The sequence below is a fragment of the Camelus dromedarius genome, chromosome 12 (assembly GCF_036321535.1).
Source record: "Camelus dromedarius isolate mCamDro1 chromosome 12, mCamDro1.pat, whole genome shotgun sequence".
Classification (NCBI taxonomy): Eukaryota; Metazoa; Chordata; class Mammalia; order Artiodactyla; family Camelidae; genus Camelus; species Camelus dromedarius.
In genome coordinates this window covers 12,758,024-12,830,112 of record NC_087447.1, presented here as the reverse complement: position 1 = coordinate 12,830,112, position 72,089 = coordinate 12,758,024, and the positions used below count along the sequence as shown (strand labels likewise).

Here is a 72,089-nt window from a genome sequence, read left to right as displayed (position 1 = left end):
ACATCATACTTCAACATTGCCCTGGCCATTTTGAGGATGCGTTCATCAGAGGGGCGATGGAAAGCCTTTTCCACCTGTGCTTCCCACATGATGGCTGTCACTGTGTTTTATGGGACTCTCCTCTTCATGTATCTGCAGCCAAGGACCAACCACTCATTGGATACTAATAAAATGGCCTCCGTATTCTACACGCTAGTGATTCCAATGCTGAACCCCCTCATTTACAGCCTAAGGAACAAGGATGTGAAGGATGCATTGAAGAGATTCCTGGATAACCCATGTCATTCACTCAAAATAGTATAAATTTAAAACTACAGCTATCTTCATTTAAGGGTTTTATTTAGTCCTAAAAAATGCTGCAAAGTGATGAGGCAGTCAATAGTTTAAAATTCCATTAAATTTAAAGGAAAAAACCTTAATCCTTTTTATCCCAATTTTAAATATCAAATTTTCCCTTTAGAAAAATGCATTAAATGACCAAAGAAAATACACTACTATGAGTACTAAATTTCAATTATTTGAAAATAAACACATTAATGTAAAATGTAAGATAAAATATAAGTTTTTAAAGGGTTTTAAGAGTTTTTAAACATGGAAGAGAAAGTCTTATAACCTATAGTGAAGATATACCTGCAGGAACGATTCCTTAGATGGTTGTCGAGAGTCAGGGAGGTCATCTTCCTTGTCACAGATATATTTTCTTCAACTACTAAAAGTTTTATAATATTTTGCAGCATTTTACCCATCAGTTTATCAGCTTTTTTGGACCAATTGTTATCTTGCACTTAAATTTATACCAAAGGGGAAAAAACCTTTAGGGGAAAATAAAAGCTAAACATAAAATGCTTAGATATACATTAAAATGGAACATGTGACAAAAAAGACAGAAAAAAAAAACATATAAAATGGAATTCTACTCTTTCATCCCCACACTTAGATCACGTACACAAAGCAAAATGTTGATATTTATCCAAATATGACATATAATTATTTTTCCTATCATTTTCTCATATTAAACATTGTGTAGAGGTAATTACCTTTGTTGTGATATCATGCCAGTGAACACTTCTTTGAGCATTTTTATTCAGTGCAGTTCGGAATAAAATAATCTTACTAACTAACACACAAAAAAGTCATTGTTCTCAAGATGACACCAATTCTCAAAAGTACTCATTTCAAAAAAAATAAAATAAACAACAGTCATTATGTGCCAAAGCTCTGTTTATACAGACAAAACACTACTATCCAAGATAGCCACCCCATCTCTAGGTTCTTAACTTATCACATCAGGAAATCTCTTTATTTCATGTTCCATGGCAACATATTCACAGGTCCTGGGGTTCAGACATAGGCATCTTTGGCAGGGTGGCCGGAGTGCATCATCCTGTCTATAACATCTTCATCTATACTGGCATACTTTGTGATGGGCAATCTGAAATCTTGTACCTGTCTCATTCACTAGTCCTCAATGATGGTTTCACAAAAGCATACGCTATATACTCTTTCTACATTACTTAGCTACAAAATCTGTTCTAAACAAACTGTACACAAAGCACTCTTTAAAGGAAGGATAAAGAAAAATGTTTGGTTCAAAGTATTTGGTTACACACATATACATGCACTCACATACCGTTTGTTACCCATTTATCAGAAATGGTGAAACAACTCAGCTTGTCGTCGGCGACCACGTGGCATTTGTAAGTGCTAGTTGTATAACAGTTTGGATGGCTTTTCTCATGCTGTCGCCAACTGGGGCTGGGCTGGAGGGGGGCTTGGGTGGTCTGCCCAGCCCCCTGGTGGCGCTGCATGTGTGGATCATGTGCCGCGCCCTGCTTCTGCTCTTGCCACCTCAGAAATGGCAGTCGGGTTTATGCTTTTTGTATCTTTTTGTTCACAACTAGCCCTAACCGCGCATGCGTGCAGTTACTTTTGGTCCCTTGTGGTTTCTTCGTGTTTTGTTATTCAAGGTGCAGGTCCCAGCCTGTACAAGGGCTGCAGCAACAGGCCCTAGGTCTCAGCCTGCCTCAATACTAGACATATACATCTACCTGACTTTAAACTGCACAAGGTTTTATTTGGAGCACTTTTCCATAGGCCCCCTTCCTAAACCCTCTCTGTTCTAGGCCCAGGAATATTAGGAGACATGGGTCATTGATTCCTAAGACCAGAGATAGCATGCCTAGCCAAAGGAAGGGGACCGCTGCATCTACAAAAACAAGAACAACATTGCAACAATGTGTTACCCTGTATGTGATCTCTATGGAAACCAGCACTGCCTTGTGGACTTTTTTAAAAAACCCCTAAATTCTCTCCCCAGGGGGCTCACACTTTGGAGGCATTAGGCCATTATGATCTCTTTCACCTGGCAAAGAAATAAAGCTGTCTTTTCTGCTTCCTCCAAAACTGTTCTCGAGTCTCAATTTGGTAATCGGGGTATGGAGGCTGAGTTTCTGCAACAAACCAACCACGCAGGCCCATCATCCAAGCACCGGCTTTCAATGAAGTAAGATGGGAAAAAGGATTTATCTGCCAGCTCTCATCTCCAATTATTCACAGCCCGTGCTCTGGGACATTAAGTCACCCATACTTTCAGGTTATGTCTACCTGAGTGCTCAAGCAATTCCATGGCCTTTGTGTCCAAACAGTGACAGCAAAACCTTGGTGGTGGTTAGGGGATATAGGAGATGGGAGGCACAGTCATGAAGCGAGGTTTGAGAGCACCTGTGAATGTTACGAAAGAACTGGAACAGCAACCACAGGGGCCTCTCTCTCTGTAGCTGCAGCACAGGCAGCAAATAGCTTGGGCCCAACTCTGTAATGTAGGGATACCCTAGGCAGAAGGCACTGTAAATGTGTTCATCCTGGGTAGCGCACAATGAATCCTTTCAAGGTCATGAAAATAAGAAAAACCATTCAGCTTCCCAAATTCAGACTAATCACTGCCATTTTACACTTTAAATCCAAAACCTTACTGAAAAAGACCCTGCTATTTTCACAGCAAGTCTTTTTGTTTTGAAGGGCTGTGAGCACATATCTCCATTTTTATGTACATCTTAAAACATGCTCGTTTAGGAAAAAAAAAATTTCAACTACATCAATTACCAAAAAGATAATAGAAATTGGCACAATTCAGAATTTTTTTAATTCAAATGCAAAATAGTGAAATTTTAAGGCATCCAAAGGAGATTTTCTTATTTCGTGGTCAGAAGAGGTTACTAATGATTTTTTAAAAAATCACTTTGTAAACTGTCTATTTCCAGATGAGTCTATTTCTAATGTCCTTCCCCTAAGTCCATAAGAATTATTTTCATTTGTCTTCATTGTCATAGGTCACACCTGCCATCCTTGTTTTCCAAAGGGATATTTCTACAAGACAACTCTATGGAAATGAAAAAGTCTATTCAAAGAAATTGTTCAAAAAAGAAGTAGATTGAACTGAAAACTGGAGATATAGGTGGAAGGAGTCAAAAGAAAAACAAAAAGATTTCACAATTATCCAGCCCACCTCTGCTACAGGGTATGTGTGTCAGTTTCTGGGGTCACTTCAATAACTATTCCATCAGCATTATCCAAAATTGTTAATCTTATCACTTTTACAGACAATTGAATATTAAAACTATAATAAAATTATATGCTTATCTGTCTCTGTTATCTCTAAACTTTCTCATTGACATGGATTGCACTGTAGTACATCATTCCATTTCAAGTTCAGAAAAATATTTGGATTATTTTTAAGAAATATTGTACTAAGATAAGTAAAACAATTTTAGCTCTATAAAGTTAAGTCTGATTTAATTATTTATTGCAATCCCTTGTCATATGTAAAAATAGTACATATTCATAAGTTGGATGTCCAGAGTATGAACATCTTGTGGCTAGATGATAGAATTTATATATTGATAAAAGAAATATTAAAATATATCCATATTTACTTAAATAAATTAATGTTACTTATTTTTTCTCATATCAGGAACCCGACCCACTCAAGGAGATAGATCACACAAATGTTAACTCATGAATCAGTGGGGACCACACACACAAACTTGTTAATTATGGTGATACATGTAGAAGTCAAGAGTTAGTAACTAACTGAATGCCTATTACTATGGGAACAAACATATATTGAATGGAGGGAGATCCAGATGATAGTCCAGATTATAGTAATTTTATGAAAAAGAAGACCACAAAGTACTGGTGTTTACGTAGTAAAAATAATGTGCTTCAAAAACAGAGTTGAGTGGGAAACTTCAGGTATCAAAGTGAGTTATAAAACATCATGAGTGTACATGAAAATATACATTATATTTACTTTATAAGTCTGTATTCTTTTTTAAGGACATACATCAACCTTTGTAGAGGAGGTACCTGTGTGGGGGATGGGAACTGAAGTGGTGACAGGAAGTCAGGACTCATGACAGTTATGGGATAAGGAAGGAGGGTATCAGTAACTCAGTTTAGTCCTTTTAATTAAGAATGAAATAAGACTTACATGCATATTCATAATTTTCATTCCTTCTGAGTCTTTCAAAACACTACAGGACATGTTTAAAGAGTTTTGTCTTTATCCTCAGACAAAAACTTGGGAAGAAGCTTTTGTGGAAAATACTGAATGTTTAGGTAATTTATGGGTGATGAATGCATGTATTCAACAATTAATAAACTTGAATCCAGGTATTTGAGTGAGAGCAGTAAAAATAATAACAAAAAGAAAGCAGGTGAATTGTACATAAAAGATGTTTCTTTTGTAGGGAGATCAAAAAATACCTTGAATAATTAACAAAGATCAGTAGCATCGTTTCCATTCTCAGATGCTTTGGGAATAACCAAGGAATTGCATCAAGTTCCCAGGGGAGTATCTCAAAGGGGACAGACACATAAATTCTTCTGACTGCAGTCAGACTAACAATCAATTCGGGGAACAAGAAGGCATTCCTTGTTTTAGGTGAGTAGATGGCACTGATTATCCTAATTACTAGATTAGCTCCAGTGACAGTTCTTGACCCTGGTCTTCAATTTTAAATTATAGATATGAGTTTTAGTCACCAATGCCAGTCTCAGTACTCTGTACCATGAATATTAATAAACTCTTTTCATAACTGTGGTTTCTTGACCACTATTATTGATGTTCTTTGAAGATAATAAGGGACCTCATTTCTATGTGTCATTACTTCTATATTTATACTGCAATTCTAGATCATAGACATTCTGAAGGGGGAGTAGTCACTTCCTGAAAACTCTTGAATGTTGTCTAAGCAAAGATGCTGATCATCAGGTCAGAGTTTTTGTGTCTAAGAGTCAATGCCTCAGATATTATAGTTTCTGTTCAGGCTTTCAGTTATTCAGTAATAGGATGTTATCATTATCTCTTATTGTCATGCATCCATAGAGTTTCATTTGTGTTCTAGATATTTATGGCTTTTTTTTTTTTTTGCTAATACCCTATAATTGTCAGACTGCAGATTTCCCCAAGAGAAGATTCTGAGGTCAGGAGCTGAGTATATTATGTTAATTTGATAGATGATTCTAGGAAGCAAAAATGAGAGAAACAGGGAGTGTGAGACTGAGAAGGGTAATAAAGTGTGCAGTAAAGAATAAATTACTGCTGTACTCAACTAAGTTTCAATCACTTAATATGTTGCAGTGTCCCTCAGAACTCTTTTAGGAATTATCCAGAAGAAGATTAGAAAGGCTTGGATATTTATCCATTGAATCCTGTCCCTTATTGGTTGGTTACTGCTCCTCAACACATTAAATCTCAGGCACTTCCCAAACTGCCTAGCCTGTGGTCTAAGCAAGACCTTGCCTTCAGGAAAAGAGGTCAAACCCTTGAGATGGGATGCTACCAGCACACCAGAAAATAATCTAGCATGGCTGCAAGCCAAGTCACGGGTGACTCAAAATGACAAGTGATGGGAGACAGATGTGTCTGCTACAGTGATATTTGTAACTGTAAGTTGATGGCAAAGCCAAAAATAATACAAAATAGATTTTTGACTGGGGCTAATATCTCCACCACACCACCATGAGAGATGTCTTTGCCCTACTATCTTTACATAAATTTATTTTTATATGAATAGTGAGGCTAAAGGCTTGGGAGTATAGCCTATATACTGACAGTGGGCGCAAAACTGAGTCTAAAATCAATGGCATTAAATGGTCAAGGGAGATCAGTCTTTGGAAGAATCATTAATCTAGTGCATGCATTGCACTCTTAGCATTGGTGAACTCACCACTCCTTAGACACTTCATAATCTAGCCCACGATACTGCCTTTTCTTGCTCATAATGTACTTAGATGCATTAAGGGACATTTTCTTCTTGATCTTTTTTGTATTACGAATTGTGCATATCACAAGTGAGTAGGAAAAAATGTGTTTTGAAGGATGGGAAGAGGAGAGCAGGAGACCTTCCCATATCTCTCCAAAGGTCCGTTATGTGGCACAGATGAAACACCAACAGTTACTCAGCTCTTAGAATTTCACCCACGCATTTGAGAATCTAGCTTTAAAAAATCTTCAAGGATTATGACGAGCCACGTAATAGCAGTTTAGGGGATGACACTGAGTATAACACTGAGCATCTTAAGTTACAAAAATTTGGTGTTTTCTAACTAGGACTTGCTAAGCAGCACAGTTGGTCAAATTCCAAAGTTGCAATTAGAAAAGATTTATATTGATTTTACATCCTTCACTAACGCCACCTAATTGTAGTTAGTGGTCCTTTATTGAGAAAATGCAAAGTCTTTTACACAATAGGGGGTGAAAACATATATAAGGAAGGACTTGTAGCCTTATCAGCTGGGTTGGATGAGAGAAGTATGGGTGTTTGTCTTTTTTAAAAAGTTTTAAAATAATATATGTACATATTTTTGAGGATGCTAATTGAAAGATTGGTGAGCCTGACGTACGTTAGAGCTATTCAAGATTCTTCTTTCTTTCATTCTTTCTGGTTCTTTCTCTCCTTCCTTTGCATGGGAATACAGTATTCTGAGTTTGACCAACCATGCATCTCAGTTGAGGCTATTTGCAAAGATTTCTAGAAAGCTTAATTGAGATTGGGTGTTTGCATTTGCACGAGAGGACATCCGTGGGCTTCAGATCCATCCCCCAAGTCCTGGTGCAACTCTGAAGTGTGTGCTTCCATCAGAAAAGAGTCAGCCTTGTTGATCAGTCTCCTTGTTTCTTTCCAGCTAGTGCTTGGGTGGGGATGATGAGGGGAGGATCAGATAAAAACATCAACTCAGCTCAGTTTCAGAAGAACTCCAAGGATTTGTAAAATACGGCAAATGTTTGGATGAAGAGGTTTGCCACACTGAAGAAGCCGTGGGAAACTTGCTTTCTTTGGGTGTAATTTTTTGTAGCTAAAGGCATTGACTTTGCCATTTTCCTTGTTTGGTTGCTGCTAGTGAATGTTTATTTTTCCTTTTTGTGTCTGTGAAAGTAACTTGTCTGAGGCAGATTTAATCTTCCAAATTAATCTTGAATTCATTTCTTTTGTCATGTTTCTCAATAAAGTTTTAATTTGTCTCCTTTTACAAGTAGTTCAGTTTACTTTTTATAAATATTTTATCAGTTATGAAATTCCCCTTTTATTCTTAATTTTATTGTTTTTATTTAAACAGTATGATTTCCTTTTTTAACATTTTTTATTGAGTTATAGTCATTTTACAATGTTGTGTCAAATTCCATTATACATGAACATACATATATTTATTGTCACATTTTTTTTCACTGTAAGCTACCACAAGATCTTGTATATATTTCCCTGTGCTATACAGTATAATCTTGTCCTGTCCATGTAAATTTAAACAAAATTAAATTACTTCAAATGAATCACGCAATACCTAGTTCCTCTTATTCCGTACGCCTGTCTTTATTTTTCATCCTTATCCTTCACGCAATGTGATATCCTTTGCCAGCCCCTGAGGCATTTGAGAGAGCATTCTCTACTTCACAGAGATGTTTCTTTCTGTTGGATAAGTATATCCATAGTAGTTTACTAGATGGTTTTAATTTTTACTTGTCTTAAATTGTGTTAGAAAAATATAACAACTACAATATTAAATCCATCATTTCAGAGATATTGGGCTAAGGTCAAAGCAAATGTGGGCGTACTTATCCGTTGTTCTTTCCCAGATTGAATAAATTATAGATGCAGGGTTTACTTGGTATGCAATATAGGAAAAACTCAGAAACTTCAAAAATCGGCATACATTTGCTGAAGTTTCAGATACACATTTCTTAAAGAAATAAAAGTTATTTATGTGCAGTAGAGTGGGCATATTGGGGACTACTGAAAATTTGCTACATTATTTTCTATCAGTATAAACATCACTAAACAATATTTAAAACTCATGAAAGCATGGTTGAATGAGAGTACAATTTAAAACATCAAATGGATAGTGCAATGAAAATACCATTTGTCTATGTGGAGTTATAATGAGGAGAAGTAAATCAAAGTCTATTAAATGAATTTAATAACAATTTTTGGAGACTGGGGCTAAATTGTAAGGTCAGGAAGCAGAGGGTTATTACTTTTCATTATAATTCTTTCTAAAATTGATACATTGTAACCAATCTTGTGTTTTAAATGAAAAAAAAATTTTTTTGAAAAAATATAAGAATTCCCACTCTGATCAAACCTCTCTAAGGATATGTTGTTGACAGAGCTGTAAAGGAAATGTATGTACCTTGAGGTGAGAACCAGTGCATGACACACAAAAATAAGATGGCTGCTGTATACCTTAGGTTGTAACCGTCTCTAAATTTGGTTCCAGGTTCAATGAGGGAGGTGAGTCTTGTTTTAAATCACTCCGTCTAAAATAATGGGATCTATCTTACACAGAATGACTATGAACACTAAACTCTTCACAGATGATGTCTTCTGATACCCAGTGTCCCTTCTGATGGTTCTTCCCACAGTTAATTTCCTCCATGGCCTGGATGGACAGACACAATCACACGGTGCTGAAAGAATTCATTCTCTTGGGACTCACAGACCGCCCTGAGCTGCAGGCTCCGTTATTTGGGCTCTTCCTCGTCATCTACGTGATCTCAGTGGTGGGCAACTTGGGCATGGTCATCCTCACCAAGGTGGACTCCAGGCTGCAGACACCCATGTACTTCTTCCTCAGACACCTGGCTTTCATTGATTTTGGTTATTCAACAACTGTGGGGCCTAAAATGTTGGTAAATTTTATTAGTGATCAAAACACAATCCCCTATAATCGGTGTGCCACACAGCTGGCTTTCTTCATCTTGTTCATCATCAGTGAGCTTTTCGTCCTGTCGGCAATGGCCTATGACCGCTCTGTGGCCATCTGTAACCCTCTGCTCTACAGTGCAGTTATGTCCCAAAGCGTGTGCTGGGTGCTGGTAGGAGTCCCCTACCTTTACAGTGCCTTTGTGTCTCTGATAACCACCATAAAGATATTTACTTCATCATTCTGTGGCTATAATGTCGTTAGTCACTTCTACTGTGACAGTCTTCCCTTGTTAAGTTTGCTGTGCTCAAGCACCCGGGAAATTGAGTTGTTCATACTGATCTGTTCAGTGTTTAATTTGGTTTCATCTCTTCTGATTGTCCTTGTGTCCTACATACTGATCTTTAAGGCCATCCTCAGGATGAACTCCGCAGAAGGCAGGCTCAAAGCCTTCTCCACCTGCGGGTCTCACCTGACAGTGGTAGTTGTGTTATATGCGACTCTCTCCTTCATGTACATGCAGCCCAAGTCCAGTCACTCCTTCAATTCTGATAAAATAGCCTCTGTGTTTTTCACTTTGGTAATTCCCATGCTGAATCCTATGATCTACAGTTTGAGAAACAGAGAGGTCAAAGGTGCCCTGCATAGGATGTGGAAGAATCTGTGCAAATTCCCTATTTAAAGTTCAATAGAGAATGCATATAAAACAAATTAGACTGTAGACAACTGTTTATTACATGTGATGAACTGTGAGAAAGCAGTAATGGGTGAAAGGAATGCAAACTAGAAACATATTTCTCATTTTCAACTTACAGATATTCAAGTACTGATCAACTTTGATTTGTCCTCAACTTTCAGAGCAAGAGACTGAAGTCCAGATCACTGTTCTCACGTTGCCAAATATTTATGTTGCAATTGAAGGGAAGTCTTTTTTACTGCATCTACCATTAAATAATCTTGTTTTCAAAGGTATGCTTGCGTCTTTTAATAAAATATTTCATGTGTGTGTGTGTCACACAGTATTTAAAAACTAGTGCCCGTCATACTGGCATACTGACACATGGAAGACAACAGTGACTGTTTTGTGTGCTGGGCATGTATACAGCAATGAAAAATGCATCAAAAATATCGGCCTTCATGATGCTCTAACTCTATCTCCTTTGTAGCTGCAGGTACCTCAGATTTCTGTTAAATTACGGTATGTAAACATGCATATGCTCAGGGAAGCAAAAATAAAAGTGTAACTATTTTCAAGTAGCATAATTGTGTTAATTAAAAATCCAAAAGAATTTTCAAGCTAAAACATTAGAAATAAAGGTGAATTTTTCAAGATTGGTGGATACAAGTTCAGCATACCACAAGTTCATTATGTTTCTATATACTAGATGAAACAGGTAAAAACAAAATTTTAAACAATTCATCACACTAGAAAAAAAATCTGTAAAGTATTCAAAGCAAAATCTAATGAATGATTTGTGTGACATTATTGCTAGGAATTATGGAAACATTATTGAGTTATTAAAGAAGACACAAATGCAGCAATATACTATGCCCATTGGCTGGAGGAAATAAATGTGATGAAGTCAGATCTCCCTAAATTTTCTTATATATTTAATGCAATAACAAAATTCCCTTTTTTTAATTTTAAAATAAAAGAAAATCTGTATACTCTTTGTTCCTGAAATGGTCCACCTGGTTCCATTTTTATAATAATATAATTATAAGATGCACAATTTTTTTAAGCATCTCTACATGGCAGAAGTTTCTATGCTTTATGTCATTTGAAGCTCACAACCATCTGCCAGGGCACATATTCGCAGAGGGCATGTAAGAGATTAAACAGTGATTATACCTTGTATCATGAGGCTATGTAGTGAAATTTGAATCCAGATTTAAGTCCAAAAAATGGTCCTCCTTTAACACACATGACCTAGCAAAAATTCAATCCTAGTGTCTACTCTATGCTAAGTGGAGAGAAACAGTTGAATCCTTCCCAGAAGCTAAGCTTGAGGGACAATAAGAATTTTCTCATAGAAATGCTCCCACCCCGTTCTATGACCAAAGCAGTTACTTAAGCAGTAAAACCTTCCACTGGCCAGTGTCAGTTTCACATCCCAGGACCTGGCCCTGGCTAGTGGGAGAGGAGGGCCCTGCTTCTAATCATTCAGATTTGATCTCTGAGGAAATATGTCCAGAGACCCCCCCAGGAAACCCATAATCTTCTCTGGGTGACCTAAGGTTGGGGGACCAAGTCCTGCAGGGGACATTTGTTCATCCACACCCAGGGACAACCCTCTCTCCCAACAGGACATCTTTTACTCTGAAGGTTTAAAACACTAATGAAGCCACTGGGCCTTTTTCCCTCTCCCTGCCAAGAATAGGATCAAGTATGGACAACAAATTCCAATCCCCTACCCTCTGCCCTTCTCAGAGTAACCAGGGTACATGCAGACCCCTCAGATCCTGAAATTGTGTCCTGAAATTGGTCCCAGGATCAGGATACTGAGTCTCACCATTAATATTTAGTATGCATTGAACATAGTAGTTGGTTTATGATGATAAAGAAAAAAATGAAATATGAAAACAGAAAATCACATACTGCCATTTTTTCTAAATTTGGTATATGTTATGGTTAACTATATAGTGAAAAAACAATGCATAATTTATTAAAAATGATAAGTGAATTTAGCAAAGTTACTGGATACAAAATAAATTTAGAAAAATCAACTTCATATATCCTACCAACTACAAATTAGAAAATAAAATTGCAGGAAATAAAAATAATGACAAAACCATAAAAGATGAAACCTAATTTAGGGATGAATTTTACAAAAAATATTTAATCCCTCAGCAATAGTAGGTATAAAAAATTTAACTGATAACACATTTGTCCATGGAATGGAGGACTTATTATTGTAACAAAGTCTATTATCTTTAGATTGATTTATAGGTTCAATATAATCCCAACATAAATCCTTCCCCCCCTCTTGCCCCACCTTCCTTTCCTTTTTTCCCTCTTTTCCTTCCTCCCTTCCTTCCTTCCTTCCCTCCTTCCCTCCTTCCCTTCTTTTTTCTTCTTTTTAGAACCTCGGAAGCTTATTGTAAAGTTTATTCAGAAAGGCAAAACACCAAAAATAGCAAAGATAATCTTGAAGAAAGAGAATAAATTTGCAGAAGCTACATGACCAGATACCATGGCCTGTTATAAAGCTTTAATAATTAAAGAAACATTTTCCTGAGGACAGACAGAGCAATGAAATGATTCCAGAGACAGATCAACACACCTATTGTTACCTGACTTAAAACAGAGGCATCACTATTTTCCAAAAGAGAAGGAATTATCTTTCCAATAAATACTATTAGGTAATTTGAATATTTATTTTGAGAAAAAAATAAAAGAATCTGAGCACCTAGCCAAACCCTATAGAGTCAGTTCTGCCTAGATTAAAGATCTAAATGTGAAAGGTAAACAATAAACATTTTAGAGGAAAACATAGTGAGAAATCTTTGTGATATTGGAATATGTACAAATTTTAAAACAAAACACACAAAGCAATAACTATATAAAATTTTAAAAAATTTAGTTGAACTGTTTTAAGAAATTCTATTCATCAAAATTAATAATGTGGGAAGGGAAACTCTCATTGGGAGAAGATATTTTTATTAGATGTACATAATCAAACATGTGTATCTCACAGAGGGCCCATATGTAAAATATAAGAAAAACTCTCACAAATCAATAAATACTTGACATGAAATACTACAAAAAGATGACACAGGACATGAACAAGCACTTCTCAAAAGAAAATATCTAAATGATTAAACTTGTGAACACGTTTTTAATTTCATTCAGCATAGGATAACACAAACTTAAACCGCAGTGACACCCGTACCCTTCATCCCGAAGGGCTAGAAACAAAATAATGGAAAACATCAAATCTTGACAAGGATGCTGAGCGATCACAACAATTTTCACTGCTAGTAGGAATGCACTTTGATATAACTACTCTGGAAATACATTTGGCAGTATTTGCTGCTCTGAATGAGTATCCCATGACTCAGCAATTTCAATGTAAGTAATGCACCCAAACAGAAATACATTTAAGACTAAGCCAATCTAGACTGAATATTGGTGTTGATAAAAGGGATATAGGAGTAGCTGTTTTTTGGGGGGTTTTTTGTTTTGTATTTTATCTTTGAGTGCTTCATTTCTGTTTTATTCACTAGTTTGTTTTTTTTTTTTTTTAGATTCTACATATAAATGATACCATAAAATATTTGTCTTTCTCTGTCTGACTTATTTCACTTAGCATAATACCCCCCAAGTCCATCCATGGACTTGATGCAAATGGAAATTTTTCATTTTTAATGGCTAAGTATTATTCCACTGTGTGTGTGTGTGTGTGTGTCTGTGTGTGTGTGTGTGTGTGTATACGCACACACACATATATATACACACACATACCCATTTTTATCCATTCATATGTGGATGGAAATGCAAGTTGCTTCCATCTTGGCTATTCCATAATACTGTTATGAAAATCAGAATGCATGTATCTTTTCAAATTAGTGTTTTCATTTTTTCAGATATATACCTAGGAGTGGAATTGCTGGATCATATGGTAGTTCTATTTTAAAAAGTTATTTATGAAGTATGCTTTTGTTAATATGTATATTACACTTCAGTAATAAGTTTAAAACACCACAAATAAGGGGGAAGCAGCTAAGCATATGTATTATTTCCCCGTGTGAATTTTTAAAACAATACAAGAATTGTTCAAATATTTCTCCATCATGTCATCAGCCGTAAAGTCATCAAATCCATTGCATTAAGAGGAGAAAATGAAAGACTGCAAGAGAAACTAAAATACCTGTCTTACAGACACAGTGGTTTGATTCCAGATCTCTGAGCTGCAGTAGAAAAGACTTAACCTAAGAGAAACTGTGGGAAGTTATCTAACAAAATTTTATTTGTATAGGAATATAAATATACTCTGTATAATTTCCAGATATCCCATTGGCCTTGTTTAAAACTTAAAATGCTTCAGGTGTAATTAACAAATTATATCTTTTCTCCCCTGGGAGAGTCTCAAAGGAGCAAAGAAACCCATATATTTTTCTCTGGGCCAGTACCATGTTGTAAACATCTTTATTATGATTTTTGATGGAAGCTAGGCATTTACTTTGATGTGGTAAGTTTGTACTCTTTGGTCAAGAAATATCTCTAAAAAGGAACTTAGTATTGTTAAGAAACTAACAAGACCTTGAGATTTTTATAATTATTTTTTTCACTTGGATCCTTAATCAAGAGGTCAAATATGATATTGTCATTTTTAGTTAGTGGCATTTGTTTCAGCATTTCAGATATGCCATGTGTTTCCCATATTTACCAATATCATTGAAAGGATCAATGTCATTTGAAAGTTACTAGTTTTGTTGTTGTTGAAGGGAAGGCCAAAGTAAAATATTAAAGCATCTATTTCACTACATGGTGACTCCATCACACCATAATGTCTGATTAGTACGACTGCTCCTCTCTCCCACCTACAAGTATTTGAAATGCCATTATATTGTCCCTTGAATGACTAAAATGCACATCTAAAGGAGATTGGAACTAAGATTAAAATCTATACAAACACAGATTTAAGCAAAAAACAGTCCTTGTAAAATTATAAAAAAGGAATGTATATTTTGCCTAAAATTACACTGTCTTTACCATTCTTTTTTTAGTAGCTCCTAGTAAAACTCCCTTTATTCCTTCTCAAAAATTACTTTGGTGTTTAAATATATCAATTTAGATATATATTTTTGATCTCTCATTGTAGAATACATTTACTGTCACTTATTTTAGTGTTGAATGTGTATTTGGTGCACGGGGCAGGGATGGAAATGATTTAACCTCTCTAATCTCTCTCCTCAGCGTAGTTTTATAGTGATGGTCCAATGCTAAGCCTTGCCTGTTGTATTTTGTACATGTTTCAAGAATCTTGAGAGAAAAAGAAAAGATTTAAAAGCTCAGAACCAGATCATCTTCACTAATCATGTAAAATAATATAAGTAGAATTTTTTTTCATTTAGTGCTTTACATAGAACTCCAAGGATGGTGAGAAAAATATCTCAAAACTTTTCTCACATACAAGGAGACTGGTACTTATTAGCATGGATTTAGAAAAGGACACACTTCATAACCTCATTTATTCAGCCAGTTGAGATTCGTACATAAAAATATATATAATTTTATATCCACTGAAATTGGTCCCCAAATGGATTGTCTCTTGATAATTAATTCAGTGTTCCTGAACAAGCCACAATAACCTGCTTTCTGTCTCTGTGGATTTGTCTGTTCTGGGTATTACATGGGATGGATACGTGCAATATGTACAACATGTAGCTGTTTATACTTGGCTTCCTTCACTTAGCACAGCGCTTCAAAGGCTCATGGATGGTGCAGCATGTATCAGTATCTCTTCCTGTTTATGGTTTATTAATATTCCATTGTATGGATGCATCACACTTATTCATTACTAGATGGACACCTATGTGGCTTCTATTGACTATTATGACTTTTGACTACTTTGACTATTTTTGACTATTATGAAAAATGTTGACTTTTTTGACTATTTGACTATTATGAAAAATGTTGCAATGAACGTTTATGTACATGATTTTGTAGGAGCGTCTGTGGTTGTCAGAACTTTGAGGCACATATCTAGGAGTGGAATTGCTGGGTCACAATGGCAAATCTATGGTTAATTCATAGAGTGACTGCCAAATTATTTTCATAGTGGCTACACTATTTTACATTCCCCCAAAACGATGGATAAAGGTTCTGATCTCTCCACACCCTTGTCAGCATTTGCAATTCTAATTTTTTCTTTTTAAATAGTCATGGTGGGGAGGGGTAGTATGAAGTGATATCTCATTGTGGCTTTGATTTGCATTTCCCTAATGACTAATAGTGTTGAATATCTTTTCATGTGCTTATTGTCCATTTGTATATCTTCTGTGAGAATTTCTATTTAAGGTCTTTGCCTGTTTTCAAATTTGGGTCGTTAAGTCTTTTTGTTGTTGAGTTATAGAAGTCCTTTCTATACTCTGTGTACTAGATCCTCATCAAATATATGATTTGCAATCTTTTTCTATTGTGTGAATCACATTTTTAATTCTTTGAGAATCTCCTTTGCTGCACAAAGTTTTGTTTTGTTTTGTTTTAATGTTGATTAAGTCCAGTGTATCTATGTTCACTTTTGCTGTTTGTGCTTTTGGTGTCATATCTAAGAAACTTGTCAACAGCTTAGCTGAGCTGCGAGAGAGAGCGAATAAGCTGCCATGTGTTGGGCTAGCCAATTAAATCATCAAGCCATAAATAAAAGATGTAAGACTTAAATCAATTATTACAATGATAATCTCAGATATATCTCATGAAAGTTAACAATTATTTTTATATTCATTTCCAGTATATGTTTCCCAAATGGCCTGGATGCACAAACGCAATCTGACAGTGTTGAATGAATTCATCCTAATAGGAATCACGGACCTCCCTGAGCTGCAGGCTCCATTATTTGGACTCTTCCTCATTGTATACATGGTCTCAGTGGTGGGTAATCTGGGCTTGATCATCCTCACCAAGGTGGACTCCAGGCTGCAAACACCCATGTACTTTTTCCTTAGATACCTGGCTTTCACTGATCTTGGTTATTCAACAGCTGTGGGACCCAAATTGCTAGTCGACTTGGCTGTAGATGACCATGCAATCTCTTATAGCTGGTGTGCTGCCCAGGTGACTGTCTTCGGTGTGTTTATCATCAGTGAACTTTTCATTCTGTCTGCAATGGCCTATGACTGCTATGTGGCCATCTGTAACCCCCTGCTCTACCCAGTCATCATGTCCCAAAGATTATGTCAGGCACTCGTGGCAATCCTCTATCTCTACAGTGTCTTTTTGTCTTTGCTGACAATCATAAAAAGTCTTACTTCATCATTTTGTGGTTATAATGTCATTAGGCACTTCTACTGCGACACTCAGCCACTGATCTCTTTGCTCTGCTCAGATACACTGGAGATTAAGTTGATAATTCTGATCTTTTCAGCTTTTAATTTGGTTTCATCTCTTCTGATAGTCCTTGTGTCCTATACTTTGATCCTGGTAGCCATCCTCAAGATGAACTCTGCAGAAGGCAGGTTCAAGTCTATCTCCACCTGTGGGTCTCACCTGACAGTGATAGTCATATTCTATGGTACTCTATTCTTTATGTATGTGATGCCCAAATCCAGTGATTCATTTGATACTGATAAGATGGCCTCTTTATTTTATACTTTAGTAATACCCATGCTAAATCCCATGATCTACAGTTTGAGGAACAAAGAGGTGAAAAATGCCTTACTTAGAACCTGGAGAATGTGTGCAATTATTCTACTTAAAATTCACTGTAGGATATGCTAACAATAAATTATATATTAATCTATGTATACTATAACCAGCATTGTTTAATGTTACCTCTATGGGATAAACAAAAATCAATGCATGATAAGCATAGAAATAAAGAAAATGATTTATTATTTTCAAACCAAAGTATGTCACAAACAGATGACTAATTCCTGCTCATACTTCAGATATTTACCCGTATCTAGTTTCCAGTCCAAATGACATGTCATTCGTACGTGTTCTCACATGTAGCCTGTTTGCTGTATAGTATGATTGCCAACATTTATTGAGCAATATGAAAATAGAAAGAGGAAGAAACCAGGATGGGGTTTAAATGTTAATTACTGTTGTCAAGGAGGCTTCTGTAAGAGTGATATTTAAATAAACATTGAGAAGTTGAGTGAGTGGACTGTGGATCTATCTTGGTGACGACTGTTTCCAGGAGAGAAAACTGTCCATGCAATGGTCCCTAAGTGACAATAGGATGATTGTGTTGAAGAACATCAAAGTCAAAGGAGGTTAGAGCATGAAACGTCCTTAGGAACTGGAAGAGATGATGATTTTTGGTTAAATGACATTTATGACTGCTGTGCAAATGACAGACAGTAGGATACTAAGATTTGGAAATAGAGAGTCCTGAGGGGTGTTTATTATGATACATTTGGGAGAGAACAAGGATTAAGCCAGGGTGAGAATAGTCATAGGGGAAGAAGTGATTTTATTATTGACATATTTTTAAGAAAAATATGTCTCATTTTCTGTGCAACTTAAGAGGCTTACAAAAGATTAATAATGTAAAAGAATAGAAAGGCTAGTTGCAGAACTCACCGTAAGTATGCTGAAGACCTTTTTCTGCTTCCAACTAATATGGAGTAATAGAGACTGGATTTAACTTCCCACTAAAAGAAGAACAGAATGAAACAGAAACAAAGATAAGATATAAGAAAGGATAGTTTTCAAAACACTGACATCAGGCAACCGAGGGCAGTTTCCCTAGGAGATGAGGGGAAAAATGAGGTAAATACTGAAGTCCCTGAAGACAAAAGAACTATGCTTCTAGACGCAAATATAGAAATTCTACCTCTGTTTCCCACTTTTGTACTCAAGACTGCAGTAACATCTCCTGCAGTGCCAGCCTGACTCACGGATTTCTGCCTTACCAGTCCCAACCATCACATAAGCCAATTCCTTAAAATCTCTCTGTATTTCTCTGTATAGAGAGAGACAGATATGTGTGTATGTATGTGTGTGTGTGTGTGTGTGTGTGTGTGTATATGTATAATCATATTTTGGATTTGTCTCTATTATTACCCTTACTAACACAACCATATAGGGAAGTTGAGATTTATATTTTATCTATACAAGCCTTCAGTATTTGTCCAGTTCTGTAATCATTTTCTCAAATGGATGACAGTGGATATCTTCTAAAGACTGCTCTATTGTACTGTTTAAATAATTAAATGAACTAAAAGAAACCATAAATTGTGTATATGAGGTGTGGTTTTCTTAAATTATTTTTGATTGTAAGTGCCCCAACTTCTTCCTGTCTCAAGGGAGCTTTTAGGCTGCAGTGGCAAAAGGGAAAACCCAAGTGAAGCCTAGAAGAATCTTTGAGATAAAGAAAGAGAGTTGGGAGCCCTGTGAAACCAGGGGTAGCTCGATTTTGCAAGAAGGAGTGTTGAAGATAAGAGAGCTGTGTAGACAAAGGACACTGGATCTTGGAGGAGAATCCCCCACAATTGTTCAACAGATGATGGATCAACACATGCAAAGGAAAGCCACTCAAAGTTAAAGAAAGAATCATCTGGAAAGATTAAAGACTGCTCAGAGCTCAGAGGCAGGGAGTGTGCCAATCTGTTACATAGAGAATAAACAAACTCATAATCCAAGGGGCTTTAGGTAGAGTATTCAAGATGATCTTAGCTTCAGTTAGTTATCAAGACTGGCTGGTATTGTGGAAGGGTCAGGAATATATCAATAGAATAGAATAGAATAGATAATCCAGAAATACATCCTCACAAAAGAGTCCAACCAATTTTTTTCAAGAGGTATAGAGTTTATTCAATGAGAAAAGAATACCAAATATTGTGGAACAACTGGGAGTCCATATGCAAAAAACAAAAGAAAAGAAATTAGAATGCTGACTTAAAATTCATACAAAAAATCAACTCATGACAAATCATGGCAAATACAAAATGTGAAACTAGATAATTTTAGATGGGAACATTCATCCAAGAGAAATAGAAATGGATATACCTACAATCACCTTTGCACAAAACTTTGCAGAAGCTTTATTTGTAATAGTTGAAAATTGGAAACAACTCAAGTGTCTTTCAATGTTTGTGTGATTGAATAAACTGTATCATTAATATTATGGAATAATAAAAGAACAATAGTCACAGAGCAACGATAAAACACAAACAATTGGTAACACACACAAACACATTGGAACGCAAGAGAATTATGTTGAGTAAAAATAGCTTACTGCCAAAGTGTACAAGTGATTTTTCCTTTATAAAAACATACTTCAAATAATAAAATCATTGTGATGAAAAATAGATTAGTGGTTGGCAGGGGTCAAGGACACTATAATGAGAGAAGGAAAGTGGGCATGGCTGTAAAGGAATGGTATAAGCCATTGTTGTAGTGATGGAATAGGTCCGTATACTGATTGTTGTGGGGTTACACAAATGTAAGCATATGACAAAATTACATGGATATATATATACACACACACACACACACACACCCAAAATGACACAAATGAGTGCATGCAAAATTGGTGAAATCTGAGCCAAGTGGATTGTCCCAACGTTAATTTCATGGTTGTGATATTGTACTGTTTCTTCAAAGTTGTTCCCAGTAGAGAAAACTAAGCAGGTCATAGGGATACTCTGTTCTCTTTTTTTGCAAGCTTTTGAAATTTGATAACTATTTCAAAATAAAACATTAAAAAACACAGCCTATCTTGAACATTGTGGGACATAAAAGGAAGGAATTGAAATATTAAAGAGGACACTAAGAAATTTTGGGGATAGTGGGTATGTTCATTATCATGACTGTTTTGATGATTTTTCGGATGCATATATATGTCAAAACTCATCAAATTTTATACTTTAGTATCTACAGTTTATTGTCTTCAATGATACCACTATAAAGTTGTTTTACTTAATTACTAAACATGCCAGGAAATCAAACTAAAAACAAGGGGAAAGTCAAGAATAGAAACATACACCTTAAAATAATATTTAATTAACAAGAAAGAACATCATTTAGGTACCAGTCATAGAAGTGAAGACCCAGGAAACTTCATTCATTTACTAGTGGAAAATTGTATTGGTACAATCAATCTGAAATATTTAGCAAAATAAAACGTTTTGTTATATTCTATTTTATCAAGAGGTTTAACTACCATGTGTGTGCTTAGGCATGGGTATAGGCACAGGTGTATGTATGTACGTTTCTATCTATCTATCTATCTAAATCAACACATGCAAACACACAAATGCAGATATGTGAAATGCAAATCATGGATAATTTTGTTTAAAACATATTAGCCAGGCAAGCTCAAGACTTTTCACTGAACTGTATGTTGTAGCAGTGTTGGTGATAACTGAGGTTGGAAACACATACCTACCAATAAAGAATAGATGTATGAAATTTATCATATATCATTGATTATAATGAAGAAAGAAACGAAAAAAATTTCACAACATGGATTCATGACAAATAAAGTGATCTAAAATGCAACAAAACAATTTAGGGCAAAATAATACAGTAAAATACATGCACAGAAAATATTACATTTTTGCAGACCACATTGATCATGCTGGGTATATATCAAGCACAGTAGAATATGTGTCAAGTTAGACAAGAAGGGTTGGAGTGAAAATTGGACATAATGGAAGAATAAGAAATACTGAAATGTAACACAGGCAAATGTAATGAAAGAGAAGACCTAAAGAGATGATGACAATACAACATAAGATGAGAATGGGAAGTGTAAGTAACTAATTTATCTCTCTGCGGTCAAAAAGAAAAAAAAAAAGAAAGAAAGAAAAATAATGAAAAAATAATTGAAGGAAATCACACTTCATATACATAATGCATTATTACTTTGAGTTCATTTAATCATTCAAATAATGTGATAGGACATTGTTTAAAATGTCTCAGTTATCACCCATTTGTGGAGACCATTGTAGATGGGAGGAATACTGACAAGTTGTTGTATTGATAAAATATAGAAATCCATTTCCCTGTGGGATTGTATTAGGAAGGGTACTCAGAGAAACAGATTCAAAAGATTCATACATATATATGAATATATAGAGAGAGATCAGGGGACCTCGGTATTTGCTCTTTAGGACATTCAGCTAATTAGATGAAGCACACCTCTATTCAGGAGGATAACTGTCTATACTAAGAGTCTATTGATTTAAATGTTAATAAAAGCTTTAAAACAAATCTTCACAATGACGTCTAGACTGATGTTTGACCAAATGACTGGGTGCCATAGCCTAGCCAAAGGGATGCAGAAATTAACTATCAAAGCAGAAAAAATAGAAAGTTAATAAACAGTAAAAAGTAAGAATGCAATCTAAATCACCTACTGGTAAAAACAAATTGTTCTGTACTATTAGTAAATTACCCTCTCCCTTGTAATCTGTTATGATTTCAGTGCTTCAGGGACAATCAAGAAAGTGCTTGGCATCCCCTGAGGGAGAGTCTCAGGGGGTGAAAAAGACCCATAAAGTGATCTCACTATGTGTGTCTTGGAACACGCTGGGAAGCCAAGGCAGACGTCTCATAACAGCTCAACAGGTAGTATATTTCATGTTGGTGCCGTATTTTACCAATATCCAGGCAGTTTGGTGATTTGCAGTAGAGCACTTATTCTATGACAAAGCACAGTAAAACATGAGGATGTCTGACTCACTTCCGTGTACATCCTGCCATTGATAATGCACGGAGCAGAACAGGACGGCTTCCCTTTTCCTTCAGATTGATGTGCAAATATTTTCACAAAAGCTAATGAGCATCTTTGAAATGTCAGTGCCATACTGTTTATGTAATATTTAAATTTTATATATAGACTTTAGTCACACGAAGAAGAAATGTCAAAACTGAGGGACAAGAAAGCCTAACTAAAGAGTCAGGAATAAAAAGTTGAAATCATGGCAGGATTAAGAAGCTGCAGGTGGTCAGTTTCTAGTTTGATGTCCTGTCAAATCCTTAGTCAGTTAGTGATTCTAGGCGCCTCTTATTCCTTTCTCAAAAATATTGTGTATTTAATGAATATTGAAATCAATGTATAAATGTGAATTTTTCTGATCTCTTGTTGAGCACAAAGGAGGTTTCTACCTTGTACTGAGATGTGAAAAGCAACTTTTGGAAGCTAGGAGATTTTGAGTACCCAGTGTTACAGTGAAGGTACAATGTTCAGTTTCCAGTGCCATCAGACAGAAAGCACATACAATTTTCTCAAAGAATATAGCTTTAAAAATAATAATCAGATAATCAACACAGATAGTAAACTATAAAAAATTAATTTGGTACCTTCCATACAACTCTGTTGCTGGTAAGGAAAAGCTCTTCAGCTCTCCCTTATCCTACAGGAAACTCAGCACTTATCAATGTAAGTTGTTCTGGTACGCTTTCATCAGTGCATCTAAACAAGATTATATAACTTCCAATTTCATTATTTAAAAATTGTTTTCCTAATTGTAGTTCAGTATTTCTGACATGAGAAAGGCATGTATGTGGGGACAGAGTATGATGTTAGAAGCTCACAACCTTATAAACAATGTTATTTTGTGAGATGAGTGTGGATTTCCTATAAACATATACATAATTTAATTTTATAAACATATTTTTATTTTCTTTCTTCTGAGTAACTTTCATGTAATCAGGGTCAATTCTATCTATTTTTTTTTCTTTTAGTAAGTATTAATACAATTTTTTAAATCACTAATTCTTTTACCTTAGCCAGCCACCCTCATTCTACTCTGGTATTACTCTTGTGTGTGTGTGTGTGTGTGTGTGTGTTTTAATTGATGGCTTAATTGAAATATTCATATATATCTTTACCTTATCACATTTTTATATGTCTGCATTAAATGCTATACAGAGGATCTTTGTGGCCTTAATATGAAGGCAGACAAAGTAACATTCTGGAATTATATAATATTCTTAGTGTTTTATCTTTTTATTTTATTTTTCCAGTATGATGTTGTGTAATATATAGTGATTTTAGAACTTTCTTTTTTTCTGTAAAGTAGAGAATCTCGTTATCCAAAGGATATGTTTATGAACCTTTATTCTATGAAACCAGTTGCAAGGGACACGACTTTCTCTTAATTTGCTCAATTTCCTCATACTAACTTAGGTTCCTTCACAGCAAAACATACCTTACATGTTTAAATGATTCAGTATATGTCAGTCATCATGAAAGTGCACTTGGGGAGGAGGTATATGCTAATTGTTAGATAAATATATATTAATAATATTAAGTGAGATAGAAGATAAGTTATCCAAAGCAAGAGCACGTGAAGGATCCCCATTGTAGCCATGGAGATGAGTCGTGTTGAGGGGCACTCGGAACTGTTATGAAGTTCTCCATCTATTCCTCATCGTACCCCTAACACAAAAGTTAAGTCACTCAAGAAACATATATATGTACATGTATAATGATAATCCATTTCCAGAAACATGTTGTTTCCATTAAGAAATTAAAAACAAATGCTCAAAAAAAAATTCTATGCATTTTAGGGATATTTTCAGGTACTACCATGAATGCATGTAAGTGTTTAATTCTCACATATCTTCCCAACAACCCTGCAAGAAACAGTTGATCTTACTAGTGTGTGCAAAGAGATTAAGATACTTTACAACATTTGCCCAAAGTGCAGTTTTGTATATACAAAAAGTCCAGGTATGGCCGAGATTATATCAACCTATGTGTATTTCATGGAATATTTCCCTGTATAAAGACAAAAGTGTGGACTATGATCTGTTAGAATTTCCTTATGTTTATTTACATCTCAGTCTGATATTGGCCAAGGATGTTAATTGTTTTATCCTGTCTCACCTGTAGACATAAGGACTTTCACATGAACATATTTTTTTAAAGCAAGGGCTTCTAAACGTTTCCACACACAATTGGAATTTTTATTTTAATTTTTATGATATCATTAGCACATGTATGATGTACTATTATGTGATTTTAATTTTGTAAGTATATAATTGTCATTATATAAAAGGCAATAGAAAAGTTTACCTTCACTTTTAAAACAAGATCTAAAAGTTATATCATTTTTTTCAGAAATACTTCCCTCATCTACTTTTATATCATTCCATATCTGTATCTACACATATTATCAGGGTTGGATAATGTAGTTCTTTGGCATTTTGGGCTGTATAATTCCTTGCTGTTGAGGGCTGCCATAATATGTTAGGATAAGTACCAGCCTCACTAGCCTCAAACCACCTCCAGTGGTAACAATCAAAATGCCTAAAAATATTATCAAACGTCCTTTGGGGGAGTAAACCATCCTCGGTGGAAAACTAGAAATCTCTCTCTCTATTTCCAACTATATATTTATCTCTATTTCTTAATATATTTCTATTTGGATGTTTTATTTATAGGAGGTGGATTTTTTCATTGTGCTTAAAATATAAATTTAAATTTATTTTCTTTATGTCAGCTTTGTACACTTAAAAAATCACCAGTTGTACTACATGATGTCATTGACTGCTGATGTTTCTATTCAGAATAGATTCTCTGATAAACCCAGATGGAAACACACAATGGAACCATGCTGACCGAATTCATTCTCACGGGACTCACAAACCGCCCTCAGCTGCGGGCTCCGTTATTTGGGCTCTTCCTCGTCATCTACGTGATCTCTGTGGTGGGCAACTTGGGCATGGTCATCCTCACCAAGGTGGACTCCAGGCTGCAGACACCCATGTACTTCTTCCTCAGACACCTGGCTCTTACTGATCTGGGTTATTCAACAACGGTGGGCCCCAAAATGTTGGTAAATTTTGTTGTGGATCAAAATACAATCTCCTATTACTTTTGTGCAACACAGCTGGCTTTCTTCATCATGTTCATCATTAGTGAACTTTTCATTCTGTCGGCAATGTCCTATGACCGCTACGTGGCCATCTGTAACCCTCTGCTCTACACAGTCATCATGTCTCAAAGGGTGTGTCGGGTGCTGGTGGCAGTCCCCTATCTCTATAGCACATTTGTGTCTCTTCTAGTCACTGTAAAGATATTTAATTCATCCTTCTGTGGCTACAGTGTCATCAGTCATTTCTACTGTGACAGTCTCCCCTTGATATCTTTGCTCTGCTCGAACACACATGAAATTGAATTAATCATTCTTATCTTATCAGGATTGAATTTGATTTTCTCCCTTTTGATAGTTGTTGTGTCTTACTTGCTCATCCTTGTAGCCATTCTCAGGATGAACTCTTCTGAAGGTAGGAGGAAGGCTTTTTCTACCTGTGGTTCTCACCTGACAGTGGTCACCGTGTTCTACGGGACTTTAATATTTATGTACGTGAAGCCCAAGTCCAGTCATTCCTTTGACACTGATAAAGTGGCATCTATATTTTATACCCTTGTCATCCCCATGTTAAATCCCTTGATCTATAGCTTGAGGAACAAAGATGTAAAATATGCCCTACAAAGAATGCAGAAAAATCGCTGCCATATCTTTTCTTAAAGATCACTGTCAATGTGATTCCTATAAATTAGGTTAAGGACTTCCTACTTTGCTGTGTGTGCTTTCAGAGGGAAAAGCAAATACCAATAAGTTCATCATATATTTAGAGTATGCTTCTATGTGCTAAACACACACCTAAGTAGTATAAATACATCAGTGGAAAAAAAAACCCAGAAAAATCTTTGCAATCTCTGAGAAGAGATGAAATGTAACATAATAATTAAGTCAATTTTAGAGTGCAATAGAATGCGTTGGAATGCATTGGACCATAAGATCAGTCAAGAAGAGTGGGTTATGCTATGTTGGAGTGAGGAAGAAGAGTAGCTACAAAAGGGGAGTTTATATGACTCTTAATTGCCTTTCTTGTTTATTATTTATTTTGATAATCTTGAGACAGGAGGGAAGGGGACAGGGCACAGCCACTCAAGGAATGACAGCAATTTAACACAAAAATGGTGGAAGAATCAACTCCCAGCTGGCCTTGAGGATTTAGAGGTTTGACTTCTGTAAACCTTGAGCTTCATCACATGCTCATTGTAACCCCGTGATCAAGAACAAGCCCGCAGGCGCCATGACAGCCCCAAGGCAGACTGAGAGGATGGCAGACTAATATCTTGGACATCCTGCTCTATCCAGAATACAGGCTCCTTTAATACAAAAAAAACAAGTGAGGGGGTGCGGTTGGTTGTTGCAATCTCCTTGCTGCAGGCACTCTTTGTTCTGGCAGCCCTCCCCGTGGGAAAGGTCATGGTTTCCCTGTAAACCTCCAACAAAACAAAGGTTTTTCTCTACAACATCCCTTGTTTATATCTTCATTTTGTTTACATATTGGACATTTATTTTGTGTGATTGAATGGGACTTTTTGCCTTGCATCTTTGTGATATTTTTGTGTGTTGCTTCGTGATGTTGTGTGATGTTTCGTTGAAAATTGGGCATTTGAAAAAACAGTAACTTCTCCCTTTTTTTGTGGTCTGGATTTTACTAACCAGCCTGGCGTGAAAGCCAGAGTCCTCTCAACCTTCTTCTGAGGATGTGTCTTCCCTGAATCTGAGCACGCATTTTTTGTCCCAGCTCCATGCTATACATTGCCGGTTTTAAATGTCTTCATTTTTCTAACAGTCTCACCTTTGCTTCTTCTCAGAGCCTTAGCTGTTTGCTCTGTTGTGTTGTCTGCGGTTGCTAACAACCCCTTGCCCCCAGCATCCACGGATATACCTTTGCCAAGCAGTCATCTAAGGCCTCAGTGTCTTCCATTGACCTCCATGTTGATATTCATCTTCTGCCACGATTCCTGTTAGTGCTTTGAGGTAGAGAGGCATAAACCCCGAGGCACTCCCAGGGCAGCCCTTAAACAAGACAGAAAGGAAGGCAAGTTCCATTCCTTTCCTTCTATCCTGAGGGAGGCAACTGGAACCAGGGGGCTCTTTCCTAACCACTTCGAATTGTTCTAGGTATGGCGCTGGGGGAAAGATAAGCAAAAAGTTCACAGAATTTTCTACCATTTTGAATATGGCTTTCTCTTGGTTAGCCTGATTCTGCTGATGTCCTGCAGTGATACATTCTGATTCCCTCCTCATCTCCTTTCCTGAATATTCTATGCATATTTTATTTTGCTTAAAGGGGGATTATTACACATAACATCCTAAAGTTAAAACTATCTAATTTGAATTGATACTAACTTAAGTTCAACCTCATATGAAACCTATATTCCTGTACAGCTCCATTCACCTTTTTATTGATGACACAGAGTCATTTAAATTCCCCTTTAGAATAAACTTTCAAGTATCTATATGTGTTTGTACTTGTTGCCAAAAAATCAGCCTCTCCACCCCCAAAAAGCAAATTCAATTTCACCCCAAGAAGCAAATTCAAATTTGGATGGAGGAGTTTGGGGAGGAAAGAAAAGAGCAGCTTTACTGCTTTGCATGGCAAAGGGAGTCACAGCGAGCCGAGCCGCAGCAGGCTTAAAAACTGTGAGCCCACCATGGGGTGGGGGTCTTGAGGTTTTGTAGAAAAACTGAGTGGAACAGAATAGGTGATAACAATCAGGGCGTTTTACAAGGAGCTATATTCCTCTTAAATGCAACGAATCTTCAGGAGGAACTCCAGAGTGTCTGTCCTTTCTTGCGAGATTATCAGCCTGTTATCTCCTTCCTGGAGCATAGCCTCTGGGTTAAAGTTATTCTCAGTAAAGAATGATTCAGCAAATGGTTTTGCGTCAGTGAAGCCAGTTTGTTAATTTGCATTGTACTCCTTCTTACTTGTGTGCCTGTGTGTGTTTGTGTTAGCGCCTTCATTCTATTTTGGGCTTCATATTATTCCATGCTACTGTTGCCACAAAACTGGCCTCTGTACCCCCAAAATCGATTGAGACTTGGAGGCAGAGTTTTGGGAGAATAAGAAAAGAACAGCTCTATTGCTTTGCCAGGCAAAGCGGAGTCACGGCAGGCTCATGCCTTAGAGATTGTGAATCCATCTTGGAGTTGGAGTCTTGAAGTTTCATAGAAAAAACTGGAAGGAACAGAAAAGGTGATAATAATCAGGGCACTTTACAGGGTGCTGCTATGTTAACCTCCATGAATCTTTCTGGTGTCATGGGGGAGCTGAAAAGAGTCTGTCTATTCTTCTGAGGTGATTGACCCACCTCCTACTTCCTGGTTAAACTATTGAATGTTTATGGATTGTTTAGCATAGAAAGCATTAAGGGAGAGAAAGCAAAATGCAGAATTTCTTAGAAAGAATCAACAAACAGTTTTAGCATCAAGGAAGTTCATTTGTTTCCTACTCCTTCGCTATTCCGTGGAGTGTGTTGAGAGCAAACTTGATTGGGGTTTCAAGAAGACTCACTGGAGTAGGATGGTTTGAAATCAACAGTCATCTGAAGTTGCTCAAATACTCCCCTTCCACACGGGGATCTTAAGGTCCTGTTCTTTTCTCCTCAGCAGTATATTTTCACATGAGTTTTAGAGAGCTTATTAACTCAACATCATGGCATTTCAGCAACTCAGATCAGTACAGTATCTAATTTTTATCTAAATCAGTCTATTTGTCTACACTGGTGGATATGGGACAGGAGGGAAGGAGGCAGGGCACAGCCATCCAAGGAATGACACAGCAATTAACACCAAATGGTGGAAGATTCAACTCCCAGTAAGCCTTGAGGCTCAATATGGCAGGAGATTTGACTTCTGGTAGACTTTGAACTTCATTGTACGTTCGTAGTAATATTAACAAGGTAAATGACACTCCCACAGGTACCATGACAGCTTCAAAGCTGACCATAAAAGGTCAAAGAGTGGGCAGTGGCCCAATTCCTGGGAAGCCTAGCCCCTTCCTCAGGGTAGTTGGAATGGTCCTCCCACTTGTTAACATATAAAGCTATCAAGCCCATAAAAACTAGCAACACTGTGCCTCATAGCCACCTCCCTTGCTCCCTCGTCTTTGGTGATGGTCAGCACTCTGTCTATGGAGTGTGTATCTCCTTTTACTTTAACCTGAGCACCTAACCTCCACAGCCTACACTCTGTGTAAGATGTATCTCCCTAAATAAATCTATCTTTACTAAAAAAAAAAAAAAAATGAGAAAGAGAGAGATGATACAGGTAAAGCAAATGTGGGGTGAGAGGAGGGCCATGTCCTAGGTCTCAGTTGAATCCCTGGGATGTACCTTGCCAAGTGTGGTTCCTTGGCTTCACACAAGAAGGAATTCAAGAGTGGACCACAGCTGAATATCCTTCAGGCAAATTTATCAAATTTTACACTTCATATATGTGCAGTTTATTGTATTCAGTGATGCCAGAATAAATAAATGCCTCGATAAACTGTTTCATTATTAAACATGCTATATATCTAACCAACAAGGAGGGGAAAAGTCAATAACAGAAACACACATCTTATAATATCACTTAGTTAACAAGAGAACATAATTTAGGTACATCTCATAGAGGTGAGATCCAAGAAACCTCGTGTATTTATTTATGGACGAGTGTATTGGTGCAACCAATCTGAAGTAGTTAACAAAAGTGATAGAAGTTTTACATTTGCTCCTACCAAGAGATCTCACTACTTCGGGAGCCCATAAGCATGGAAATGTGTGTAAGTGTACCTGTAAATATATCCATGGCTATATCCACACAGGCACACACACAGAGGCAGCTGTGTAATGTGTGTATCATGGAAAAGTTGTTCACAACATATTGACATTGTAAACTCAAGGCTTCTTCTTGGACTGTATGTTGTAGTAGTTTTACTAACAGCTGATACTGGATACAAACAAAATATCTACCAATAAACAAAAGACCTAGGAAATTACATTTTTGACTATACTAATAAAGAAGTAAAAATGTCACATGTTACCACAGATAACTGGTGAATTAAATTCAACAGTGCAATTTTACAGCCCCTTAACTTATGCATACTAAAGCATATGCACACAAAATTGTGCATGTATTCTGCAAGAATGTATATTCTGTATATTGTGTTCTTGTATATATGTATATTGATCATGCAAGGCATATATGAAGCACAGCAGAACATGTGTCAAGGTAGACGAGAATTGGAGTGTGTATTGGACTTGGTAGAAAAACAAGAAAGAGTGAAATATAATGAAGGCAAATATAATGAAAGAGAAATCCTATACAGACAGTGATGAGTATAAAATGAGAATGAGAAATAGGAGTAACTAATTAAATCAGTAATTCCTATTGGAAAAAAGAAAAAAGAAAAAGTGAATGCAACAATCTTACATATACAAACATTATTATTTTTAGTTCATTTAAATATTTTAAGTGATACAATAAGATAGTTTTTAGGCACATCTCTGTTGTATCATCCATTTGAGACCACTGCAGAGCTAGGGGGATACTGGCAGACTTGTTGTATGGATGAAATATATTAATCTAGATCACTATGTGGTTGTATTAGAGTAAATTAGAGAACAGAATAAATAGGGAGCTAATCAAGAGTAAAAGTAGGAATGAAATACATGCAAATAATAGAACTCATTTGCTGGGCTATACAAATTGCCTCGGACCGCTAATAAACACATCCCTTCCTTTTCTAAGATTTCAGTGCGTCAGGGACAATCAAGAGATTGCTTGGCATCTCCTCAGGGAGAGTCTTAGAAAGTGGAAGAGAATTTATAAATTGATCTCACTGCGCGTGTTGTGAAACACGTGGGGAAGCCAAGACAGAGGTCTCATTACAGGTAAGCAGACAGCATATTTCATGTTGGTGCCGTATTTTACCAATATCCAGGCAGTTTGGTGATTTGCAGTGGAGCACTTATTCTATGATAAAGCGTAGTAAAGTATGAGGGTTTCTGATCCACTTCCATGTACATCCCGCCATCGATAATGCATGGAGCAGAGCAGGCTGGCTTTCCTTTTCCTTCAGATTAATGTTCAAATAGTTTCACAAAAGCTAATGAGTATCTTTGAAATGTCAGTGCCATATTGTTTATGTAATATTTATGTTTTGTTTACATACTTACTCATATGAATAAGAAAGGACAAAACTGAGAGACAAGAAAGCCTGAAGAGTAAGAAATTTAAAAATGGCAGAATTATGAAGCTGCAGGTGGTCAGTTTCTGGTTTGATGTCCTTCCAAATCTTTGGTCAGTTAGTGACACTGGGCTCTTCTCAGTCCCTTCTCAAAATATTGTATATTTAATGAATATTTAAATTAATGTGTAAATATTTTTTTTTCTGATTATCTTGATGAGCAAAATGGTGGTTTCTACCTGCACTGAGATGTGCACAGCAAGTTTTAGAGGCTAAGAGATTTTGAGGACCCAGTGTTATGGGGAAGGTACAATATACAGCATGTTCAGTTTCCAGTAGAATCAGACAGAAAGCACATATAATTTTCTCAAAGAGTATAACTTTAAAAAATAATCAGATAATCAGCACAGATGATAAACTATGAGAAATTAATTCGATACCTTCCCTACAACTCTGATGCTGGTTAGAAAAAGGTCTTCAATCCCCCATTATTACACAACAAAATCAGCATTTACCAACGTAATTTGTTTCTGTAGCCTTTCACCCTTGCACCTAAAGAAGATTTATATCACCTTTTCCATTCATTTAAAATACGTTTTTCCTAATTGTAGTTCAGTGTTTCTTACATGAGAAATGTATGTACCTGGGGACAGGTACGGTATCGGAGGCTCACAACCTTACACGCCCGGTTTGTGCAAGATGTGTTTATTCCTTTAAACATATTTATAACTTGATATTACAAGCTTTTTTTTTTGTTTTTTTTGCTTTCTTATAACTCACTACTACTCCTGATACTGCTATTTTCTTTGTAGTTAGGAACAATTCTATTACTTTCTTTTATCTTTATTTTTTTTTAGGTACACACTAATACAACTTTTTAAACTGATATTTCTTTTATCTTAGCTGACATCTGCCTACTCTGGAACTACTCTGGTGTTTTTAAATGATGGCTTATTGGAGATATTCATATACATCTTTATTTCATTGGACTTTTATTTGTCTGCATTAAATGCTGTACCATGCTATGGAGGAGTTCTTTATGGCTTTAATGTGCACTTAAACATCAAATAACATTCCGGAGTCAATATAAATATATAGAGAACGTAAAAATAATTATATAATAGATAAGTATTTATGTATCAAAATATATATAATTGTCTATGTATTTTATTTTGCCAATATCCTATTGTGTAATGTAGTGATTTTAAACCTATGTTTTTCTGCAGAGAATCTTTTATCCAAAAGAAATGTTTATGAAACTTCATTATATAAAACCAGTTCCAGTGACATTACCGTCTCAATTTGCTGAATTTCCTCACACTAGCCTAGGATCCTCCTTGACAAAATACACCTTATGTGTTACAAACAATTTGGAATTTGTGTTACAATGAAAGTGCACTTGAAGGGAGGAAACATGTTTAATTTGAGGTAAATATATATTACATGTTTTAAGTAAGGTAGAAGATAAATTATCCAGAAGTGCACACTGGTGTCCCATTGTAGTCATGAAGTTGGGTCATGGTGAGGGGCACTGGGATCTGTTGCCTAGATAATACATGATCTATTCCTCATCACACCCTCACAAAAATGTTAAGTCACACAAAAATAGTTTATATGTTCATGAATAAAGATAATCCCTTTTAGGTAACATGCCATCTCTACTAAGAAATTAAGAACAAACAACAGAAAAATCCTATGTAATTGAGATCTGAGGGTATTTCCAGGTACCAAGAATACATTGAAAGGTTTAATTCTCAATTATCTTCCCAATAACCCCACAAGAAATGGCTGATTTGGCTGATTTAAAGACATTAAGATAATTTACATTTGCCCAAGTTCTCCTTTGTATATACCAAAAATGGAGATATAACAGAGATTACATCTTATGTATATTTCTTGGAAAGTCTCCTTGTATGAAGACAAATAGTATCTAATATGGTCTGATAATATTTCTTTACCTTTATACCTCTGCCCAAAATTAGTCAATTGTGTTAATTTTTTTTATCCTGTAGCATCAGTACATAAGATCTTTCAAATAAATTTGTTTTAAAACAGGGGCTTCTAAATGTTTCACACATAACTGGAAATTGGGCTTTAAAATTTTATGATATAATTAGGGCAGGAGTTATATAATGTGATCATAATTGTGTAAATACAATTATCATTCTAGAAAATACAGTAGAAAGGTTTACCTTGACCTATTAAACAATCTAAAGTTTATATCATTTCTTTTCATCTCTGCTTCCTCTTTCTACCTTTATATCAATCTCTGTATATAGCGACGCATGTATCAGGGTTTGCCAGTCTTAGCTCTTTGGCAGTCTGGGCCATATGATTCTCTCTTGTTGGGGGTTACACTGATAATAGTACTATAATTAGCAGGCTCGCTGGGCTATAAACATTAGAGGTCAGCAGCACCCCTTCTCCAGTGGTGACAACCAAAATGCTTCAAGACATTATCAAATGTTCTTTGGGGGACAAATTGTTCCCCTTGGAAATTACAAGTCTCTCCCTTTCTCCAACTTTCTCTTTATTTTGATTTTTGATTCTGTTTCTATACATGTATGTTTTATTTGCAGGGAATGGATTATTTTAATAGAGCTTATATGCAAATTTGGATTTATTTTATTTATACCAGTTTTGAATACTAAAAAAATCACCAGAATTTACTGCATGGAACTATTATTGACTGTGCTGATGTCTCTATCCAGAATAGATTCTCTGATGAAACCCAGATGGAAACACACAACCTAACTATGCTGAGCGAATTCATTCTCATGGGCATCACAGACCGCCCTGAGCTGCAGGCTCCGTTATTTGGGCTCTTCCTCGTCATCTACGTGATCTCTGTGGTGGGCAACTTGGGCATGGTCATCCTCACCAAGGTGGACTCCAGGCTGCAGACACCCATGTACTTCTTCCTCAGACACCTGGCTCTTACTGATCTGGGTTATTCAACAACGGTGGGCCCCAAAATGTTGGTAAATTTTGTTGTGGATCAAAATACAATCTCCTATTACTTTTGTGCAACACAGCTGGCTTTCTTCATCATGTTCATCATTAGTGAACTTTTCATTCTGTCGGCAATGTCCTATGACCGCTACGTGGCCATCTGTAACCCTCTGCTCTACACAGTCATCATGTCCCAGAAGGTGTGTCAGATGCTGGTGGCAGTCCCCTATCTCTATAGCACATTTGTGTCTCTTCTAGTCACCATAAAACTTTTTAATTTATCCTTCTGTGGCTATAATGTCATCAATCATTTCTACTGTGACAATTTCCCCTTGATATCTTTGCTTTGCTCGAACACACATGAAATCGAATATATGATAATGATTTTCTCAGCTTTTAATTTGATTTTCACCTTTGCGATAGTTCTCGTGTCTTACCTGCTCATCTTTGTAGCTATTCTCAGGATGAACTCTGCTGAAGGTAGGAGGAAGGCTTTTTCTACCTGTGGATCCCACCTGACAGTGGTCACCGTGTTCTACGGGACTTTGACATTTATGTATGTGAAACCCAAGTCCAGTCATTCCTTTGACACTGATAAAGTGGCATCTATATTTTATACCCTTGTCATCCCCATGTTAAATCCCTTGATCTATAGCTTGAGGAACAAAGATGTAAAATATGCCCTACAAAGGACGTGGAAAAAACTCTGCCATATCTTTTCTTAAAGATCACTGATTCTTATAAATTAGGTTAAGGGTTTTCCACCTTGCTGTGCGTGCTTTCAAAGGGAAAACAAACACAAATAAGTTCCTCATATATTTAGAGAATGTCTTCTATGTGTCAGTTGGACTTCTAAGTGCTATAAGTCTATTAGTGTAAGAAAGATAGAAAAAAAATCTTTGCCATCTCTAACAAGAGGAGATGAAACATAAGCAAAATAATGAAGTTAATTCTGGAGTACAGCAGAATGAGTTAGGACGTTACAGACCATAAGAGCAGTCAAGGAGAGTAGATGTGCTCTGTGGGAGTGAGGGAGAATAGTAGGCACAAAGAGGGAATTTAAATGACTCTTGTAGTATCCTCAACCTTTAGAATATACTTTCATGTATCTATACATGTTTGTGTACACATGTGTGCTTTTGTGTGAGCACATTTATCCCAGTTCAGTCTTCATTCTCTTCCACGGGATGTGTTAAGAGCAATCTGGATTGTGGTTTCAAGGAGGCTCATTGGAGTGAGGTGATTTAAAGTCAACATTCATCTGAATTTGCTCAAAACCCCTCATTCCACGTGGGCATCTCAGGGTCTTGTTCTTTTCTCCTCAGCGCTATTATTTTCATGTTTGAGTTCTAGTCCATTAACTCAACATCATGGCATGTTAGCAACTCAGAAGATCATCACAGATCTCATTTTGTCTAAATCAGTCCCTTTGTCTACACCAGTGGATGTATCAATTAAAATAAATTTCTTAAAAACAAAAAGAATTCTTGTTTAAAAGTCATGTTCTTATTGTGTCTATTTCCATAAGAGGTCTACTCCAAGATAAATTAGTTTTGTTGCTTCTCTTCCATGTTGCTGACTTTCCTAAAATTTGATTCATTGAGTGTGTACTGTATTTTGATTAGGATCCACTGTCTCACTGCATTGATTTAAGAAGTTAAAGGAGCTAATCCCTTTATTTGGTCTACGCTGTGTTTATAGTGAAAGTGTACATGACATGTAACGACTGATGTACATCTTACCGCCTCTGGACAAACTTCCTCCATATCTTCTCTGAATTCCTCCATATTTTTGTTTATTTTTAATATTTTTTAACTTTCATGGCACTTCATTTACATCACAGAGGGACTGGACTCTGTGTACAGACAGGGACTACAATTTTCTCTGTAGTCAAATAACTTTGAATAAACAAAATTAATTGGACCCAAATAATGGAATATTATCATGTTAAAAATATGCACAAATTTTACAGCTGATTTTTTAATTACCAAGAAAAAATAGTAAACCTGAGTATGAACTATGCATATATAAATATAAGAAACTGTTTTTGTTCCTAGAAAATTATGGACAGAGATACATCAAAACATTAATATTAGGTAGTGGTGGCAGCTGAGATTAATAAAATGCTTATTTTTTGCTTATATGTTTTCCCCAAAATATCTTCAGTAAATAATTATAACTTTTATAATTAAGAGTTAAAAGTCTCTAATATCTGGATTTGAAAAAAAAAAAAAAAAACTTTGACTAAATAAACACAATCCAATATCCCATTTCTAAAATAATGTACTTCATTCATTTTATAAGTTACTCTCTACTTCATTATTAAGTAGACATATGTTATTTAAGGAAGTTGTCTAATTTTCCATAGAACACAAACATTCAAAAAACCCAGAAATTTCTATGTAAATGAAAAGTTCGATAGAATATTTTGAATATCAAGAAAATTTATTACACAATACCATAATAATTTTTTAAAACAATAGAAATTAGAAAAAGAAACATACAAAAGAAACTTTATCAAATTAATTTTGTGTTTGAAATAGCAATCTGCTTTATGTCAGAATAATAAAAATGGATGTAATTTAAATTATATATGTGTGTGTGTGTATATATATATTATATATATCATATATATATACATGTGTATGGACACTAAGAAATACTATAAAAAATTCAAGAATAAAAATGATCTCAAATAGAAATTTGTATTAAAAATAACTCCCCACCAGAATCAGGTCCAGGTGCCTTTACTAGGGAACACCACGTAATGTTTAGGGAAAAAGAAGTAACCAATTATCTTCTTATTCTTCCAGAAAACAAAAGAGAAGTTTCATTTTCCAACTTTATTAGAAGAATTTTCCTCTTGTATAAAGTACAGGAGAAGGTATTATTGTAAAAATAATAACAATATCAGTCTTAACACATATTCAAAAATTCTAAACAAAATTTTTACACATTGAATCTAATAATATATAAAAAACAATAGCGAACAATGATTATTAACTTATCTCAGAAAAGTGAGGTAAGTTTAATATTCAAAACTCAATTTACACACATACCATTGAAAGCACCCCAAGCATAATGAAATAGTGAGGTAGAAAACAAGGAAACATGCAAATCACCCAAGTGTAATGAAATACTTTGGTGAAATTAAGAAAAAATGAAGAAGATCTGTATACAGAAAAATATAAAATACTGATTAAAAAAATCAAAGAAGATCTCGATGAGTTGGTAAACATACTCAGTTCACAATTAGAAGACTGAATATAATAAAGATACCAGTCCTGTCCAAAGTGATCTATAGGTTTAATGTGAACTCAAATAAAATCACTCAGCAAGATATTTTGGAGATACAGATGACCTTATACTAAAATGTACATGAAAGGCCAAGGACCTAGCATAACTAAAACACATGTTAAAATGTAGAATAATAAAGAAGAAACATTCTATGCCATGTTAAGACGTAGTATATGGCTACAGTAATCAAGACTGGGTGGTGCCGGTGGAGAGATGGACACATCAATTGATGGAGCAGATTTGAGAGCTCACAAGTAGACCTTGCCAAAGCCTGATCAATTCTTCATACGTGTACAAAGGTGAGTTAACAAAAGAATGTTTAAATATGGTTTTGGAGTAACAGGACGTTCAAAGGAAAAACAAAGAAAGCTACAAGTAATGTTGACCTAAACCCTATGTAAATCAAACTGGTTAAAAATAGAAGAAAATGTAAAATGTAAAACTATAAAACATTTAGACAAGAACACAGAGCAAAGTCTCTATCTAGGACCCATAATTAGTGAAGTGTTTATAGACACAGCATCCAAATCACTATCTGTAAAAGTAAACATCTGTAAGTTTTACTGCATCAGAATTAGAGCAACCTGCCAATCACACTCTTGGGCATTCAGCCCAGGAATGAAAACTTACGTTTGGACAATCACCTTGATGAAAATGGTTATAGAAGTTTTGTCTGCAGGAGTTTAAGATTGGGAACAACCCACATGTCTTTCAGTGAGTAAATAAAGTCTATCATCAATACCATGGACAAATCCTCATAAGTAATAAAGGAACAAACATCAATGCACACGAAAGCCTGGATGGACCCCAAGAAAATTGTCTTGGGTGAAGACAGCCTATTGCAGAAGGTAACAAATGGTATTTCCTTTATAAAACACTCTTCAAAAGTTAAAATGACAGTGATGAAAAACAGATTAGTGGTTAACAGGGGATACAGACAAGGAAATGAGCCGAAGGGAAGGGTGTGTCTCTAAAGGAATAGCATGAGAGATAGCATCCTGGTGACAGAATAAGTTGTAATATGTTGACTGTTATGGTGGTTACATGTGTACACATATGATAAAGTTGCATGGAGCTGTATCAATGCAAAGGCACAAATGAGTGCACGCAAACCTGCTGAAATCTGGTCAGTGAGTTGTAGCTATGTTAATTTTATGCTTGTGATATTGTAATGGATTTATGCAAGTTGTCACTACTAGAAAAACTAAGTGGGGCACAAGGATTCCCTGTGCTCTTTTTTAGAATTTCCCGTAATTCTATAATTACTTTAACATAAAAAGTTAAAAAAAAAAAAACCTCATGTCTAAGGCTGCTTGGGACAGTGTAGGATAAGAAAGAGCAGAATGGAAGCACTACAGAGATGCTAAGAAACTTTAGGGGTGATAGGTATGCTCTTTAATCAAGATTGTTCTAATGTTTCACAGATGCATACATATGTCAAAACATCAAATTTTACAGTTTATATACGTGCAGTTTATTATATTCAAAGATGCCTCAATAAAGTGTTTATTTAATTACTAGACCTACCAAAAATCACACCAAAAACAAGAAGAAGTCAATAATAGATACACACACCTTGTAGTAATAACTAACAAGAGAGAACATAGTTTAGGCAACTGTCATAGAGGAAAACTTGTATATTTACTCGTGGAAGAGCGTTTTGATATAATTAATCTGAAATAGTTAACAAAATTCATTGACACACTATATTTGTTCTTATCAAGAGATCTCACTGCTGTGTGAGCACTTAAGAATGGAAATAAGTATCATTTTAAGTGTAGTTGTAGCTGTATCAATATCCACACAGGACCGTGTAAGATTATACAATGTGATTCTGGGGCCTGGCAGATAGCAAGGGTGGATGCTGAGCACAGGTGCGGGAAACTGAGGCAGAATTTCTTTCTGGCAATCTGGAAGCAGAATTCCTTTTTCTTTAGGGGTTCTCAGTCTTTACTCTTGATAGAAAAGGACCCACCCACATTCTGGAAGGAAGTTGGCTGTACTCAAAATCTACTGCTTTAAAAGTTAATCACATTTGAAAAATATCCCCATAGCCACATCTAGACTGATGTTTGACCAAACAACTGGGTGGCATAGTCTAACCACATGGGCAAAAAATAAATAAACATCAGAGTCAGGAAAAAAAGAAAATTACAGGAGTAAAAGGTAGAAATGTAATACACATACAAAAATACATCTAACTCACTGGTGTGTAAAATTGTTCTGGACTAATAAACACACTCTCCCTTTTTTTGTTGTGATCTCAGTGCTTCAGGGACAATCAAGAAATTGCTTGGGGTCTCCTCAGGGAGAGTCTCAAAGGGTGAAAAAGAATGAATAAATTGATCTCACTACGCACCTTATGAAGCACATGGGGAAGCCAAGTCAGAGGTTCCATTACAGGTAAACAGTATATTTCATGGGGCATCATATTATACTTGTATCTGAATAGTTTCGGAGTCATTTGCAAGATAACACTTTTATTCTGTGACAAAGCACAGCAAAATATGAGGACTTCTAGTTCCATGTACATCCTACTATTAATAATGCCTGAGCAGAACAGGACTTCCCCCCTTCCCTTCAGATTAATTGTTCAAATATTTTCACAAATGCTAATGAGTATCTTTGAAATGTCAGTGCCATGTTGTTCATGTAATATTTATATTCTATATAAATATTTAATCATATGATTAAGAAAGGACAAAACCATGGAACAAGAAAGGCTAAATAAAGAGCCAGGAATAAATAATAAAAATTATGGCAGAATCATGAAGCTGCAGGTGGTCAGGTTCTCGTCTGATGTCTTTCTAAATCTTTAGTCAGTTGGTAACTGTGGCTCTTTTTATTTTCATCTCAAAATATTCTAATAATTAATATCAAATTAAAGAATCTATAAATGTGATATTTTTCCTGAAATTCTGATGAGCAAAATGAGCAAAATCTTACATTGATATGAAAAATAACTTTTGGTGTTCAGAAAACTTTTAAGTATCCAGTTTTAAGGTGATGTTCCAATATACAGCATGTGTGGTTTCCAGTGGAATCTGAAGGAAACACATTCAATTTTCTCAAAAGATACAAAGCCTTAAAAATAATAGTCAGATAATCAACACAGATAGTATAGTTTGAAAACGTAATTTGATGCTGTCCATAGATGTCTAAAAATGGTGACAGAAACTGTAACGTTTCTTATTTTACTGGAAAATCAGCATTTAATACAATTTTTCTTTAGCTTTTCATCATTGTACTTAAACAAGATTTATATTGCTTCTTATTTCTTTGATTTAAATATTTTTAAGAGTAGTTCAGTATTTCTGACATGGAGAGGTAAGCACATGGGGATAGGATATCAGACACTCACAAGGTTATAAGCCATGTTTTATGTGAGAAAAAGGTGGATTTTCTGTAAACATATACAGTATAGATACATAATTGAATGCTGTTAGTGCTGTATTTTTCTATTCCCTTTCTTATGGCTCACTAAGAGACACTGGACACATATTTTCCTTGTAACCGGTATCAATTCCCTTTTTCTTTTTCCTTCTTCCCTTCTTTCTTTCTCTTTCTCTTTCTTTTGAAACGCTGATAGTCAATTTTCTAAACCACTAATCATTTTACTCTACCCTGCCATCCTCCTTCTATTCTGGTATTTTTTTAATTAGCAGCTTATTAGGGATATTCATATATATTTTTTTACCATTCAAAAAAATTACTGCCTATATCTGTATTTACATCTGTATTTATATCTATCTATATCTGTCTATGTAAGTGTTTGTAAATCTTGGCCTTATTGACATTTTGGTTTTGATAAAACTGTGTTGTAGTGTGTGGGGGTGTAGTCCTAATGTAGCAGAACAAATGGCAGCATCACTAGACTCCAACCATCAGATGCCAGTAGCTCCCCTCTTTCACTCACTCTGCTTGTGGCAATCAAACTGCCTCAAAAGATTTCCAGATGTTCTTTGGGCTACAAATCATCCCCGATTGAAAAACCACTGATCTATTTCTGTCTCCAGCCCCATCTCTATCATCACTGATTATCTATCTATCTATCATTGTAATACATGTTTACTGTGGCAGGCGGGTTTATTTTAAAATACCCCGAATTGGAAATTTGGACTTGTCATATTGGTTCTAGCTCAGCGTCCTAAAACACGACCAGCTGATACTACACAACAGCTGTTGACTGTGCTGATGTCTTTATGCAGGGTAGGCTTTCTGATAAACCTGGATGGAAACGCACAATGGAACCGCGCTGAGCGAGTTCATTCTCATGGGCATCACAGACCGCCCTGAGCTGCAGGCTCCGTTATTTGGGCTCTTCCTCGTCATCTACATGATCTCAGTGGTGGGCAACTTGGGCATGGTCATCCTCACTATGGTGGACACCAGGCTACAGACACCCATGTACTTCTTCCTCAAACATCTGTCTCTCACTGATCTGGGTTATTCAACAACCGTGGGACCCAAAATGTTAGCAAGTTTTGTTGTGGATGAAAATACAATCTCCTATTACTTTTGTGCCACACAAGGAGCTTTCTACATTATGTTCATCATTAGTGAATTTTTCATTCTGTCACTAATGTCCTATGACCGCTACGTGGCCATCTGTAACCCTCTGCTCTACACAGTCATCATGTCACAAAGGGTGTGTCAGCTGCTGGTGGCAGTCCCCTATCTCTATAGCACATTTGTGTCTCTTCTAGTCACTGTAAAGATATTTAATTTATCCTTCTGTGGCTACAATGTCATCAGTCATTTCTACTGTGACTGTCTTTCCTTGTTATCTTTGCTCTGCTCAGATATGCAGGATATTGAATTGATTATTATGATTTTCTCAGTGTTTAATTTGATTTCATCCCTTCTGGTGGTTCTTGTCTCTTACCTGTGTATCCTTGTAACCATTCTCAGGATGAACTCCACTGGGGGTCGGCACAAGGCTTGGTCTACCTGTGGATCCCACCTGACAGTGGCGACAGTGTTCTATGGGACTTTATTCTTTATGTATTTGCAGCCCAAGTCCAGACATTCCTTTGATACTGACAAAGTGACTTCTATATTTTATACCCTCATTATCCCCATGTTGAATCCCTTGATCTATAGCTTGAGGAACAAAGATGTAAAATATGCTGCTAATAGGATATGGAGAAAAATATGCAATATCTTTTCTTAAATTCATTTTACTATGTGGTTCCTCTGAATTAGGCTATGAACATTATGAAGCATTGCTATGTGCTCCCTCAGAGGGAAAAGCAAGGATAAATGAGTTCAACATATATTTAGAGATTGACTTCTAAGCACCAGCCATACTTCTAAGTGCTCTAAATACATTAGTTAATGAACAATAAATATCTTTTCCTTTTTTGATGGAAGAGATGTATTATAAACATAATAATTAGGTAACTTACTGCTACAGTATAATGGGTTAGGGAGTCCCATTATATGGGTTAGACTATAGCCACAGGCAAAGAGTGTGGGTATGATCCGTGGGAGTGAAAAACATTAGCTGGTACAGACAGGGAATTAAAATGACTTATGTTATTCTCTAATAGTAGAATAGAAGTTCCAGTGCCTGCATATTAGTGTGTATGTATGTTTGCTTTCCTGTAAGCACATGCTTTCTGCTTAGCCTTCATTCGTTTCTATACGGTGGGTTAAAACACACTTGATGTTAGTTTCAAGGAGGCTCAGTGTATTGTGTTAATCTGAACTCATCTGAATTTGCTCAATGTCTCCTTCCCACAAGGGGATCTTTGTGTCCTGCTCTTTTCTCATCAGTATCATTACTTTCACATATGAACCTTAGATAGTTGATTAACTCAACATACTTGGCATTTCAGCGACCCAGACCAACACAACAGCTAAGTTTGTCTAAATCATTCCATTTGTTTATAAAAATGGATATACCAATTGAGCTCTGTTTCTTGTGGTTTGCCATAGAAGCTTCCTGGGTTTTTACTTTTTATTTTTCTTACCAACTGATCTTCATTCCTAACCACTTGCTTTTGTTTAAGGGATTGTTACCTTCTTTTTTAATCTTTCTGAAAAATAAGAATAATTCTTGTTTAAAAGTCATTTTCCAGTTGTTTTTGTCTTCTTGCTTATGAGGTCTGCTCTGGGATAAATTGGGGTGTTGCCTCGCTTTAATTTGGCTGCCTTTCCACGAATTTGATGTGAATGAGGGTCACTATGTTTTGATTAAGATTCATTGTTTGACTACATCAACTTGATGACCATACTTGGAAGAAGCAAAATGAGATGATTCCATGATTTGGATGATACTGTATTTCTAGTGAATGTGCAGTGTAATATGTAGTCATTTATAAAGTTGTCATGTCTTTTGGACCCTCATTAAATTCTCTTATTGTTTGTTCATTTGTATTACTTTTTAATATTCAATAGACTTATTTACATCATAGAGATACTGAACTGTTTTCTGAGTTCATCATTGTGGAATAAAATTATCAGTGAAGCCCATCAAATTTGAATAAAAATAATTCATAAAGATATATAGTCAATGAGGTAAATATTATTGGCATTTTTACAGTTTATTTTTTAATTATTAAGAAAAATTATATACCTAAGTATGAGCTATGCATACATAAACATTTTTTAAAAACGTGTTTCCTAGATTATGTATCTTGGACAAAAATACAGTACAATGTTAGTAATATATGGATTGAAAAAACAAACTGTGAATAAATGCAACCCAGTATCTCATGTCTAAAATAAATAATGGAGTATCTTTGATTATCCCTCAGGTTATAAAACAAAAAGAAAAAATGCATTAAGATTTACATATTTTGAAAAATATTTCATTCATTCAAAAATTGGTCTTTATTTCATTATCAAATAGATACATAATTTGTATCAGAAAATATATTTTCCATAGAATATTAAATGTAAAAATCAGGAACTGGTACATAACATAAAAAGTCATTCAGTCTCATTATTCACTAAATAATTTTCATTTAAATTTTAATGAGATAAAACTATATTCAAGTAGAGTATCTAGTTGTTTCTGTGTGAAGGAACTTTCATTCATTACTGATAGAAAATAAAATGATATATAAATATTGTAAACCATCTGATTTAAGATTCACTGTCTTAAAAATTAAACATGACTCTAACATAGTATTTAGCTATTCCACTGCCCTGTATTTACCCACAAGATATGAAAGCACATTTCATTACAAATACATGTATGCAAATGTCCATATAATCTTTATTTGTGGCAGTCAGACACTGAAAACAATCCAGAAGTTCATCCACTTGAGAATAGATAAACAAATTGTGGGCTATCCAAGCAAGTGAATATCACAGAGCTATAAAAAGTAGTGAATTATTGGTACAATGAAAACATGGATGACTTTCAAAATTATTATGCAGAGGAAAGGATGCTGACTTAAAAGAGTAAATAATCCAAAATTAAATTACAAAAAAATCTAAAATGCATACATCTATCGTTGTATAAAGCAGATCAAACAGGAAATCCCAGAAAGTACAAAAAAAAAAGGGGGGGATGCATAAAAGTCATCATCTTGGAAAAGAAGAAGTAAGATGGTCTGTAACTGCAAACAACATGCTGTTGAATAGAAAAATCTCAAGGAATTCTCCCCACAAAGTGAGTTCAGCAAGATGTTAATTTATATATGTATATAAATAACATGCAGAAATCAAAATATATATGTATATACTCACTTGTATATACATGTACAACTTACAATCACACAAGTGTAATGAAATAGTAAGAAACTCAGAAAATGTGCAGGATATGTATGTGGAAAAGTAGGCTGATTAATAAATCGAAGATCTGAATGAACTGTAAGATATACTGAGTTCGTAGATTAGTAGAACATTTCTAGGTGGGAAAGAAAAATTGGAGTAGGAATTGCACAGAATGGAATAAATGAAATGCTGCAACATGCAATTACGGAAAAAACATATCAAAAGAGAAGTTGTAACTAGTCAAAGATGGCAACACTCTATGAAGTGAGGAAAAATGAGTAACAGATGCCTGCTTCAGAGGGAAGGAAAACAACAAAAACAACTGAAATCAAGGAAATAACAGGTCACATTTCCCTAATGCATCATTTTTACTCTATTTAAATTTTTCAAAGAATGTAATAGGACAGAATTTAACACTTCTCCACCATGTTACCCACTTGAGGAGACCTCTGTGGGTTCAGGCGCTCTTGATCATCTGGTCCTAAACATCCAACCATTTACTCACGAGTCCTGTGTGGTACAAATGGAAAGTTAACTAAGAGTGAAAAATAGGAATTAAACAAATAATACATTTACTCACTGGTGAATACAAATTGTCCTTGACAATTATTGAACGACCTCCAGGCATTTTGCTGTGCTCTCCTGTGCTTTAGGGATAATCAACAAATTGCTTGGCATCTCCTCCGGGAGAGTCTCAAAAGGTGAACAAAATATATAAATTGTTCTCAATATGCCATGTTAAGAAATACATATGGGAGTCAAGACAGAGGCTTCATTAAAGGTAAAAATGATAGCATATTTCACGTGGTACCGTATGCTACCAATATCCGCACTGTCTCAGTGACATTTGCCAAGTTCCACTCTAATTCCACGGCAAAGCCAAAGCCAAATGTGCCCATTTCTGATTCAGTCCTGTTTTCTTTCTAACAGCCATAATGCTAGAGCAAGAATAGGAACTCTTTCTTTCTTCTAAATTGTTGAATACTGTCACATGGATTGAGAGGCTAAATGCTCATATGCCTCTTTGAATCATTGTCGTATTGTTTGTAAAATACTTCTTTTAAGGGAGGTGATGGGGGAGGGTATAGCTCAGTGGTAGAGCGCATGTACAAGGTCCCGGGTTCGATCCCCAGCACCTCCATTAAAAAAGAGAGGTGCGAAATTTTTTAATTGCCAAAATTAAGAAACTGCAGGTATTCAGTCTCTCATTTTGATGTCCTTCCAAATACTCTTTTAGTGATGCTGGACTGTTTTTGTAATCCTTTCAAAGGTAATTTAACTTTAAATGATCATTTAAATAACCATAGAAAGAGAATTCTCATTTGATAACTTGATGAGGAAAAAAGAGGTTGCCACCTCACACTGAGGTGGGAAAGGCTTTACTGGGACACTAGGAGCCTTTTAAGCACCCAGTTTTATGTTAATGATGCAATATTCAGCATATGCTTCATTGTCTAGTGAGATCTGACAGAAACCAGATATAATTATCTCAAAGAGTATAGCTTCAAAAAAATAAAAACTGAATATTCAACAGAGATACTAAACTGTGAAAGAACAATTTGGTTCTTTCCATCGAACTCAAAAGCCGGTGTGGGAAAATGATTTTATCTTCCCTTACCTTATGGGAAAATTGGTACTTACCATGTGCTGTTTGCTTTTTTAGCCTTCCATGATAGTAAAGGGAAACAAAAAGAAAAGAAAAGAAAAGAAAACAAACAAACAAACAAAAAAAAAAAACAAGCAAAAACCAAGATTTATCCCCCTCTTTATTGGGTTTACTATTTCTCTAATATTACAGTCTACTGATGCACATTTCCAGGTTTCTTAAAAAAAAAAAAAAGTGTGTGCTTCAAGGCAGTGTAGAATAGCAGAAGATCACTAATTTAGAAGCAACATTTTCAGTAATTTAGCGTAAATTGCATGTAATTACCTTTATATTTAATGTGGTGAAATTCTATATTTTTGTCTGCTTAGAGCCCACTCAGAGACTCTTGATTTGCAATTTCATTTAAAAAGAATAATTTCTATTCCTTAAAAAAAAAAAAGAGAGAAAATAAAAAACAAACAATAACAACAACAAAAACCCAGGAGCTCTGATGCCCGGAAGTTTTAAACCAAAAATAATTATCTTACCTTAACATGTGATTCACCTCCTACTATTCTCTAATTTTTTATCTGTGGGTTTTTAAGGTATTTTAGATACATTTCATGTCATTATATACATGGTTATCTGACTTATGTGCTTTATCATAGTTTGAAAGAGTTCCTGTGGGCTTAATGTGCAGAAGGATTTCAAATCACATCTAGGAATCCATGTATGTCTCATCTTTGGCGCGTTTTATCTTGTGTCTATGGTATCGTGCATCATCATGATTTTAAACATTTTTTTCTTTAAAGTATTGTATCAAAAAAAAAAAGTATTGTATCCCATAATCCAAAGGGAATTTTTACAAAGCTTCACTATGTAAAACCACTACCAGTGACCTCTTTTCCTCCCAGTTGGCCCAGATTTCTTTGTAGTTCCCTAGTTTCTTGCATGACATAGTGCTTCTGATTTGTTACACACAAGGTAGTGTATTTCAATCTTAATGAAAATGCTGCAAGGGGAAAAATATTTTAAGCAAATTTATATCAAAAGAACTTGCATTAAAATGCTGGTAAAATGGATTAAAATTAGAAGATAAGTAATCCCAAAGAATAACAACTCAATTGTTCAAGTTTACTCGTGAATAGGGGGTAGGGACTGGGGTAAGTTGCATGTGTTACAGCCTTCCAATTCCTCACCTATCCAACACTATAGCTCCGCCAAAGGAGTCACATTCCAGAGAATGAATTTATATATAAAACCTTTTCCAGGAGAGTTACCATCACTATTAAAAAAGAAAAAAACAAAGAACTATATATTTGACATTTGAAAAATACTTCCAGGTAACAGAGACTCATTGAATCATGGAATCTTTATCCTTTCCAACAATCCTGCAAAATACTTTGCTTTGTATAGGAGAACAAACAGTTTTAGATAATTTACACTATTTGCCCAATTAACCCTTTGTCTATACCATACATAAGGTACGGCAGAAACTGTATTTACATACACATATTTCCCAGTATGTTTCACCATATACACAAAAATAATCCCAACTGAGACCCATTATACTTTCCTTATTCATACACTTATCCGTATCTGCCAAGCACTAACTTTTCAGCCAGTACCACCTGAAGGTATAAAATCTTTCATAGGACTATGTTTTGAGTAGTGGGTTAAATGAACTTTTGGAATTTGTGGTTTGAAATTTTTATTATATAATTGTCATATGTATTATGTTCTATTATTGATGCATTTTATAAATGTCATTATGTGATTGTACCATATAAATAGTAAAAGGAAAATTTTAAAGAATGGTTAAATAACTGCCTATATATTTAATACGTGAAGCTTTAACATTGTTTTATTGTGCTTTCTTTTTTGTTTTGTTATCCATATTTATGTAACTCTGTCTGTCTGTCTCTCTATATCTGTCTATATGTGTATCATCAGGGTTTCTCAGCTTTGATACAATTGTGACCACTGGCTGAATATTGTTACAGTTTGGAAAGTAAATACAGTGAAATACTGAACAGCTTAACTGGCCTCAAACCATTAAATATTATCTGAGGAGTAAAATCACTACATTAGAGAACCACTGATCTATTTCCATATTTTTTTCTATCTCTAGATTTTAATGTCTGGCAGATGAGTCTATTTTCAAATATTCTAACCTGGAATGTTTAAATGAATCTTATTCACACTAGCTTTGCATACTAACACATCTCAGAGGAGATAATTCATAAAATCTATTGACTATGCTGATGTCTCTATTCAGAATACCTTCTCTAATAAGTCTGGATGGAAAACTACAATCAAACAGTGCTGAGCAAATTCATTCTCATGGGCATCACAGACCACCCTGAGCTGCAGGCTCCGTTATTTGGGCTCTTCCTCGTCATCTATGTGATCTCAGTGGTGGGCAACTTGGGCATGGTCATCCTCACCAAGGTGGACTCCAGGCTGCAGACACCCATGTACTTCTTCCTCAGACACCTGGCTTTTACCGATCTGGGTTATTCAACTACCGTAGGACCCAAAATGTTGGTAAACTTTGTTGCAGATCAAAATAAAATCTCCTATTATTTCTGTGCCTCACAACTAGCTTTCTTTCTTGTGTTCATCATTAGTGAACTTTTCATTCTGTCGGCAATGTCCTATGACCGCTACGTGGCCATCTGTAACCCTCTGCTCTACACAGTCGTCATGTCTCAAAGGGTGTGTCGGGTGCTGGTGGCAGTCCCCTATCTCTACAGCACATTTGTTTCTCTTCTAGTCACTGTAAAGATATTTAATTTATCCTTCTGTGGCTACAATGTCATTAAGCATTTCTACTGTGACAGTCTTCCTTTGATATCTTTGCTCTGCTCAAACACTCATGAAATTGAACTGATTATTCTGATCTTAGCAGGTTTTAATTTGATTTTCTCCCTTCTGATAATTCTCGTGTCTTACCTGCTCATTCTTGAATCCGTTCTCAAGATGAACTCTGCTGAAGGTCGGCACAAGGCTTTTTCTACCTGTGGATCCCACCTGACAGTGGTCACAGTGTTCTACGGGACTTTGATTTTTATGTATGTGCAACCAGAGTCCAGTCATTCCTTTGACACTGATAAAGTGGCATCTATATTTTATGCCCTTGTCATCCCCATGTTAAATCCCTTGATCTATAGCTTGAGGAACAAAGATGTGAAATGTGCCCTACAAAGGACGTGGAAAAAACTATACAATGTTTTCTCTTAAAGTTTATGTACTGTAGGAATCCTGTGCATTAGGTTGCAGGCTTCAAACTTTGCTCCATGTGTCTCCAAAAGGAGTAACAAGCACAAATATGTTCAAAACCCATATAGAGATGGTCTTCTATGTGCCAGTCACACTTCTATGCATTGTACATACATTAGCACATAAAACTGCAAACACTGTCTGCCTTCCTTGATGAGGAAAGATGAATTATAAATATAATTAAGTAAATTTTATCATACCTCAGAATGCATGAGGACGTTACAGACTCTAAGAGCAGATAAGGAGATTGGGTATACCAGATGGGCGTGAGGATGAATAGTAGGTACAAAAGGGGAGTTCAGATGATTATTGTTATTTTCAACTATTAGAATAAACTTCCCCTTGTCTACACGTATATTTGGGCAGGTGCATGTGTTTTTGTGTAAGTACACCCTTCTGTTTTGGCTTCATACTCGTCTAAGGCATGTGTTAAACTTGAACTTATTGTGGTTTCAAAGAGGCTCATTGTAGTGTAATGATTTGAACACATCAATCATCTGAATTTGTTCAGATGCTCCCATACCACATGGGGGATCTTAGGATCCTGTTCTATTCTCATCAGTGCAGTTGTTTTCATATCTACGTCCTGCAAAGTCTATTAGCTCAACTTACTCAGGGATTCAGTAACTCACAAAAGTCAGCACATCTTCGTAATCTAAGTCAGTCTGTGTCTCTACAGAAGTGGAAATGCCAATTAAGACATGTTTTCTTGACTGTAATTAACAGTACTGTGCTGTGTACTGGAAAGTTGTTAAGAGAATCGGTCTTAAAAATTGTCACCACAAAAAAGAAATGGTAATCATGTGATCTGAGGTGTTAGCTAATGCTAAATTGTAATCATATTGCACTATATCAGTGTTATTATCTGTCAATTCTGTCAGTAAAGCTGGAAGAAAACAAAAAGAAATTTCTTGAGGTCCTCCATGGAAGCTTCCAATTTTAAAAATGTTTATTTACATTTCATAGGAATCTTGATTTCTAACTGTTTGTTTGTGTCTAATAGGATTGCTACATTTCCTTATCTCTCTGAAAAAAAAATACTTCTTGATTAAAATTGCTTTTCCATCATTTCTGTATCTTTGCATGAGAGATCTGCTCTATTGAACTAGGTTTGTTGCCTCTTATTGGGTTAAATATTGGTTCCTATGAGTGTGCAATATCTTTTATTAGGATCTAGTGTTTGACTGTCTTGGTTTGATAAACTCCCTGTAGGAAGCAAAGGGGAGAATCCCATGATTTCGTCTACCTTATATTTCTAGTGAAAATGTAGTAAGATACGTAGCAATTGTATTTATATGTTATGTTTCTCAACAAACATCTTCTAGCCCTTCTAAATTTCCACCTTTTTGTTTAATTGTAATATTTTTAACATTTATGAAACTTTATTTACATAATAGAGAGACTGGACTGATTGTCCACCATCATGGGATAAAATTTTCTATGTAGTCAATCAAATTTAAATAAGAATAAATCATTGGAATTAAAAAATTACATGTATATTTGCAAATGAGATTAAATAATAATAAAGTGTTTAAATAGTTGATTATTTTAATTATTAAGAAAAAATATGTACTGAGGATGAACTTGAAGGAGTAGGAAATGAACTAACTTCCCTGATGTTAAAACTGTTTGTGGATTCTTTCCAGGAAATCCAGCAATTTGCTCTCTCTCCCTTACTGCTTTTGTGCTAAGCAATCCCCCAATTTCTCCCTTACATTCTTTACAACAGTTTTAATCCAGAGGATACACTCCAGGAAGAAGCTCATGAGCTGATAGATAATCTCAGAAGAATGGTCAGACCCTCCACAGTTCCCCCATGATGCCAGAAAGATTCATCAAGGTTAAGAGAAATGTAGCAGTGCCCTGTAAGTCTCCTGGTTGTTATTACCTTTTCTGTTCCATCTAGTTTTTCTTCAAAACTTCAAGGCCTTAACTCCAAGACAGATGCACAGTCTCTAAGGCATTTGCCTGGCGAAGCAATAAAGCTGTTCTTTTTTTCCCCAAAACTCTGCCTCCAAGTCTGCATCTGGCTTTCAGGGCACAGCAGCTATTCTGCAGCAACAATCTTTGCAAAGATAAATGTAGACAAATAAATTTTGGTTTCCAGAAAATGTACCTTGGACAGATATACAGTGAAATGCTAACATTAGTTATTGGTGACTGCTAGATTATGAAAATGTTTAATTAATACTTCTTAGTCACGTCCTCAAGTTATTTTCAGTGATTTTTTATTAACATTCTTGTAAGAAAAGGAAAAAAAACCCTCTAATATGTGGATTTGAAAAACAAATAAACTATGACTAAACATAACACAATCTCTCATTTCTAAAATAAATCTTGATGTGGCTTTTATACTCCTTCAAATGATAAACAATAAGAAAGACCAAAATGTTTCAAGATTTACAAATTTTGTTATTATATATTATTCATTTTAAAGGTTATTTTCTATTTCATTATTAAGTACACATATAATTTATCTTAGTAAGTTGTATATTTTTACACAAAATATAAAAATTAAATCAGAAATTGGAACACAACTGAAATGTTTCATTTGATATTGTGAAGAATATTAGAATATAATATAGCATTATAAGAAAACACAGCAGTATAAGTTATGCCCATTATGCAACAATTTTAATAAAAATTCTAGCAAATTGAATCTAGCAATATGTAGAAACAACAATGTACCATGTTAGCCTTATCCCAGAAATGGGCTTTATCATTCAAAATTAAAATTACCATATTAAGAGAGTAAAAAGGAAAAATTTTTCTGACATCTCAATAAATTCAGCAAAACATGTTAAAGTTTCAATATGTTTTAGGAATAAAAACTTTGACCAAATGAATAAATGGAACTCCCTAAAACTGATAAAAGGGAACCAGTGAAAAACCTGCAGGGAACATCACATATCATATTAAAAACTCAAATACATTTTCATTAAATCAGAACCAAGGCAAGTAAGCCTCTTCTTTTCAACTACATTCAAATGGTACTGGAGGTTATATCTGTGAATGAGTCTGTCCCCTGCCATATCAGCAAACAAAGTATGGTGCAGCCATCAAGCCATCAGCCACTGCAGCCACCCCTAGCTGTGTGCCCTGAGGGAACTCAGGATGGAGAAGAGCAGGATACTGGCCCTAGGTAGTGAAGGTGCACATCAAGTAATGATTTCAATGAGCCCAGCCTCCGGCATCTTTCCCACACATAGGAAAGCACTAAATTCATTAATTTGAAGTGTTTGTTTTTCTTTAACTCAAAGTAATCTTTTGCTGTTCCTGACTACCTGGTTTTTGTTACCAAAACCTCCTATATGTATTAGCTACTTCCTTAACTTTAGAGCAGTCCCTCAGAACTATCTGAGAGGCTGTCTTTCAGGCTTAGGTCCTCAGCAAGTCTGTTGAGTAAAACAGAATTCTCAATTTTTAGGTTTTGCATTTTTTTTTTTTTTTTAGTTGACATGCCCAACACAATATGGCAAGGAAAAAGAAGAGAAAAAGTCAGATTGGAAAGCAGGAAGTTAAACTGTATTTATTGATACAGAGCAAGATTATAGAGGTGGAAATCTAATGGAATCTGTAGAAAAAATTGAACTAACGTGAATTTAGCATGATTTCAAAAGAAAGATCCGCACACAATTTTTTTTTAAATTTCTGTACATAAGCAATCAAAAATTAGAGGTGGAATTTTCAAGTACCTATTACAAATGTATCAAAACTATAAAATACTTAAAGATAAATCTGAAAAAAATTTGTAAGGCCTGTACACTAAACATTAGGAAACATTTCTGAAAAACATTAAAGAAGACTAACACGAAATAAATGAGAGCCATACTATAATTATTTGCTGGGTTATTCAATATTGTTAAAATACTACATTTTTCTTAATGCGAATCCAATAAAAATCCAAACAGGCATTTTTTTTTTTTTTTTTTTGGTAGGAATTGAGAAGCTGAAACCAAAATATATAAATGAATGCAAAAAAAACCTAGAATAGCTTAATTAACTTAGAAAAAAAGAAGTAATGTAATGCAAACACTAAGAGAACACTAAATAGTGTCTAGTCATATTCCAAAGCTATAGTTATTTTTTTAAAAGTGGTACTGGTATAAGAAATGACAAACAGATCAATGAAACAAGATTGATAGACCTGAAACAGACTCATGCCTGGATGAGCAACAAATTTTCTACAAGGCAAAAGGAAAAGGGCATTTCATGAAGAAAGGATAAACTTTTCAACAAATAGGGACAGACTAATTAGATATACGTATGCAAAATATTGAACTTTGATCTATAACTCATACAAAGAGACACAAAAAAGTGTATCATAGATGTAAATGTAGTACTGAAAAGTCTAAAAATTTCAGAATAAAACATAGTAGAAAATATTCATGACTTGGGAAATGTAAAGACTTCTTAGATAAAACAACAAAAGTAAAATCAATAAAATAAAAACTTGATACATTAGAAAACTTCAAAATTAAATCTTTTATTTTTCAAAAGATACACTTAAGAGGATGTAAAAACAACTTACATTCTGGAAAACATTATTTTCAGGTAACCTATTTCATAAAAGGATTGTTCCATAATATGTAGAGAAATCACAAAACAATAATAGTAAATAATAATATCTCCAGAACGGGTAAAATGTTTGAACAATTGCTTTATCAAATAACATAGAAAGATGGTAAATAAGCACATAAGTTTTTCCTGTGATCTAAAGCCATCAAAGGTAAATATTCTTACCACGTCATTCTCTCAGGTCTCTGCCTGCAGTGCCAAGTTAAGAGAGGAAGACAAAATTTTCCTTTTGTCCCTTCTTTTCCAAATTCGGACATGAGAAAATGAATTTCTAAGAATTAGTTCCTTGAGTTGTGACCCATGTGAATTTGGTTCCGGATGCCCTTGATTTATCACTGATTGTTAGCTTCCCAGAAACTGTCATTGTTTTCCTTTGTCTCTGTCTTTTGTGTTGTTTACCATAAGGAGGAAAATCTATAAATGAGGGTCTCTTGAAACAGAGCAAGACCCAGTGGGTCCCTCTTGGATACAAAAGCCTTTCTGTTTCCCCCATCCCATGTTTGTAGGGAAAAGGCTTCAGCCTGGGTTCCAAAGGGTAGATTCAAACAATTACTAACCAGGGATGTGAGGGAACACAGACACAAAGGAGCAGCAGCCAAGAAACAATAGTGCACAGATAAGCAGGGTCCTGGTTCCTCCTCAAGAGACATACGCAGATAGTAATGTACCTTTGTGTTCTTCTGCAGGACTAAGGCCCCCACCCAGGTGGAGGAAGGCAAATTCAGGCTGAGCGCAAGGTTCCTAGAACACCTGTTATCTCACCACAAAACAATCAGAGAAGGGCCACACACCCTGTGGCTCTCCCTCCAATTTTGCCTATAAAAACTCTTCCCTGCAAACTGCCAGGGAATTTCACATCTTTTGAGCATGAACCACCAGTCCTCCTTGCTCAGCCCTGCAACAGATCTGCTCCAGACCCCAATGTTTAGGTCGATTTGGCCTCACTGTGCATCAGGCACAAGAACTTGCGTTCAGCAACACTCCTTGTTGGGGAACACAGCGGGCCGGTGTCTCTGGAGGTGAAAGAATCTACCAAAGATGAAGGAGGAGAAGAGTAAAGGAGTTTACGAGGGGTGCAGTCGGAGACGACAGCAGCCACACAGATGAGAGGGGCCTGTGTGAGCACCGAGGGCCAGCTTCTGGGGTCTTTCATAGGGGAGGGTCACAGGTGCATGATCAGCTTGTGCACAAGGCTCTGATTGGTTGTAGGAGAGGTAAGACATTTAGGGTCTGTGAAGGGCAGTGGGGTTTAGGACTCTCATAAGGTGGGCTGAAACAGGCCAGCCTGAGCAGCTGTGAGGTTAGGCATTACCTAGGGCTGTTAGTTTGTTGGGGCACAAACACCCAGTAAAGAATGTACTTCTGTGTTGCGGGATCACAGGCAGACATCTGAGAGCCCAGAATCGGGGGTCACTGGACTTTGAAGGATGTCATTTGGCCCCACACGCCTTTTTATGTGTCCTGAGAGCTTGTAACCAGCAGGAATGTCCCCCCAGGTTTCTGCCAGCTGAGGGTGCAGGATGTCTGGCTTGCATTGGGAGGCTGACTGGCTGGGGCCGGAGACATGAAATGACAGGCAGCCAGCACTTTTGCCAATTCTTAGGGAAATTAGCCTCAAGAAAACTTTTCAGTCCATAAGGGGACTTTGTCATTTCGATCATAATTGCCTTCTTAGTGCTGGGACAGTCCCATCCCACTGTCGCCTACCTGTTATCTCAGATTAGTGCTTCTACAGCTGGAGGCACATGAAGGTCTTTGCTTTCTTAGGCTGTCTTTGGGAGTAATTCCATGGCAAGGGCACTTGTGGTGATGGAATAGGTCTGTACTGGAAAGGGGCTGCACAGAATGGAATAACTAACGGTGCACTATGCAGTCAAGGGGAAAAGCAGCAGCACAGAAGTGGTGAACAGACCTATGAGAGAAAGTCAGAATGAAATGAGAAGTAACAGTGACTCTTTTCTGTCTCTGAGGGACAAGTAAAAACAGTCACATGGGCAACAAAGCCAGGAGGCAACACCTCATAGCAGCATCATGTGCTATTTTAATTCCTTAAAAATGTGTAAGTGATGTAACAAGGCCGTGTTTAAACATTTCTACAGGTCATACGTTTGAGAAGACCACTGTGGAGGTGCTGACTCCTGACTGGCGTGCCCGATAGGCACAATGCTTTAATCGAGTGTCCTTAGGGCTACAAAAGGAGCTTGGTTTAACCAAGAGTGAAAAATGGAAGGCAGGGAAGAAAGGAGGAAGGGAGGAAAGAATACAGACAGGAAGTCAGGAAGGAAGAAAGGAAGGAGAGAAAGAAAAGGCACTGGAAACAAATTGGACAATTAAAGGACAATTAAAGGACAATCTCCAGACATTTTGTTGTGCTCTCAATACTTGGGACAATTAAAGGACAATCTCCAGACATTTTGTTGTGCTCTCAATACTTTAGGGATAATCAACAAATTGCTTGGCATTTCCTCAGGGAGAGTCTCCAAAGGGGAAAGAAATCCATAAACTGTTCTCACTACAAAGTGTAAGAAACACATGAGGGAGTCAAGACAGAGGCATCATTACAGGTAAAATGATGGACTATTTCATGTGACGCCTTTAAGTTTTCAATACCGTCAATGCTAAAGTGACATCTTCAAAATTTCACTTTAACCCAATGGCAAAGCCTGAGAAGAATGAGGCCATTTCTGATGAACTTCTCTTTGCTTTCCCGTACTCCGTCATGCCTGAGCTGGAATAGGACACCTCTTCCTTTCTCTTCATATTAATTTTTTGAGTGGTTGACCGACTAAATGCCGAAAAGTATCTTTGAAACATCATCATGTTATTTCCTTTACAGAAACAATACTGTCTCTAATGGAGGCCAAAACTGAGAGCAAGCGAAGCCTAGAGGTGAATTTTTAGAAACTGGCAAAATTAAGAAGCTGTGAATATTTCATCTCTCATTTTGATATCTTCCCAAATTCTTATTTAATTAGTGCTCTAGGTGCTTTTTTTGTGACCCCCCAATTACAATTTAATATTTAATGATTATTTAAATAAATGTATGAGTCTTTCCAGATCCCTTGAAGGGACAAAAGGGGACTTCTGCCACACACTGAGATGTGAAAAGCATTACTGGGATATTAGCAGACTTTTAAGGACCCAGTTTAATGGTTATGGTAGAATGTTCAGCATGTTTCTCAATTTCAAATGATCTGGCAGAAAGCAGATATGATTATCTCATGGAGTACAGCTTAAAAAAAATTACAATCAGTGTTCAACAAAGTTGTTAAACTATGAAAAAGCTATTTGGGTCTTTGTGTAGAACGCTATAGCTTGTAAGAAAGAGAGAGAGAGAGAAAAATAATGACTTCCATCTTTTCTTACCTTACAGGGAAATTGGAATTTACCAAGTCTGATTTTTCTCAGCCTTACATATTTGCAAAACAAAACAACAAAACAAAAACAAGGTTTATATTGCTTCTTAATAAATGTATCGTATTGAAGACATTTCTCTGTAATGACTGTCTACCTATACCCATTCCCATACTTCTGATATAAGAAGAGTGTGTGCATCCAGGTAAGGCAGGCTATCACGAGGTCACAAAATTATAAGCAATATTTTAAGTGCATTAAATGCAAATTTCATATAATCATTTTCATATTTCATGTTATAAAATTGTGTGTTTTTATTGATTTTCTTCTAGATCGGAGACTACTGTCACTGTAGTTTTTATTGTAACCAGTATAATTTCTATTCTTTTTAAGGAAAACATTCAGGCTCACAGTATTTTAAATTTAATAATTCTCTTACCTAATTTGCCATCTACCTTATTCTGGTATGTTCTTAATCTGTGTATTATTAGGGACATTCAGACACATTTCTATTTGATTATATAAAAATGTTTATCTGTGTTTTATATTATATCACAGTTTGAAGGAGCTCCTGTGGCCTTAAGATGTAGAATTTAAGGTAAAAACCAAGGACCCACGTACAGCCATTCTACACTGCACATAATTTCAGCCATACAGTGTTGTGTAACACAGGGAATTTAAACACTTTATTTTAAAGTATAGTATCTCTTTATCCAAAGGAGGTTTTTATAACATTCAATAAATAAAAACAATGCAAATTACTCCTCTTTCTTTCAGTTTGCTCAGATTTCCACATATACTTCTGGGTTCTTGCATGGTAAAGTGCGTTTGAATTGTTACATACAAGTTAGTAAATGTCAATTTTGGTGAAAATGTCTCTAAGGGAAGACAAATATTTTAAGAAATTTATATCAAAATAAACTTACATTCATACTTCTCTAAAATAGCTAAGACATTTAAAAGGTAAATAATTCCAAAATAATAGCACCTTGGTGGTCCAATTTTAGTCACAGAGAAGGGGGAAAGGGTAGGGCTTAGAGTACATCACAGGCATCCCATCCTACTTGACCTGTTCCTCACCTGTTGATCATCATAGCCCTGGCAGAGAAGATGCCACACTGCAGAAGAATTTACCCACGAATATGTAAAGAAATGCTCTGTGAGTTTAATTATTGTCACTATTAAAAAGAATAAAAATAAAAACTCCAATGTACTTAACTTCCATGTAGTATAGACACATTGACATATTTAATCTTTTCATTTTGTACCCAACCATCCTGTAAGGATGTATTGGTTTTGTATATGACAATAAAGTTTCATGTAAGTTAAATTATTTGCCAAAAGTAATCTGGTAACCCTTTGTATATACTATAAATGGAGTTATTACAACACAGATATATATATATGTGTGTGTGTGTGTGTGTCTCATATGTTTCTTCACATAAAGACAATTCTCACTGCAATCTGTTACAGTTTTCTTATTTATACACCTGTCTAATATGTGCCAAGTGTCTTAATTGTTTCAGCCTGTATCACTCATATACAGGATTTTATAGAACTATGTGTTGTGTAGTGGATTCAATACTTTTTGGAGTTTCTGGCTCTACATTTCCATTAGAATTTTTGTTTAATTGTGTAATATAGTTGATTATATAACTGGCACATGCATTGAGCCATATTATTAAATGTAATTTATACATGTCACTATGTGATTGCAATTATGTAAATGACTAACAGAAAACCCAAAAGAACAACACAATAATAGTTTACATATGTAACCTTCAAATTTTTAGGTTTTAACTTTTTTCTTTATATGTATCTATGTATCTTACGTGTCTACACCTATCTATGTATCTCTGTATGTATCTCTTTAGCTATCTATCGTCTATCTATCTATATCAAATTGGCTTTTCAACCTTAGCAGTATTGAGATTTGGGACTGATATGGGTCATTATAGAATGAATGTTTAGAAGCATAACTGACCTCTAACAATTATATGCCAACAGCATCCACCTCCCAGCTGTGAAAACCAACAAATCTTCTGGACATTAACAAATGTTCTTAGGTTAGTAAAATAACTTCTATTTGAAAACCAGTGACTGTCTCTGTTTCTATCTGTATTCATGCATATTAGGATATGTAAGAGATGGGCTGATTCTCAAAGATCCTAAATAGGAAAGTTTAAATGTATCTTATTTATTACACTAGCTTTGCACACTAAAAATATCCCAAGTGATAATACATAAAACCTGTTGACTACGCTGATGTCTCTATTCCAAATAGGTTTCCTGAAAAACCTGGATGGAAACACACAATGGAACTGTGGTGAACAAATTCATTCTCATGGGCATCACAGACCGCCCTGAGCTGCGGGCTCCGTTATTTGGGCTCTTCCTTGTCATCTACATGATCTCAGTGGTGGGCAACTTGGGCATGGTCATCCTCACCAAGGTGGACTCCAGGCTGCAGACACCCATGTACTTCTTCCTCAGACACCTGGCTCTTACTGATCTAGGTTATTCAACAACAGTTGGACCCAAAATGTTGGTAAATTTTGTTGTGGATCAAAATACTATCTCTTATTATTCTTGTGCTGTACAATTAGCCTTTTTTCTTGTTTTTATTGTTACTGAAATTTTTATTCTGTCAGCAATGTCCTATGACCGCTATGTGGCCATCTGTAACCCTCTGCTCTACACAGTCATCATGTCACAAAGGGTCTGTTGGGTGCTGGTGGCAGTCCCCTATCTCTATAGCACATTTGTGTCTCTTCTAGTCACTGTAAAGGTATTTAATTCATCCTTCTGTGGCTACAATGTCATCAGTCATTTCTACTGTGACAGTCTCCCCTTGATATCTTTACTCTGCTCAAATACTCATGAAACTGAAATGATTATTCTGATTTTAGCTGGTTTTGATTTGATTTCATCCCTTCTGATAGTTCTCGTGTCTTACCTGCTCATTCTTGAGTCTATTCTCAGGATGAACTCTGCTGAAGGTAGGAGGAAGGCTTTTTCTACCTGTGGGTCGCACCTGACTGTGGTCACAGTGTTCTACGGGACTTTGATTTTTATGTATGTGCAACCAGAGTCCAGTCATTCCTTTGACACTGATAAAGTGGCATCTATATTTTATACCCTTGTCATCCCCATGTTAAATCCCTTGATCTATAGCTTGAGGAACAAAGATGTGAAATGTGCCCTACAAAGGACGTGGAAAAAACTATACAATAATTTTTCTCAAAGTTTACATACAATATGAGTCCTATAAACTAGTTATGGACTTTAAGTTTTGCTCTATTTGCCTCCAAAAGAAATAGTGAGCATAAATGAGTTCAACATATATTTATAGATTGTCTTACATATGCCAGGTATTTCTAATTATTGTAAATAAATTAATGAACAAAATAGTAAAAATATTTGACTACCTTGAGTGGGAACTATCAATTACATACAGAAGTATAGTAAATGTTATAATACAGTAGGATGTGTTAGGTGGATATAGACCAGAAGAAAGCTGTCAATGATTCTGATATTTTTCTCATCTATTAGAATAAAATTGTAGAGTGTGTTGTCTGTGTGTCCAAGTCCTTTCTTTTCCTTCTGTTTTAGCCTTCATACTCTTTCTCATTGTTTTATCTGTGTATTTGATGACTTGAAGTACTCTTATATTACTTTAATCAAATATCCTTATTTTAAACATTGGGATTCCACTTCTTTACTCATCAATTCCTTTACTTCTGTATATGAGACTAGTAGATTCACCAAACATCTGTAGGTTCTATTCTGTGCTTGATTTTTGTCTCAACCAGTCCATTTTGTTGATATCAGAAGATATTCCAATTAAGATAAATTTTGTGGTCCCTCATAAGCTCCCAGATTTGTACATTTTGTTCTCCCAAGTCATTGTTCTTTTTTTCATAACTGGCAGTTTGGTTTAGGAGATTGTAATATTCTTGTCTTTTTGACAAAAAAAAGTAATTATCCATGTTTAAAAGTTATATTCCAGTTGTTTCTGTATCCTTGTTAAAATAGAAATCCATAGCAAAGTGAAGACAAGACAAAATCTAAGTAGATCTGTAATAAATTGAAGGAGGTCAAAAATTAATATTAAGTTGTCAGGAATATGCATGTTGAAAAGGAAACAAGGGAGTTTCCATTTTAAGAAATATCCCTAATGATTTGTAGGAGGAATTCTGTAAGGCACAATACAAGAGATAAATGGTCTTTCCCAAAAAAGAGAAGTCTGTGAGGGAAATATTCTCCATCACCTTCTGCTTCTCAGACTTTGAAGAAGCTTTTTATGTGAGATTCAGCCACTTGAGAAATTAACTTAAGGACAAGAGAATATATTGATTCTAATACTGTTGAGCTACTTAAACAATGAAAGCCATAAAGCATAACATATGATCACTGTATTTTTTTTTAATTAAGCTCTGTTGAGATAGGATTTGTTAAATGATCCATTACATGCATGGTGACAGTACTCCTAAATGATACAGTGGGGAAAGCCTGAGTGTCACATGCAGGTGCAAAGTTTGGGTACGATGGTATTTTAGGGTGTAGCATTCATCTATAGACCAAGATGTGAAAAACACCCTCCCAAAAAGGTACACATATTAAGTGTTGCTCTGACTCATGGAAATACCCAATGGCTGCCCAGCACAGTGACTGGACAGATGAAAGGAACATACAACTCAGGAATATCTACCAACTTCATGGAAAGAAGCTTCACTGATAAACCTACACAATATGTCATTGAAAGAGTGACTAAAAATGAGAGAGAAAAACAATACTAATTGAGAAGCTTGAGCTGAAAATTAGATATTATCTTTAGAATAAGCAATTCATTAGATATTTAATGACCCACAATAATCATCATATTCCCAAGTGTCAAACTGCATCTGCGTATGGTTTCTTCATTGGAGAAAGGTGCCACTAGGAAAGAAGGAGAGTGTGGGAAATAACAAATCGGTACCACAAGTATCTCAGGATCCCCTGGAGAAAGTAACCTCTGGAGAGCTGAACAGGGATGCTATCAAGAAGACAGCTCTCAAAGTCATGGAACAGGAGGGGTTCTATTCTAATTTCTAGTACATGTGAGTCTCATACCTGGGAACTATGAGGGGCATGCCCTTCACAAGGGCATGCGGTGCTTCTCCATTTCCTACTATTTCATATTTGAACAGAAGTTTACGTTGTATTTACAGGCAATCTTACCTTCATTAGCTTCTTGATGATAAGGATTAAAATATTTTGTATGAAGTCCTGACAAACTTGTGTGTTTTGCATTGTAATGCATATCCAGTTATGGGAAGCCTTGACTTGTATCAGTTTGTATTCACATAAAACAAAAAAATAAATATTATCCACTATAGGAAGCCTTGAATCATACCCCATTGAATATACACCACTAATAATCTCTGGCGTGACGTAATGCTTTGGAGTGCGTGATTAAAATTGAGTCGCTCCTTTCTGCAAATACTCTGTGGCAACAACACTTACAATGGCTAAGCTGACTGGCCACAACAGTCTAAGAGAGGCTCGAGGCCCTTGGAGGCCAGGCTTCTTATGCCAGCTCCATCCGAAGGGTTTTCCTGGAGGTTCACCATCGTAAGAAGAGCATGTCTGCCCAGACAGAGACAGAGACCAGAGAGAGATCTCTCCACCAGGAAACATGGCTGTGTTGCACAGTCTGCTTGTAAAGCTGATGAGGAAATGTGCAATTGTCCTGCAACTACCACAAAACTGATGAATTAAAATGTGCACAGCAAGCCCTCAGGAGGGAAGGACTGGCTGATGTGTCATTTGCAAAGCTGTCTGACTTACAGGTCGGACTTAGGCCTTCACACTGGTAACTGGAAACCCAAGTTGGTGAGGACCTGACCTTCGTTGCTGGGTTATAATGGTGTCCACAAACTAGACAGAAACTGAAGTCTAATGAAAACTGTCTCAACTGACTCTCCTGGTCTAGAAATGTATGATCTTAGAAAAGAAGGTACTTTGGTTTGGAAAATCTGTTAAAATAAAGTGGTGATATTAACTGACATGTGATTTGCTGAGTGTGCTGCAACCGTTTGGTACAGCAGAGGCTCCGTAACTTCCCTTGTTAACCTGAATGAAAATAAAACTTATGAAAAAAGTGATCTCAAGGAACATATTATGTGAGGTTGACCTAAAAGCCCCATGACATAAAAACAATTGGGGGTCACATTGTCAGAGAAAGTAGTACCTTTAGCTTTGGATAAGTTACATATACAGTAGCTTATTGTCCAGAAAAAAAACTGTAGGAAGGTAAAAAGGAATTAAGAGATATAGGACAGAGGAAAAGAAATGTCATAAAACATATAAGGGGCTGTAGTTATGGGTAATATGTTTTTGTTTACAAAATCTCAACTTGACATTGGATAATTTGGGTTCTATGAATGGTCAGCATTTTAATGTGTCTCCATTTGTATGTAAAACATTATAGAAATGGACTTAGTAAACATTTCCAAAAATATCTAAGGAATATGTAGCAAATAACAAAAGTCAAAGTTAAAAAGTGGAAGAAATTCCTTAATGGTTAGTTTGTGTAATTATTTCTAGTCCATGGGACACCTGATGATCCTCTACTTGACAGAGCTCACTTCCAGAATTAGCTCAAGGAATTTGTGGGGACTATATGGAAAAACAGATAAATAAAAATACTCTTCCAAAAATGATGCATGGAAGTCCAGTTGACATAATTGTATGCTGCATGCAGCTTATGAGGAGGCTATCACTGACATCACGAAGCCTTCTGTGGTAACAAAGATCCCAAAATATAAATGCTGCACCATGCAAACGGAGAAAGAGATGGTTCCCTTCACAACCAGGAGGTTTGTCAGCATCTTGGGTGCTATGGCAGATGAATAGCAGGCATCCACAAATGAAAGGCAGCTGAGGAAAAAGTACATGGGAGTGTGGAGCCTGGGACTGATTTGGATTAAGAAGGTCATGCCCAGGTTCCCCACCAAAGTAACAGCATAAACCACCAGGAACAACACAAAAAGCACAACTTTCAGCTCAGCCCAGTCTGTCAGTCGCAAAAGAATAAATTCAGTGACAACTGTAAAATTCTCTTCAGCCATTTCTGTGTTTCTATTAAAAAAAAAATCTGGTGTGGGAACAAAAAATGCAGAAATTACAATATATTAGGATATATATATCTCAAATACAGACAATTACTGATGTCAGTTAACTAAAATTTCAGAAATAAAGATCTAATGGAAATAAAGGGATATTTTGGGGGGATTTAGCAGGACTCCAGCCCAGGAGACACAAATTCTTCACCTTATAATAGACAGTTTACACAGTTTTAAGGCTTTTTAAAAGTATAATTTACATGCAAAGTTTGGATGCCCTATATTCAAAGCTGTTCTTCTGTTTCAGAATTAACTGTCTCTCCCATCTTCTCTATTAATTGGAGTGTTGTTTTAGAAATAATGAGAAACAGATGGTGATTATTATGGTTTATGTCTAATTGATATCACTTATTCATCTTAATTAAAAAGTTTCAATTGCCACAACAGTGAGAAGGTGGGAATCCATCACTCCTGGATCCAATCCTATTGTTGATAATAACAGGTTTTATTTCATTAGACAAGTTAACTTCCTGCATCCAGGGTATAATTATATTTTCTTTTCCAAGGTTGTTGAGAGGATTGAAGGGGACTGTTCCAACAAAGTATTTAGTGTTGCCTTGAGTATAAATTAAGCACTGAACAATGAGGTAGATAGTTACATGCCTTACATATATGAGGCATGGCTAGCTGGATAGAACAGTGATACCCATTTAGTGTGTGATGCTTTTTGGTTCATATTGATGGGCATTAAACTTTGAAAATATTGTAATTGAACAGTTTCTATTTCAGAGCATTTCTACAGTGCTTAAGCACTATTTGTGTTTATTTGTTTTAATAATTGCAGGGTGATCTCAGTTTATAATTTAGAAACTAGCCTTGTTAAATGTGAGATAATTAAAATAAGCATCTACTTTTTAAAGAATATTTTACATGATCTTTAAGATTACCAACAACTCTGACAAATGGGAGAGCATTGTCAAAAAATAATAAGTCTGAATATTTCAAAACTGCATTTTCATAAATTTGTCTCATACCTGTTCTTTCTTCTGTTATTCTTTGGTTATTACCTGAATATTTTTGTTTATAAACAGCCACATATAGTTATGAACTTTATTGTAAACTATAATCTAGGAACTAGAATGCTTAAAAAATTAGAAATCAAGTTAACCATCAAAATATAAAACTATTTAACTTTAGCAGCGGAATTTGGTGGCAAATTTATAAATTGAATTATATATGCTATGAACTTAACTTACATTAATTTTAAGATTGAACACACTGCTAGGACTCCACCATGTTTGAAATTTTCAATTATATGCAGAATGAGTGCTATATCTGAGAAAAGTAAATAAAATACGAGCACATGAAATGCAATTAGCTTATCAAAGATGGACACCCTTTTAGGATATCAGTTTATAGAATGCTCACATACACCTCCATGGTTTCTTACTCTCTTCTTGGAAATGAAATCAGTTAATATTTCTCTGAGATTCAGAGTGATCAATATTTTAAGGGTAGAAAACTGAAAATCATTCCAGGTTGAAAAAAAATCAAGTGCAACTTAGTACAAAATAAACATAATGGATTTTGTAAAAATTTTACATCTTTAATTCTCTCCTCAATGAGGGCAAGTTGGAAAGAAAGGACAAGCACACACATATAAATATACAGGTTTTTGTTTTAATGAGGCCAGAATCCCTGCAGCTCAGACACTGATTACACCAAAGCAACACCCACCAAACGCACTGTGGTCTGCATCCTGGTTTCTCATGGGACCTTCTCAAGGTGTCCCAGTGGAACTGTTTTTTTCTAAGATGTGTTACAAAACACACTGTTCTAAGATTTTGTAACAAAAACATGTTACAAAGTATGGAAAGCACCATAAAGCCAAGGATGAGAAGATAGTAGAAATAGTGATTGTAAACAATCTGCATAAATTGGAGAGCCTCTCATTAAGATGTAGTATGAACTGGTCCTGCCCTTTGTGAGGCAGAAGGGTGCTAAGTGGAATTGGGCTTGCCATGCCATTTTTTCTAAAAACGTCCTAGGAAGCAACATGCCATCACCCATATCTACACACTTCTGTTCAGAGTCAAATTCTGCATTCTGTATCACAGGTCGAATGACCATGTTTCACTCCTATCAGATATTACATTTAGTGTCAATATTCTCAGTTATTTAACAAATGTTTCTTGAGGAATGAAGTCAAGCTGGACGTCCTGTTAGACACTAGACAGACAGGGGTTATCACTGACAAGCACACATGACTGGACTTCCCCTTCTTACAAGTGGAAGACTCTATATAACTCCACCCTCCTCAAAAAAATACTTTTAATAGAATATATTGAAATACTAAATATAAAAGTAAAATATTCTATAACTATTGCAGATAACAAATAAATAAATAAATGAAGTTGTTATCAGGCTTAAAAGGAAGAAAAAGAAGAAAATCAGACACCAATGTGGACACAGACATCATGACCCTCCTGTAGGCATTTGGCAAAATTTTTAATTTTATAAGTGAGACTCAGTTTGTTGAAAAAAAAATACCAAGTCTTTAGTCCCATGAACAAAACAGAATTCTAATAGCACCCAAATATAAATCCATTACTTTGAAAAATGGACATTTTCATTATAAATGCTAACAATATCTGCTTATCAGCAAAAATTACAGGTAAACTTGTCTAACATGATCTGATACCTGGTTGGGAAAAGAGCCTTATCTAAGAATCGGTACCACAGTGTTTCTCACCCAGGTTCACGTTTGGATTTTGCTGTCTGTGCAAGGGAGGCTCCTTCAAGCTAGAAATTACTATACATAATGGTAATCTGAGTCGGTAGCGCTGCCCTACAGAAGCAATCTTCCAGGATATCACAGAGACGGTCCTGTTAGATGTGAACTCACCATTCACTCACAAAACACAATGAGAAAGAACATTTCAAAAAGAAGACTATGGAAAGCCAGAAATATACTTAAAATGTTTTTAAGAATAAAGACTAAAAGGGAAAAAAAAAAAAAGAAAATGGATAAGACCTCCTTCAAAGAGACAAGGTTTATAGGCTGACTGATTGGCAATGTTCTTAGCAAAGGATTAGGGAGAATAAATGAATGAATAAATGTGTGAATGAATAAATAAATACCTGTGAGGAAAGCTATCTAGATGAAAACAAGGTGAATCATAATGCGAGAAATGCACAGTGGCCCACGCAGTGCTGACTGGTGCCTGCGGACCCTGCCCCCGCAACTTGCAGCCCTTAGGCATCTGCCTGCTCCTCTTTGGGAGGTAAACTCCTGACTGGTGTTTGTGTGAGCACAGTTACCAGCCTCGGGAAATGACTAGTCTCACCGTAGCTCAGGCTGACTCTTCTCAGCCCATGTCTCCTCCTTATCAGAATCATAAATTCCAGTACCTTTCATGTGTCAGCTGATATCTACATCTTATTTGAGTCATAAATCCACTGTCCTCCTGTACACCAGAGCCCCTTACCTCACTTATAGCCAATCAGAAATGTGTTCCCCTATGCCGTTGTGTACACAGCCCCTTCCTCATCAAAAGACCCTGCACATTCACATTCAGGGGGCACGCCAGGCACCTCTTGCCTGTGTGGCCTGCTGTTGCCTATAGCAGCATAACTATTGAACCTTCCTTTGTTCTCAAACTTTCCCTTGCCTTTGGTAAATTCTTCTTACCAACCCATATCACTGGCCCCGCCAAATATCCCCCAACAGCCCACTGTTGTGATATGGATTAGAATGCAAAAAAACAAACAAACTCTTTCCAAAAAGAGATGTTAAATGATTTATTTTTCTCCCCTGAAAATCGTTCTGGCAGTGTCATTATCACCACTGATTTCAACACCAAGCAAGGCCAACCCAGTTCTGCTCTTGGGATCAGCAGCAAACTACAGGTCATAGACAAAAAAGAATGTATTTAGGCTCAGGGGAGAAGCCCTGCAGACTCAGTCTTTCTGATGGTCTTTTCTGCTTCCTCACTAACCTAGGGGCTAAAAGCTTTCTAAAAATGTAGGGAGGGAAGTTAAAATAAGTGTTTTTTTATTTTTTTTCTGTGTGTGTGGTGGGGATATAATGCAATAGGTTGGGTAGAATTATGTAAGAGCAGTTAAATGACAGCCCGAGTTCTCTTGTCACAAGGAATACCTTTCTTTCATAACACACCAAGTTCAGTTATGGACTAAGGCTCCATTCTCCTAGGTAATGACAATGATCAATGGAAAAAATTCTTCACGGAAATATAAGTTCGATGGGGAAAATCACTACACATCTAAAAAAATAAATAAATAATTTCCTTAACTCTATTTCCTCTATCAGAAAACAAGCAAAAAAAATTCTGAAATAATTTTACAAAGCAGATTAAGAATTTAATACGTATATTTTTAATATACATCCTAAAATTATCAGAGGAGAATGCTGGTAACATGAGAAGAACTTAACCTTCTAACAATATGTTGGACAAGAACCCCCAAAGGAAGGGTTTTGGGGTGTTTTTTTTTTTGGCATTTTTTAAACTTTTTATGTGAAAGTAATTTCAAATATACAGAAAAATTTCATGAATAAGAAAAGTGAAAAAAATACACTTATTCATCTGTGATTAACATTTTGTTTGTCTTCTCTTTCTTGCGTGTCCCCTAAAGCATTTGTCCCCTAAAGCATTTGAGGGTAACTTACAATATGGTCCTTTATCCCTAAACACTTTGGTGTATATTTACTAAAGGCAGAGATATTCTCTTGCATAATTACAGTATAATTGTCAACTTCAATAAATTTAAAGTTGATATTACTTTTGCCTAACTTAACTATATTCCAGTTTTGTCAGTTGACATAATTTTTTTAATAAGAGCTTTTCCCTCCAGTACATTGAATTTAGTGGTCAGATCTCTTTAGTTTTTTTTTCAATATATCCCAAATGATGTTTTTGTTATATCACAACTCTATCTTGGTTGAATTGTAGATTTCTAAATATGGCAGCCCTGAGTGTAGAAGAAAGAGCCTGAAAAGCCAATGAGCTGAAACAGGGATAAAATCAAAATCAGGCAATAAAATCAAAATCAGTATTAGAATGGACGACAGGACTAACAGAGTTGGGCTGGAGAGCCCAGTCAGTGCAGGCGATTACCTGGCATTCAGCAGAGGCAAATTCACATATTCCTAAAAGAAGATTCTACCAAATTAAGCTAGTTACTAGAAAGACCCTTGGGTTTCCAGAATTTAGGGAAAAAAATATACTTATATAGATATTATCAAATAGGGCTGGAAGCAAGTCTTCATGAGTCTGAAGAAGAAAATACAGATTTAGGTCAATAACAATTTCAGAGATTTGAGTAAGCATGTACATATTATAAAATACATATGAATAAATAAAAAATGAAAATTTAATGACATGAAAAATTTGTAAGATAAAGAATGAAGAAATTTATCCTAAAATATACTAAATGAAGGTGGATAGCAAATTGGCATCAAAGAGATTTTAAGAAAAGTTTTCTGATAATCAGGATATAAAAACTAAAAGTTCAAATAATTAGGCATATTTTACAATTGCTATTGTTATGTTATGAACTATTATAATAATTATAATAGCATTATAATGATAAAGATGGTTACTCTATTTGGAACTACACTCTTATAGAATTTGACTCACATCCCGCCTGAATGAATATCACTTTTTTTTCAAAACAACCTACTTTCATGCCCCATGTGTTGCAAACTATATATAGAAAGATAACTACATTTACTGTAGTTCTGTTGTTGTTGTTTATAGTGGTAATAAAATTGCTTTTCCTGTTTTAAATCCTGTCATTGTTACTAGCCTACTGACTATGTCTTCATGTCAAGTATGAAACAGCAAATGTAAAATTGTTTAACTACTTTAAACACTTTCTCATTAGTTTTAAATACCCCAGGTTGTATCTTGTGATCTCAGAAGTTAATAAAGACTCTAAAATACAGAAAATTGTATATAAGTAATTATTTTCAAAATTTATTACAATATTCTTCACAGTACCTTTGGTGAGAGATAATGATTTCAAAATGATGGGAAGTGATGAAGTTATTTAATTAAGTAATTCCAGAACAGAACAGAAGCTCTAGGTCAGCAGTGACACCCATCATGTGATTTAATTATGAGATTTTTTGTTTTAATCTTGAAGAAATCTGAAGTAGATTCTTGAAGGCAGAGATGGAGGGAAAAGGTGATGAATTTTACTTACTCCCAAATGTAGTAATTCTATATATGTATATAGTTTAGTCGGATTTTTTTCAGGGGAGTATATTATTGCAAACTGAAAATTATAATAGGGTCAGTTTCTCACAACTCATATTTTTGTT

General features: G+C 35.7%; 8 protein-coding genes across 8 annotated transcripts in view; all 8 read left to right on the top strand.

The window, feature by feature from the left end:
* Window positions 1-366, top strand: part of LOC105090046 (olfactory receptor 8J2) — a 3,384-nt gene extending 3,018 nt beyond the window's left edge. Inside the window, exon 1 of the mRNA XM_031459577.2 lies at window positions 1-366. This exon is cut by the window's left edge and continues 3,018 nt beyond it. Coding sequence (XP_031315437.1) covers window positions 1-303 — 303 coding nt within the window. The 3' untranslated portion in view covers window positions 304-366.
* Window positions 367-8,932: 8,566 nt separating this feature from the next.
* On the top strand, window positions 8,933-9,883 carry LOC105090045 (olfactory receptor 8K3). Its single transcript, XM_010981235.3, has one exon. It carries the CDS (start codon window positions 8,933-8,935, stop codon window positions 9,881-9,883), a length of 951 nt encoding a protein of 316 aa, XP_010979537.3.
* Window positions 9,884-16,614: 6,731 nt separating this feature from the next.
* On the top strand, window positions 16,615-17,644 carry LOC105106558 (olfactory receptor 8K3-like). Its single transcript, XM_031460714.2, has one exon. The coding sequence runs from the start codon at window positions 16,673-16,675 to the stop codon at window positions 17,642-17,644; it is 972 nt and encodes a 323-aa protein (XP_031316574.2). The 5' UTR covers window positions 16,615-16,672.
* Window positions 17,645-23,773: 6,129 nt separating this feature from the next.
* On the top strand, window positions 23,774-26,361 carry LOC105090043 (olfactory receptor 8K3-like). The gene is made up of 2 exons (XM_064492328.1): window positions 23,774-23,788; window positions 25,420-26,361. The coding sequence occupies exons 1-2, from the start codon at window positions 23,774-23,776 to the stop codon at window positions 26,359-26,361; spliced, it is 957 nt and encodes a 318-aa protein (XP_064348398.1).
* Window positions 26,362-34,587: 8,226 nt separating this feature from the next.
* On the top strand, window positions 34,588-35,541 carry LOC105090041 (olfactory receptor 8K3). Its single transcript, XM_010981232.3, has one exon. The coding sequence runs from the start codon at window positions 34,600-34,602 to the stop codon at window positions 35,539-35,541; it is 942 nt and encodes a 313-aa protein (XP_010979534.2). The 5' UTR covers window positions 34,588-34,599.
* A 6,803-nt stretch (window positions 35,542-42,344) lies between these two features.
* Window positions 42,345-43,286, top strand: LOC135322649 (olfactory receptor 8K3-like). The gene has a single exon (XM_064492327.1). It carries the CDS (start codon window positions 42,345-42,347, stop codon window positions 43,284-43,286), a length of 942 nt encoding a protein of 313 aa, XP_064348397.1.
* A 6,441-nt stretch (window positions 43,287-49,727) lies between these two features.
* LOC105090040 (olfactory receptor 8K3) lies at window positions 49,728-50,669 on the top strand. The gene has a single exon (XM_010981230.3). The coding sequence runs from the start codon at window positions 49,728-49,730 to the stop codon at window positions 50,667-50,669; it is 942 nt and encodes a 313-aa protein (XP_010979532.3).
* A 10,220-nt stretch (window positions 50,670-60,889) lies between these two features.
* LOC105090077 (olfactory receptor 8K3-like) lies at window positions 60,890-61,902 on the top strand. The gene has a single exon (XM_064491876.1). The coding sequence runs from the start codon at window positions 60,943-60,945 to the stop codon at window positions 61,900-61,902; it is 960 nt and encodes a 319-aa protein (XP_064347946.1). The 5' UTR covers window positions 60,890-60,942.
* The last annotated feature ends 10,187 nt before the right edge of the window (window positions 61,903-72,089 follow it).

Coding starts and splice junctions, on each gene's coding strand:
- LOC135322649 (XM_064492327.1), top strand. CDS start 42,345: ATGGAAACGCACAATGGAACCGCGCTGAGCGAGTTCATTCTCATGGGC.
- LOC105090077 (XM_064491876.1), top strand. CDS start 60,943: ATGGAAACACACAATGGAACTGTGGTGAACAAATTCATTCTCATGGGC.
- LOC105090040 (XM_010981230.3), top strand. CDS start 49,728: ATGGAAAACTACAATCAAACAGTGCTGAGCAAATTCATTCTCATGGGC.
- LOC105090045 (XM_010981235.3), top strand. CDS start 8,933: ATGGCCTGGATGGACAGACACAATCACACGGTGCTGAAAGAATTCATT.
- LOC105106558 (XM_031460714.2), top strand. CDS start 16,673: ATGGCCTGGATGCACAAACGCAATCTGACAGTGTTGAATGAATTCATC.
- LOC105090041 (XM_010981232.3), top strand. CDS start 34,600: ATGGAAACACACAACCTAACTATGCTGAGCGAATTCATTCTCATGGGC.